The sequence below is a fragment of the Halichoerus grypus genome, chromosome 7, assembly GCF_964656455.1.
Source record: "Halichoerus grypus chromosome 7, mHalGry1.hap1.1, whole genome shotgun sequence".
Lineage (NCBI taxonomy): Eukaryota > Metazoa > Chordata > Mammalia > Carnivora > Phocidae > Halichoerus > Halichoerus grypus.
In genome coordinates, this window is record NC_135718.1 from 131093938 (window position 1) to 131148858 (window position 54921).

The following is a 54921-nucleotide window of genomic DNA, read 5'->3' on the forward strand; positions in this document are numbered from 1 at the left end:
ATGAAGGATAACGGAGTGCCACAGAAGAAGATAAAGCAGGGGGGAAGGGAGTGGGAAGACAGACTGTCCAGAGATGCTCTGGAAGGCCTTCCTAAGGAGGTGCCCTTTGTGCCGGAACCTAGACACTGTGCAGAAGCAGGGACTCCGAGTACCGGGGAACAAGCCTGTGGGGCGGGGGACAGGGCGAGCACAGGGGTGTCGGCCAGCATGGGCATGTCGTCCCTGAGGAGCAGTAGACAGGCCAGCCGGGCTTAAGTGCAGTGGCCAAGGTGGCGACAGAGGCAGGAAATAGGTGGGAGTGGCAGCCAGGGGCCGGATCATACAAGCCGCGGCAGGAGTCCGGATCCTGTGGTTATGTGAGCTCCTTGGGAGTTGCAAGCAGGCAGGGCACATGGTCTCATTTACACTTTTATTTATTTAAAGTTTTTTTTTTTTTAAAGAGCGGCAGGCAGAGGGAGAAGTGGGTTCCCCGCGGGGCTCAATCCCAGGACCCTGAGATCATGACCTGAGCCGAAGGCAGACGCTTAACCGACTGAGCCACCCAGGTGCCCCTCATTTACACTCTTAAGAGTAATGCTCTGGGGCACCTGGGTGGCTCAGTCGGTTAAGCAACTGCCTTCGGCTCAGGTCATGATCCTGGAGTCCCTGGATCGAGTCCCGCATCGGGCTCCCTGCTCGGCCGGGAGTTTGCTTCTCCCTCTGACCCTAACCCCTCTCATGTGCTCTCGCTCATTCTCTCTCTCAAATAAATAAAAGATCTTAAAAAAAAAAAAAAAAGAGTAATGCTCTGGTTGTTGTGTGGAGGAGAAACCGTGGGATAGGAGTGAGACCAGGACACCAGCAAGGGCATGACTGCCTTGACTATGTAAGACAGGATGATGGCTTGGACGATGTTGGCAGCGCCAGAAGTAGTGAATGTGATTGGGTTCAAGTTATATTTCGAAAGTCAGGATTTGCTGATGGATGGGGTGTGGGTGTGAGGAAGACAAGAATCTAGGATGACCCTAGTGCATGTGACTTGAGTTACTGGCCCTATGACAAGGCCATTGACCACTGGAAGATGAAGGGGGCGGCACTCAAGAGTTCTGTTTTGGACATGTTCATTTTTTGATGCTATCTTGGATATCAAGAAGGCTGGTAAATTTCAAAGCTGAGAGCTTCAAAGTCAAGCCCAAAGATATAAATTTCGTGGCCACATACATACAGCGCTTAAAGTCCTGGGACTGAAGAAGACCACCGAGAGAGACAGAGAACGTTGAGAGGCTGGAAGGTTGAGCCCTGGGGTTCTTCAACACCTAGAGGTTTGAAGAAAGAATCTGATCCAGCAGAGCAAGTGAGAGAAGCCAGGAAAAGAGAAGTTCAGGAGGGACTGTGGTTTCCTAGAAGGCATCGTGAAGAGTATCTCAAGGAGGAGGAGGAAATAAATGCCACCAGGGGTTCCGATGAGGACTGAGCATCAACCGCTGGACTGGGCAACGTGGACGGTGGCCTTGATGAGAGCGGGGTTTCTGGCAATGATGATGACGATGTATTCAAAGTGCGTGGGAATCCTAACATCAAAGTGATGCTCCAGCAACTGCCTTGACACCAGGGCTTTCCATCTGGTAGAAATGATCTTTCCGGTTTCAGTTTTCATGACACGCCGTCCTCAGAAGGTTATCCCAAAGGAAGTCACCTTCATGGACTCCAGTTACAGGGCATATCGCAGGAAGTGCTGTGCTTTCTAGTGACAATCAGTATGAAAGCTTCCAACCGTTAATGAGTCTCTCCTACCTTCTAACACAAGCCCTGGGAAATTACCCAATGTTGGCTAGTATTTTGTCATTAGGTGCATCTAAAAAAACTCAGAAAGTGATTGCAAAATGGACCTTATGCTTCTCAGGAGGATGTGTCCACAGAAAGGTTAGAAAATGGTGGATCAAACAAGCTTTTTTACTGAAGGATTTCTTAGAGCTTTTCATATTCTAGTATGTATTTTGCATCTCCAAGAGGTGGTGCCCCCATTTCCCGAACTTACTCGACCTCATGGGACTCCTGTTTTAGGGAATATTTTGACCACAGTGGTTTAGGAGGATCCAGCACTCGTCAGAAGTGGTTCCTACCCAACCGCCTGAACACAGCCTACCCCCACCTTCACTGCTTCCCCCCAAAGAATCCTCTGTGACTCCATCTTGTCATCCACACCTGGAGATAGGAGGCAGACCTCTGTGATGTAATGTGTGCCTCCCGCTTTCCCCCATGGATATGGTATCAACTCAGTTCTGAAAGGGCCTCATTTCATTTACCTCATAAACTCAAGTCTCCAGTTTCTTATGCTAAAAACTACACGAGGAGACAATGTCTAGAGCAGAAATAAGCAAAACATGCTTCTCGCAAGGGCTAGAATGAGTCTGATTAATTTTTTTAAAATTAAAAAGTGAGGGGCGCCTGGGTGGCTCAGTCGTTAAGCATCTACCTTCGGCTCAGGTCATGATCCCAGCATCCTGGGGATCGATCCCCGTATCGGGCTCCCTGCTCCGCGGGAAGCCTGCTTCTCCCTCTCCCACTCCCCCTGCTTGTGTTCCCTCTCGCTGTGTGTCTCTCTCTGGTCAAATAAATAAAATCTTTAAAAAAAAAAAAAATTAAAAAGTGAAATTCATGGGGCGCCAGGGTGGCTGAGTCCCTTGAGCATCTGCCTTTGGCTCAGGTCATGATCCCAGAATCCTGGGACTGAGCTCCACATCGGGCTCCCTGCTCGGCGGGAAGCCTGCTTCTCCCTCTCTCTCTGTCTTCCACTCCCCTGCTTGTGGGCACTCTCTCCTCTCTCTAATAAATCTTTTTTTTTTTTTTTAAAAAAAAAAGGAAATTCACAAGTAAAAAAAAAGAGATTTCACATGGTGAATAATTTTTCTAGCCCGTGCAGTTCTCTTAATTCCTTTTTATATCAGTGATCATTTTACAGTCTCCCCTTTCCACCACCTATATCCCAACTCAGGCTTTAAATATTTTAATGTAGATACGCATCAAATAGTTGAAGGGCGGGTTTTAATGATAACCACTGGGAAACTGAACTTTTAACTTACACTTATCTATTTAGCATGGATGAACACAGAATCCACACAGACCAGCTCAATGGATGTGAGAGGAATAATCAACTCAGAAAGTCATTTTGTTAAAAATATTTATTTAAAAAAATACAATTGTTGTCCATATCTAGTTGCACATAGATCTATTAACATGTCTACATAATTTTGGACTTCAGTAAATTTGCTATAGTGCTTTCTTAAAGCTAGCTTGCCATTATACAAAGCAAATTCCTCTGTCAGTTCCTGCATAAAAATAGTTGTTTTTAACATATCCTCTTTCTAAAAAGACCATTACAGAATTTAACAAAATTTTTGCATACAACTTGAAGTGACAGAAAAAACGGTCACCTGATTGGTTATCAGAGCAACCCCTTGCTATGTCTGGAGATGCACTGAGTATCAGCTACACTTTTCTCTTTTAAAAGCAGCATATCATAAAGCCCCCAAAGTGCTAGCGCATCGTCGTCCTCACCTACCTACGCTCTGTGTGAAGGTTCTTTGCCACATTCGAACAGAGTTTGAAACTCTGGCTGCAGTCAATCCTAATCAACCTTAAAACAACACCCCTTTGCTTCCCAACAGGCTAGGCCAGACTGCTGAGCTAGAAGCCATGGCAGCTTCTCTCCCGCTGCACCAACAATCAGTATGATTTTAATAAATGGTAGTGGTTACCATCATGTCAATTGCAGTGTTAGGAAAAAGAAGAAAAAAGCAATTTTAATACTTTGAAGGTCTCCCTAATGTAAATTACACTGACTTTAAGACAAGTTATAGTGACGCATTACCCGTCATTCATTCCTTCGGGTAAGTGTGCGCCCGCATTATACAGAAACCTTCCGTGTACACAGAAGTGGTGGAAACTAGATATTGTGAGAGATCGATTTCAACAAACAAGGGGGAAAATCGATCTAGGCTGGAGGGAAGCACCCTGACAAGTTCTTATTACCGTATATCCCGAACTAAGACGGGGACGTAAAAGAATACTTCTCTCCAGTGTTAATGCCACAGCAGACAAATGCTTTTCTTCTGCATCAGACACAGGGCGGATGAAAATCAAATGTTTACTATTTAATAACATTCAACTTTCATGTGATAGCCACACCTGAAGATCCAGTAAGGCTCATAAAAAATTACTGTCAAAATGCAAAGTTATACACTTTTTTTTTTTTTAAGCCAACTTAATTATCTAGCCAATAAAGGGTATAATTCTAAGAAACTAATTTTAGTCAAAAATTGAATTCACCTCAAACCAAAGCTACCAGTAGCAGAATGACTGGACTGAGTGTTTCATATTTAATCTTCCCTACCCACAGAGGTCAGTGAAACTACATGAAGGCAAAAGTGCAGAAACCGATATGACTGTGATTAGGGAAATCAAATGGCCAGACCGAATAAATAGGCCGCGAGTGATCAAAAAACTTAATTGCATTAATTTCTATCTTTACATATATGCATATTAGTTAGTTTCACTAATCGTGAACAGGGAAGGTCGTAAGACATTGCTACTTCTCACATAAGCACTGAATGTAATGTACATATAAAGGCCTTGGTAATACTGCCCTCAAAAACAGAAAATATGAAATGTCTTAGAAGGGACCGTGTCCCTTGTCTAATAGACAATAAGCAACAACGAGTAAACAGAAAAGTGGAGAGTTTACAAAGCTGAGTGTATTCATTGCAAATCAGTTAAAAAGTCATACATTTCTACAAAGCACAATACTAAAAGCTTGTAAATGATTTTAAAATATCCTAGCCAAAAGAGCATACCTTACAGAGCCTGAAAGAATGGCTCATTAGGTAATCCATTTGTCTCTTCTCCAAAGAGTCTTAATTCCAGAAAACATAAACGAGAAATAAACATTACTTCTCTGACCCTCAATATCCTTAGGTCGAAATTAAACAAAATAATCATTAAGTGCTTCCAGTTATTAAGAACAAAACAGTGCTAATAATGGTGCCCCAAAAAGTGCCAAGTGATTTAATACCAGTACATGGCATTCCCACCCCTGAACTCTATTCTAGGCATACTTGAATGATTCTACTGGCTAGAACTCTGGCCTGGCCACAGGGCGCGCCCACCCTTGTCCTGAGGGTCCCAGGCTTGTCCTAGCACAGCTCATAATCCTTGGAGGGACAAGAGTCAGAATGGGCCCTTATGAGATGGGAAACAAGGCAAAGCTGAGAAGAACATTCAGCCCAAGATACTCTGAGGTTTCTGCTAATGCTCTTCGGTACAGTTTGGAAGGATAAACTAGGCTACGGTGCCAGAACTCCCCCACCATTTCATCAATTCACGGTCAAATCTGTACTTTAGAAATACTACTTCGTATAAACCCCCTCTCTGAGAAATTCAGACCCCACCAAAATGAGGATTCTACACAAAAGCGGAAGTGTAGAAATGTTATTAGGAAAGGGCAGCGATGCACGCGCAGGAGAGCGGGTCAACGCGGCTTTGTTCAGCACATGTCACAGGCAGCCTTCTAGCTCTAAAATGGTGGCAAGCAATTAAAGGTCGATGAATTCTAGGGATTTAAAAATATATGTGCAAGGCATTTGTTTTTTAAAAGTGGCAACTGCAAAGTGCGGCCAATCTTTTTTTAAATTTTCGTATAAAATAGCCTAGGAGCCATCCTAGAGGATGAAGACTCTGTTCCCTCTGAAAGATTTATTTCCACGCCCGCGCGCGCACGTACACACTCAGCACATCAGCACACCACACGTACAGGTGCTCAGCCAATACACCAGAATGACTTGGAAGGAAATGCTCTAGTCTTCCAATTACATCTTTAAAAGTAAAATTTTAAATCTCACAAAACTTTCTGATGTGTATTACAACTAAAAAAACTAGAGTTCAAGAGCCTTACTGTGTTTGATTGTATCCCTCCTGAGTTTTGTTAGGGGGTTCATTTAAAACGACGTTAACAACAGCTTGAACATCTTGGTTTCTGCGGCAAGCCGGAAAGCCAACGCCTCCCCTCTCGCACAAGCCACTCTGGGCCTCCCGCTCTCACGACGAATGGCAGCATCCCGGCAGCTGCCATTTTCTGGCAGGCTGTCAATCTATCGCAATTTTTTTTTTTTTTTTTTTTTTTTTTTCGGAAAAGCCTGAAGAAACTGGCACCTCAAATGGAACATTTAAACCACATCAACAACTCACCTTTCAGACTGCTCTGTTTACAGGTCAAAACATGACTTTTGTGCTAACAGGTTCCACCAAGTACGAGAAATGAAATCAAACCGCCTTCTTTTCTTGCTTAATACACTACCACCCACAAGAATTCTAGATTCTAAGATTAAAACTTCAAACTCCAGTAAGCAGAATTCTGATGACCTAAGAGGAATAACAGGGCACCTTGTTTCAGGTAATGCCTGCAGCATTAAAAATAACATTTATTTGTTGACCCAAAACCAAGAAGATAATTCATAAAATGTTTTCCATAGAACCCTTCTCCGGTCAGGGTACCTGCTAAAGAAAGAAAATTAATGTTGACCTCCACTTCCCTGTGGGGGGAACAATTAACTTCTCAGCTCCATTTAGAACTAACATGTTCTGTCCTTCCCTCAGATAACACGGTGAGTAGTCTTTTTAACTTCCCCATTGGTTTGGTGATTCACTCGGAGCTCCAGGTTTCTGCACAAAGACACCCGCACTCCTCTCCAGACTGGTCTATACGCCTAAGAGCGGCGCCTGAGCACAATTCTACATTTCTGGCATGGATAACTAAAATATATACAAGTTAGTGAAGTGATAAGTAGCACTGGACCATCAAGGAAAGTATTTCTTCAGATGCTGAAACGTTCCAACAAATAAAAAATCAAAACTTATGAATGCAGCAAGAAAATGGAGGATGTTATATAGTTTTGCATAAAGCAACTTAAAATAATTCAGAATTTGTTGGTAAAACATAACATTAATAAGGCCAAAAGAAGTTTGTAAGCAGACTAGTAAAATAAAAGTCAATTACAGAGTCACACCTAATTTGGAGAGAAAAGAGACAACAGGCTGTCAAAAATACTATGCATGAAGCTCTAGAAAACACTTGGTAATGGGTCATGTATGAAAAAGAATTAATATAACAAACACTTCAGGAAGTTGAAGACAACCTTTCCTGAAGATTTCCAAACTGAACTTCTAGAGGGGCGCCTGGGTGGCTCAGTCATTGGGCGTCTGCCTTCGGCTCAGGTCACGATCCCGGGGTCCTGGGATCTAGCCCCGCATCGGGCTCCCTGCTCCGTGGGAAGCCTGCTTCTCCCTCTCCCACTCCCCCTGCTTGTGTTGCCTCTCACTCTGTCTCTCTCTGTCAAATAAATAAATAAAATCTTTAAAAAAAAACAAAATTGAACTTCTAGAGATTTGATATGAAAATCAGGTCAAACATGTAAAGGATTTCTGCATGGATCACAACAAAAGCATCCACCTCTTGTTTTCAAGATCAGACTGTAAACAATATCCTGAGTCAGTGGTCTTCAAGGCAGAGAGCACGTGCTGCCAGAAGGTGCACAAGGCAATCTCCTGGGGGCAAGAAGAAAATATTGGAACTTCCAGTCAAGATTTCCTTTTTACACCATCCTTAATTCCGATTTTTGTGTTGTCTTATGATGTACATGTGACTTTCACACAGCGGTTGACAACTACACACGTATGATTTTGCAAGAGGAAACTGGTGTTCAAAAACTTTTACTGAGCAAGGTGTGTGCTCGGAAAGGCTGGGGGCCGCTTTCCTGAAGTGCCAGGGGGTGCTTCCAGGGGCTTACGTTCCCTAGAAACCTACAAAACTGCCTTTAGAACTTCACAATCCTAACAAATATTCTGAGATCAGGCTAAGACAAGGTTAGTGGGCCAGACCTCACACAACGCCTGCTAGAACGGGCCTGCCGTGTTACTACCCAGAGCCTGCTCTGGCGGCCGCAGCATCCCAAGCCTCTGACTTCCTTTCCCCTCCAAGCCTGAGTGACGCACAGTATGGAGAAAACTAGCAATTGTGCCAGGTGAAGAGATTCAACCGACCTGCCTTTTTGGATCTCTAATACAGTATGTAAAAGGTCAAGGAATTCTTCCAGTTAAAAAAATCCAGTACCCTTTCACCATATATACATACGTGTGTGTGTATATATATGGGCTCATGGGCTTGCTTTTCCTGTCAAAATCTGAAGAAAAAATTTATACTCCTATTTTAGCCATCAAAATGTGGAAAAATTAAACCTATGTTTTAATTCTAAGAAGCTTACACTGACTTTTTGAGGATTTCTGGATTATTCCCTTAAGTATGTATTTTTAAAAATCAATGGAAGTTTTCACCTTTGTTAGAACACACAAAATACACCATAAGGAATATTACATCACAAAAGCATTGACAAACCATTAAAAAAAAAAATTACTGACGTTAGACATGTGATTTTAATAAACCAGCATAGGAACAAGAAAAAAATGATTTTAGGAATTCTGTGAAAACCCACCCAAGACTGGACTGACGTGGCGATGGCCGGCCAAGAGAGCAGCGCTGTGCTCCTCCATTCTCAACTCGAGGCAGTGGCTTCAAATCAGCCACAGGGGGAGTCATTTACATCATGGGAATCAGCAAATGCTACAATTTAAGGAATTTTTTTTCTTTCCCCTTCAGAGAGCCTGGTTGTTTTAAACATTTCCCAGCATACAAATGAGTAGATATGGGGCCAGGGCAGATGAAAAGCTAAGATAATGACAGATGTCTCAAAAACTCATCCAACCTGCTCCCTTCCCTTAACTTGGGCTACTTTGGCCCACCAGCCATCATCCTGGCAAAATGACTCGTGATGGATACCAGCTACAGATACCAAACAGAAGGCCCCCCAGAGAATACTGAGCTTAAGTGGTAGGTCACCTTTTGATGCTAAGAACTCTGGATGTTCAAAAAACATGAAGCTGAGACTTTTCCAGGAAGGAGGTAGTTTACAAACAGAACGGTCTGCCTCATACACTTGAGCTAAGGTTGTAAACTTTCATTTAAAAAAGGAAATACACACACACACACACACACACACACACACACACACGCACACACACTTCTCCACATCAGTTGATCTCAAAGAGAAAGCAGATCATCAATCTCCTGAGGCCCACACCTCTTGGCAGGCTTCCGGGGTAGGTTTACAGACAGAGGACTCACGAAAACTGGTTCCTAGGAAGGTGCTGTGACTGAGTTTTAATGGTGCCCTTGGTTCCCAGGCACCCCTGTGCTGAGATAGGTAATCTTCAAAGATATTGTCTATGAAAACAACCAATGGCTTTTCTCCCTTACTTCAAAGAGATAAAATACTTTTGTGCTTTCAAAATTTAAAATATCTAGTTAAATCAAGCCATCAATACTTACATTTAAAGTACAAAATATTCATTAACCTAATAACTATTCCAAAGTGCTCCTGAGAGGTCTGATTTCAAACAAGCATGCGAAGTAAATGACTCAGTGTGGGAGACAAGTCCCACCGTCTGTTCCCCATCGCTCCAGAACACCCCAAGAACAGATCTTTCAGCTCGTGACCACAAAGGAATCGCGAACAGGTCTTCAACACTACAAATATAAAGACAGCTCCCTGAATACTGTCCCTCCACTCCTACTAACCTAGCATGGACGTCTCACACTACAGCTTCTCTACACTGTACAGAAACATTTAAAGTGAGTATTCTACATCTGGAAGACGCTGGTTTGTCTCAGTGGCATTTTGAGCCCTCCAATGCTTACTCCCTCCTTCCCTTCAGTTTATGGGACTCAATTATAGAACTGTTTCTAGAGTTAAAAGATGAGGTTAATGGGCAGTGTTGTGGTGGTGGCGTAGATCTAATCCTAGACTTTCAAAGCCAAGTTCTTCAGAAGAGTCCACTGTGATGTTGGTATCAATTCAGCCTGGAGGCTCCACAGCTCAGTCCGCACCTGGCACTGGTTACCATATGGTAACGTCTTATAAATGTGCTAACGTAGAGATGAAGGCCTACATTTCTCACTACTGATGCGAACAATCCAATCCCTGTGTATGAGCATTTCCAAACAAATTCTGTGGCTCTCTAATTAAAAAAAATTTTTTTGTCAAAGAAATAAGCACATCTTTACCTCACCTGAGATTTGGAGGCTTCGCTTTGCTTTTCATCTTCCTAATAACATCTTTAAAACTATCACAACCCCCTAACAACCTTAAATTTAAAAGAAGGTAAATATGCAGTGGAAAATAGGGTAAAATGAACAGGAAAGAAAAAGTCTCTTCTAACTGGGACAGCCCCACATGTTGTTTCAAGTCATTCAGTTGAATGTTTCATTCAGAGATGCCTCAAGATTTCAAAACCCAGCTTCATCCTAAAAGCCATCACTTACCAGGCTGTGTACCACGGGGGTATAATCATACCACCCAGAGAGTTGACAGCACTTCCGTGCTGGAGATGGGGTCCCCTATTCTCACTGGTTGCTGCAAACACTATCTTAAACCCCAAGTTTAAAACATCTTCCTATGTTGAAACAGACTAGGCTCCATGCTCTGTTCACAGGTTCAAACAAGATCACGCTTATGGCTAAGAAACCCACGTGATAAAGGTAAGTAAGATGTCCTTCTGGGGAGTTGCCTATGTTACCCTTTACAGCCAAATAGAATCTCTCTGATAATACTGCTCCAATCTTACTTTGTGTGAACAGGAAGGATTCCTTTTCCTTCACTGTTTGTACACAGCTCACTTTTAGTTATTCCACAGAACACACTTAGTCTTGAAGATACGGCCAACTGCAGTTCACATTTCTCCAAATAATACACTCAAAGCATCACTGTTTTCCTGGCCAAAGGGTCCCAATAAGGCAGAAGGAGTAACTTTGTTCTTAACTGCTCTTGCAAAGCATAGCTAGCTGCTAAACCCCACCAAAAATTTCTTTAACACAAAGCTCAAAATATTTAGAAAGAAAGGAAAGAAGGAAGGAAGGAAGGAGTGAAGGAAGGAAGAGGGAGGTGGAGCTTGGACTCCAATTAAGGCATTTTTATATACCGTCCAACTTGAGTCATATTCAAAGGGAATCTTAAAAAGGCATTTCAATGGGGAATGGCAAAAATCACAACAGTCTATTATTAGCATTGTAGAACTATTAACTGCTCACTTCAAATGTAATCATGTTGAACGACTGTTTCTTTATTCCTTGGTTCTCTCATTCCACAAGTGCATAGGTTATGTTTTCTGTAGATCTGGGGAAAATGGGCCAGGGGTGGGTGGTCCATCCAGGCCGGACACAGTGAACGGTCCATGACTGTTCAGTACAGAAGGAAACTGAGAAAGAAAATAAAACACATTATCATCCTATTACTCAACCCCAACTTTCACTTTCTGTCCCCGCTACAGTCCCTGAGGCAGAATGTGAGAGCTGCCTGCAGTGACTCACGGGACAAAGGTGGGAACCATTTATCGTGGAAGAATATGATGTCACAGGAAAAACTTTAAAGAAAAAAACTGCTTGTCCTACATGTTAAATATTAACACTCTCTGGCCTACCTTCCCTCATAGCCTAAGGTATACAGGTTTATGTTTAACTTCACACGAAGGTTTTAGAAAGTTCACACACTATAGAGTATAATGCAATTACAAAGCAAATCACACAGTCAAAAAGAGGTCCAGAAAGAGATGCCCATCTATGAACTCTATAACTGGTGCAAATAGTTACAGGGTGCTCATCCTAGAACAGAGCTCCCCATCATGTATTCGAAGACCAGTTCTATAGGGAGAGTCCACGCTGAAACTGCACGAGCACTGTGCCTTTAAGGTCTCAAATCTCTCTACAACTCAATTATCTGTGAGAGGCAAAGAAAAATGTAAAAATAAAATATGAAACATTCTCAACACTCTTTCCATTCAGTAATTTAGAACTTTTTGCAAAAAAAAAAAAAAAAATGCAGAAGTAGAAAGATTTTTCAGGGCGCCTGGGTGACTCAGTCGTTAAGCGTCTGCCTTCGGCTCAGGTCATGGTCCCAGGGTCCTGGGATCGAGCCCCGCATCGGGCTCCCTGCTCCACGGGAGGCCTGCTTCTCCCTCTCCCAACTCCCCCTGCTTGTGTTCCCTCTCTCGCTGTGTCTCTGTCAAATAAATAAATAAATCTTAAAAAAAAAAAATTTTTTTTACATTTCTTTTTTCTTTACCATTTCATTTCCAAAAGAACAAATGAAAAACTAAATTGTAAAATGTAAGAAAATCTCCCAGTGAGTTACCCCTAAATAAGTGAATGAATCAACCAAAATAAACTCTATAACTTATAAAGTCTAGATGCCTGGGGAAAAATAATGGTTAAAAGCTGTGAGACCTTTCCTATGATCTCAGTTAAGGGATACTACAATACCCATTTTTTTAAACATATATTTAAAATATTGATAAGTATCAATTCTAAATGAGCGAGAAATGGGAGTATTTGATAGACCATTCTCAAAAGTTTTCTTTTTTAAAAATCCTCAGGTAAAAGAGGAGACCTATGTGCAGATTCTCCCGCAAATTTTCACACGTGTGTATTTTCTTTTCCAAGAAAAAAAAAAAGAGGATTTCTAGCATTTAAAATGACAAAGCAACTGGGTGGGTTCAAAATCTACTACAGTACTGAACACTAACGGGTCTAACTGAAATGTATGTAACAGTAAAGAATGAAAAGGAAGTGTGGCTGTATCTGTCGGAGTCGTTTGCTGGCTGGCCAATTAACCCTCGTAGAGCGTATTTATTAAACAGAAGTTTTACAATGAGGAGACTGAAGAGTGAAGACACGGCCTTTCTCTTTCTTCATGTGCCAGGCCCCAACTGCAAGAGACAGGCTTGGAGGTGACTCACCTGGAAGAGTGTGTTAGCACCTTGCAGTCTGGCTGGACTCAGAGGAGCAACAGGGCTGAGAGTACTCCAGAAGTGGATGCTGGAGAGCAAGGGGCTCGGCGTCAGTAAGATGGGCGTCTGCAACATGCAGAACAAAGACGGTCACTAAGTGACTCACCAGGATTATGTTTCAACCTTATAATAATACACCAATAGCCGTGAACCCAAATATTTTAATTTATTTATCTGAGAGAGACAGAACATGAGCACAAGGGGGGGTTGCGGAGGGGCGCTGAGGGAGAGAGAGAAGCTGGCTTCCCGCCAAGCAGGGAGCCTGACGTGGGGCTCGATCCCAGGACCCCGGGAACATGACCTGAGTGGAAGGCAGACACTTAACCGACTGAGCCACCCAGGTGCCCCAACCCTGAACCCAAATATTGTCCTCTTCTCCACTAAGTATGTCTGAAATTTTACCATGAGGAAAAGCTCAGAAATTATTTTTACAACCTAAGAAAGATAAAGCGCAAATTCTAACCTGTGTTTTGTAGGGTTTTTCCCAAATAGAGAAACCAATCTGGTCAAGTGCAGAGAAATAACGGGTAACTAAAGTCACAAACACAGTTCTCCTTAGTAATGGGAGGTCTGGATTCACCTATTTAAGTGTTACGGGGGAGGCGCCTGGGTAGCTCAGTTAAGCGTTGGACTCTTGATTTCGGCTCAGGTCATGATCCCAGGGTCCTGGGATCGAGCCCCGGATCAGGCTCCCTGCTCTGCGGGAAGCCTGCTTCTCCCTCTCCCACTCTCCCTGCTTGTGTTCCCTCTCTCGCTGTGTCTCTCTCTGTCAAAGAAATAAAATCTTAAAAAAAAAAAGAAAAAAAGATTTTCTCTCTCCCTCTTCACCCCCTCTCTTAAATAAATAAATAAATGTTATAGGAGATGAGCAAGTTAAGAAATAGCTAATGTTAATTGTACAAACTTGTTTCTCAACATCACACCAGTTGGTTTTCTTAAGGTTCTCAGGATTTGTTTTCTAGCTTTTGACGTTATCACTATTTTTGTATAAGATACCAATGAGTTTTATAAGACCTCCCCCAAAAAAAAAGAGAGAGAGAGAGAATAGTTTTAGGAGGAAGTTGACAAATATTTCTTGGCTTGCAGAGACAATGAGTTCTTTTAGAACGCTCCTCCAAACCTCGCCTGCAGCAGTTCCGATTAGGCGCGGAACTGGGTTACTTTCACGGGGTCACAGCCCACCTTTTTAAGACAGAGAACATAGCAGCATGAGAACGGGTGGTGGTCGATTCTGGATTTGTTTTAAAAGGGGGGTCAGTGCAAACATCGGTGGCTCCAGAAAGCAAGAGGCGGTTACCTGTGAGAAAAGTGCTGGCGTAAGAGAAGCTGTGGGGAGAGACGGGCTCAATATTCCCAGGGGGCTCGGGTCACTGCCCGTGATCACAAGGATGGGCGCCAGCTCTAAGCCTTTGGGTTTCTTGGATCTTGAGGAATTACTTGTTTTGTCCTTTCCCAGCAAAGCTGAATCCTGGTCTTTAGGTTCCAGTGACAAGTTCTCGGGAAGTTCCATGGGCTGCGAGGCCACGGACTCGATGTCGGTGTCAATGTCGGGGTTGGGACTCAGCGGCGGTGAAGGGGTCCTGGGGGGCTCCTGCACAGAAGGGGAGGCGGAGATGGGGGGCGCGGCAAAGGCGGGGGTGCCGCCGGCTGCAGAGGCCGGGGCTTCCAGGGAAGGCAGTCTGGGGGAAGCCAAAGTCTCCAACACCTGGAGCGTTTCTTCCGGAGATGGAGAAATGCTTGGGCCGCCTGACAGGGCGGCGGCAACAGGTTCAACTGGCAGCTTTTTGGAAGGTGTTGTTACGAACTTGATGACAGACGGTGTTGGCTCCTGAGGCGGCTTCTTCTCTGCCAGCTTCTCAGCTGCACTCTCAATCTTTATAGGTTTGAAGAGCTTCTTACTGGAGGAGTTCAAAGAGTTGAGAGTAAAGGAAGAATACAAGCCGGAGTGTATGTAGTCATTGCGGCTGGAGGCCCGGGCCCCGGGCTGCGGGGGCTTCTCTCTGCCCCCACTCTCGGGGTCCCTGCAGCTGCCGCCGACTTCACTGCAGCTCACAGCTTCACAGTCTCCCTCAGTCCTGCCCACGGTCAGTGGGTCCATTTTCAAAATCTCTGGGTAAGACACAAACTTGTACACAAACTTCTGACCATTCACTTTTTTAATGATATTCTGTAGATAAATAAAATAAGCAGGCTTATATTTTCTTGCAAATGTACCTCTCACAGCTCAGGAAGAAGCTGACTTCATAAGGGTCTCTATTTGGCAAGTAGTTTACTTGAGAGCCTCAAAATCACCTGCATTTATCTAGCCATACCAAACCCAGGTCCTAGCGCTATGGAACATAAGCTGAGCATATTTAAATGTCTTATGAACAACTGAAATGACATGTTACGTAAAAGAGAGGTTTTCAATTGCCTAACACCCTCAACCAAATTATCTGTATTAAGTCAAAGATCACTGAACTGTGGTCTCAAACAATTCCAAAGGTACCAGCCATTCGCATCCTGAGTAAGCACAAAGGAAGAGAACATTACTTCTGCTGGGCCTTCTACTTCTTTCCGAAGTTCCAGTTCTTTCTTACCTCACATCCCCCTTGGGGGAAACTGGTAAGACCAACCACTTAAAAGTGAAAGAAATTAAGAGCTCAGCTTCTCATTCTAATTCTACCCATTTGAGCCATTCATTTCACCTCAGAGCCCAAGAATGTATCCAAAATAATAGGAAATTAAGCAAAAAATAAATTTTAACTAAGAAATCAAATCTGTGTATTAACAGCTATTCTTTAAAGTATTAATTTGTGTTCTCTGGGTTAAATTAAAAAGTAAAGCTTAAAAAAAAGCATATATGTGACAACTTTTAAATTATGATATATATGTTTTATTTTGTCCTCAAGAATCTCAAATTTTCTTTTCCTTATTCCAACCCTATACTCACTTTTTCTTTACAGACAACTGCAATTAGGAACAACATATGCATGAGCAGTGGGACTGCAGAAATAGAGCTGGGACATTTACATGTTTCATCCTAATTCCAAACTGCTGAAGTTATGAAATAAATTGGATGAAAATAAACCAGGACAGTGATCATTTTGCAATGTACACAAATATCAAATCATTATGTTGTACACCTAAAACTAATATAATGTTTTATGTCAATTATACCTCAAATAAAAAAGGACATTAGTACCTTATAACCTCAACAGAAGAGAGAAACAATTCTTGTTTTGAGGTGGATGTGTATTACCTTTACATAATAGTATCTGAGGGCTCGGCTGAGTTTGTCGTAATTCATATTAGGCTTGTTCTTACGAATCCCCCAGAGACGAGCCACCTCTTCTGCCTGCAAGAGCTTGAACTCCCCATCATTAGAGGTCCAGCTGATCATGTGCTTGTTCTGAGGCTCCTGTAGGAGCTGAAGGAGGAACTGCCACAGGGTGATAGCACTGTCCATAGCAATGAGCTGAAAGAGGCGTACAGATAAGACATACAATAATATTAACAGCCAACACGTACAGGACACCATATGCCAGGCACTGTGCTCCAAATGTATTACTTCATTTCATTCTCACAGCAATCCTACGAAACAGATACTGTTGCAGCCTCATTTTACATTTGAAAAAACTGATTCAGAAAAGAGTTAAGTCACTTGTCTGAGGCCAAGCAACTAAATGGTGGAGCTGACATTTAAATCCAGACAATCTGCTCTTAAGCAAGCCACACTGCTTAAGAAAAGCCTTGCTGGGAGATAAAGTGAGTTCCGTAAGTCACAGGAGCAGTCTGAGGACTGTAGGTCACCAGAGTACCGCTGTTCCTGAGTTCTATCTGAAAACCTCATTGTCCTATCCTCTGAGACCACCATTTAAATCAAGCAACTTGGTTTATTTGCCAGGAGTATGTGTGTGTCTCACGGTGGCCCGAAGATGTAGGGAATAAATCTACTTTTGCTCCATTGGCATTTCTCCTCCAAATCATTTCCGTTCTCATAAATTAATTTACATTTAAATTGGCAGCACTGAAAATTCAGAAAATGCTCCCTGATTTAATTTACAAGCTCTGTCACCACTCTGCCCACAGGGTTACTCCTTTTTTTTTTTTTTTTTAAAGAAGGCTCCATGCCCAATGTGGGGCTTGAACTTACGACACTGAGATCAAGAGTCGCATGCTCTACTGACTGAGCCAGCCAGGCGCCCCTATAGATCCTCCTTTATTTGATGAGTGGCCTTTATTTGATTATCAAGACATGAAATGAAAAATCATTCAATATCTCAGGTTTTAGGATCTCCCTGTTTAGGCCAGAGTTTCTCAATTTTGGCTCTACTGACATTTTGGGCCAGAGAATTCTTTGTTTCTAAAGGAATTTTTAAAAAAGATTTATTTATTTAGGGTGCCTGGGTGGCTCAATTGGTTGGGTGTCTACCTTCGGCTCGGGTCATGATCTCAGGATCCTGGGATCAAGCCCCAAGTTGGGCTCCCTGCTTGGTGGGGAGCCTGCTTCTCCCTCTGACTCTGCTGCTCCCCCCTACTCCCTTGTGCTCTCTCTCAAATAAACAAAATCTTTTTTAAAAAAATAGATTTATTTATTTATTTGAGAGAGAGAGAAGGCACACAAGCCAGGGGAGAGGAAGAAAAATCCTCCAGGTGCCTGGGTGGCTCAGTCGTTAAGCGTCTGCCTTCAGCTCAGGTCATGATCCCAGAGTCCTGGGATCTAGCCCCAAATCCGGCTTCCTGCTCAGCAGGAAGCCTGCTTCTCCCTCTCCCGCTCCCCCTGCTTGTGTTCCCTCTCTCGCAGTGTCTCTCTCTGTCAAATAAATAAATAAAATCTTAAAAAAAAAAAGAAAAAAGAAAAATCCTCAAGCAGACTCCCCACTGAATGTGGAGCCCCATACGGGGCTCAATCCCAGGACCCCGAGAAAATGACCTGAGCTGATATCAAGAGTCGGACACTCAACCGACTGAGCTACCCAGGTGCCCCAAAAATTCTTATAATTAGGGGCGCCTGGCTGGCTCAGTCAGTGGAGCATGCAACTCTTGATCTCAGGGTTGTGAGTTCAAGCCCCACAATGGGTGTAGAGATTACTTAAAAATCTTAAAAAAAAAAAAAAAAAAGAATTCTTATAATTAAAAAAAAAAAAAACAGAAACTAGGCAAAAGATTTGCAAAGACATATCTTCAAAGAAGACAAACTGACAATAAGCTCATGAAAAGGTACTCAACATTAGTTATTAGGGAACTGAAAATCAAAACCACACGAGATACCACTTCACACCTATTAGGATGGCTATAATCAAAAAGACAGTAAGAAGTGTTGGCTAGGATGTAAAGAAAGTGAATCCCTCATGCATTGCTGGTAGGAATGTAAAATGGTATAGCCACTTTGGAAACCAGTGTGATAGTTCCTCAAAATGCTAAACAGAGTTACCATATGACCCAGCAATTCCACTCCTAGGTACATACCCAAAAGAACTGAAAATACGTGTCCACGCAGATACGTGTACAGGAGTGTTTAGAGCAACATTATTGCATAACACTACCCAAAAAGTAGAAACAACAAAATGTCCATCAACTGATGAATGGACAGGCAAAATGTGGTATAACTATACGGTGGAATATTATTCAGCCAGAAAAAGGACTAAAGTACTAGTACATGCTACAACATGGACAAACTTTGAAAACGTTACGTTAAGTGAAAGATGCCAGCCACAAAAGACCACATGTTGTATTTCCATTTATATGAAATGTCCAGAATAGGCAAATGCATTCAACACAGAAAGTAGATCAGTGGTTGCTAGGGGCTGGGTGGACAGACGAATGGGGAGTTACTGCTAATGGGGTGATGTAAATATTCTAAACTTAAGATTGTGGTGGTAGTTACACAACTCTTTGAATATACTAAAAGCACCACATTGTACAACTTAAGTAGATGAATTTTATCTCAATAAAGACGCTAAAAACAAACTAACGCTACAAATATTACAAAACCGTAGGCCTTAGAAGCCTAATTCTAACAACGTGTAACTCATAAAGAATGGGATCCTTAAGGGTCAACTATGTCTGCTCCCAAAAAAGGCAGATGAAAAACTGCAGCGGAAGATAGCTGGGTTTCTAGAACTTTTCCAAGACACTCAAAATGTCCTCCAATAATCCTTAGTTGTTGCTTCGAAGCTGGTTACAGATACTGTCATCCAAAAGTAGAGATGGGAAAATAAAAAAGAACAGGAAGCAGGAGATGTCCCCAGTCACAGTTAATGGAGAAGCTGAGCCCATGAATCCAAGTTTCTCTCATCACAGTCACAAACTCTGTTCATCAGAACCATTCCCTAGGTGGATAACTGCATTCACATCACCAGTAGGTTGTAACAAGTATTTACAATAAGATACTAAGTGATAATGGCCTAACAAATATGAAGTGCGACTTTGATGCTAAGTAACCCTGCCCACTAACCTCTCCCACAGCCTCACCTAAGCTGAGTTAAAAGAGTAGTTTTAGGGGTTACCTGGCTGGCTCAGTCAGTAGAGCATGTGACTTTTGATCTTGGGATTCTGAGTTCAAGCCCCAGGTTGAGCACAGGGCTTACTTAAATAAAAAACAGTGATTTTAGGGGCGCCTGGGTGGCTCAGTTGTTAAGCGTCTGCCTTCGGCTCAGGTCATGATCCCAGGGTCCTGGGATGGAGCCCCGCATCGGGCTCCCTGCTCAGCGGGAAGCCTGCTTCTCCCTCTCCCACTCCCCCGCTTGTGTTGCCTCTCTCGCTGTCTCTTTCTCTGTCAAATAAATAAATAAAATCTTTTAAATAAAAAAAAAAGTGATTTTATATTATGATCCATCAAGTATGGGGTGGAGGGGGGGGGAGGAATACCATTTTTCTCAATTTACCAGAGACCCTTTCTTCTAATGATGTCTGTTCACGGCTACTTTTAATTACATGTTTCCCATCTAAATGATTTTTTTTTTTTTTTAGTCTACACCTGTTAAAACTACTCCCTAGTAAATTTTAGCTTAACTGAAGAACTGTCTCCATATTTCCAGACATCATCTTCATATCAAGAATGCCTGGGGGGGCTCCTGGTGGCTTATCAGTTAAGTGTCTACACTCTTGATCTCAGCTCAGGTCTTGATCTAAGGGTCCTGAGTTCAAGCCCCACACTGGGCTCCATGCTGGGCATGGAGCCTACTTGAAAAAAAAAATGCTTATAGGGGTCGGGGTGTGAGTGTCTGTGTGTGTGTGTGTGTGTGTGTGTGTGTGAGAGAGAGAGAGAGAGAGAGAGAGAGAGAGAGAGAGAGAGGGAGAGGGAGAGGGAGAATACCAGGGGGAGGGGAAAGAGGGGAAACGGGAGGTGGGGAAACGGGAGGTAGGGAACAGAGAGAGGGAGGGGAGAAGATGAAGGACAGAGAACTGAAATCTCAAAATGACTACGAATTTGGTACCTGTAATTCCATTTGTTTTTGGGAAAATTCCCAAACTGAATCCTAGAGTCTTAACTACCTATCATGTAGATAATGCTTGAGCCCCACGGGTTTATAATGGCTAAGGTATGGATGCAAAGAGAGAAATAAGCATCACCATCTCCACAGTGAACACACAAGTGCCATCCTGGGCAAAGGGGAGGGTCCCCAAAGTGTGGGTGTGCACCCATAGGGGTTCAGGTTTCACCTTTCAACTTCTACCTTCCCTCCTGGTTATTAGGGGAGCGCACGGACTGAGTCAAATGCTGGTGAGCTGCTGCTACTTCAGGGCAGAACCCAACTGTTGGGGAAAATGCTGATGCTTTTTTAGTACTTTTCAGTGCCTCTGGGATAGAAGGTTGTTTAGAATCAAAGGGCATCATGGTTTTGGAATGAAGCACTGGAAAAGAATGTTCTTTTGCAAAAAACTAACATGGATATAAAATGGACATCTTCAGTGGGTACTTTAAAGGAGTATTTTATTCATTCAATTCTGGAATCAGGTCAGACTCTGATTGAAAAGCTGGTGAACCTCTGGGTATACAGTCAAGTTGAACCTCTTCATTTCAGTTCCTAAAAGTGTGCTATCAACACGAAATTCAATTATTTCCTCAGCCATAAAAGAGATCTAAAGAAAAAAACTTCCAGAAGACAGTTATTAAAAAGGTGAAATGACAAGTTGAAAAATACAAATACTTTTATTCTAGCTACTTATCAATAAAAACCTTTACTTTCCTTCATGGAAAAACTCAAGTTTTCTAAAATTAGCTTTTCAGAAGCATAATGAGGGAGAGAAATACTTAACTGTTGCAAATGAAAGAACGTGACTGAGGAGTTAAATGTTGAAAACGTAATTGATTCTACCTTAACATCTCAAAAATAGGTCAATCCAAGACGTAAACTGAAAGAAAGCATGTTGAAATAACCTATTAGGGAAAGGAAGTCTCTAGTAAATGAAACTTTTTCCACCCTAAACATGTTTATAATACACAGTCCAGTTGCTGTGGTGACCCACAGCCCAACTATTTTTCAGAAACAGCAGCTAAAACCCAAATACTAACGGTCTCCAAATTCAGCGTGCTGCTTAAATAAAACAAAACCAGGGGCCCCTGGGTGGCTCAGTTGGTTGGGTGGCTGCCTTCGCCTCAGGTCATGATCCTGGAGTGCCAGGATCGAGTCCACCTTGGGCTCCCTGCTCAGCGGGGAGTCTGCTTCTCCCTCTGACCCTCCCCCTCTTATGCTCTCTCTCTGTCTCATTCTTTCTCAAATAAATAAATAAAATCTTTAAAAAAAACAAAAATTATGTATCAAGACTAGTTTTGAACTAAAATCACCATCCTTTACAAAAAGTAACCAGGAATCTCTTAACACAGTACAGTACCCTATATTAAGAACATATTAAAAGTTGGGGCGCTTGGGTGGCTCAGTCGTTAAGTGCCTGCCTTCGGGTCAGGTCATGATCCCAGGGTCCTGAGATCGAGCCCTGCATTGGGCCCCCTGCTCGGCAGAGAGCCTGCTTCTCCCTCTCCCACTCCCCCTGCTTGTGTTCCCTCTTTCCCTGTCTCTCTCGGTCAAATAAATAAATAAAATCTTAAAAAAAAAAAAAAACATATTAAAAGTATAATTACATTGCAGTAAAACTTGAAGGCATTTCCCTAAGAATGTAATGGATTTCACTTTCGCAGTTTTAACGTTTAAGTAAAATCAAAGAGAAGGGAGTTCCTGACGGGGAGGTGGGGGAGGGTGGGCGGAATCATACAACATTTCAATGGAAACACCACTAACAGTCCTAAATATTAAAGCACCAAGTTTTCCGCGCAGTGGGGTGGTGGCTGGGAGCCGGCAAAAGGGAAGGGAGGACCTGATCCACTGTTGTGATGAGGAAGAGACTCCAGAGTCTTCATGTGAATGCCCTCAACTTCAAATGCCCTAAACTTCAACAGCCTGGGAAAAAGCCAACTGTGTATTTTTTGACTACTTCCGTCAGTCAACAATACCCCTTATTTCCTGCCAAGGCCAGTTAATTAATATTCCGCCCCCAAAAGATGTTTCCAATTGATCCTCCCAGGAACCAAGAGGCGACCAGCCTCGCGGCAGCTGTACATTAAGCGCAAAGTCAAGGAGGGGGAAGGGGCTCGCGGGACAGAAGTAGAAAAAGAAATGAAACTTGACACCGGATGAACAGCGAGCTTGGGGAGAGGAAGAAACTTCGGTGACCGTGTGTGCCCCAGAGCAGATCAAAGTCCGGGGAAGAGCCGCAACCTCACGCGGCCTCGGTAAGCTCTGAATTACTGTACTTTCATTTTCCAACTTCCTGTCACCACAAAGAGTCAGAATTCGCCCCCCTTCCAAGCCAAAGAGCCACTGCCACCCTGTGCCCCAGGGACCTGAGGGGCGAAGCGGGGGACCGAGCGCTCCGCCGTCCACCTGCGCGCCGCGGGGCGGGGGCCGCGGCCAGGGCAGGGCGGGCCGGGGGCGGGTCCCAGGGGAGCGCGCGCCCGCCCCCGCCCCCGCCCCCGCCGCCACGCTCACTTCCTGTTGTGCCGCCTCCTCCCCCCTTCCCCGGCCCCTGCTCCCCCCCCCCCCCGCTCCCCGCGGCGGGGGGCGGCGGCCGCGAAAGCCCGAAGAGGCGCGGGGTGGACGGGGCGCGCCGCTCACCGAGGCCGCCCGCGGGGTTCCCTCTGGGTCTCCGCCTGGAGCGTGATGCTTCTCTCTGCCCGCCGCCTCCTCACGCTGGGAGCTCGAGGACGGCGCGGCAGCCGCTGCGACCCCCGCGGCGGAGCCGAAGAAGGCGGCGGCGGCCGAGCCGAGCCCGCCGGGTGCCCGCAGCCTCCCGCATCGCCCGCCGCCGCCGCGCCCGCCGCGGCTTCTCGCGCCCCGCCCTCCCCGCCCCCGCACGCGGCGGCGGCGGCGGCGGCCGCGGCGCGGGTCGTGGGGCCGCTACCCGCCGGGCGCGCGCTCGGGGCGTTCCTCGCCGGGGCCCGGCCTGCCAGTCGCTCCGCGGCCGCCGCCACTCTCAAACCCCCCGGCTACGTCGGGGCCCCTCCCAGACGCCGTTGCCGCCACGCGTCACTTCCGGGGGCGGGAATTGGCGGAGCCGCTGTGGGTGTCGGGCGGTGAGCGGCGGCCGCCCCAAGCCCAGGTTTCGGGGGGTCCCGGGGGCAGGCTTGCGCTCAGGGCGGGTGCCCACTGGAGTTCCGCACTCGCCGCTCTCCGCCGGACCACTGAGTGGCTGCCAACGGCTTTTGCTGAAGCGTCCGACCGAGTCCGCAGAACCAAAGCTGCCGTCTGTGTGCGGGGGTCTCCGGACGGCTGGGGACCTCTCCGCATCTCCCGCGTCCGGGAGAGGGGGTGGCGCTCGCCGGGCGGCGGTCCAGGGGACCACCTCTGTTGTTGCTAAGCTGAAGCGTGAGGGCTTCTCTCTGCTAGGCCACTTGCCCTGCATTGTCCCCGGCTGAGTGGACGGAGGAGTTGGTGCTGCCGCAGCTTGCTCATCGAAGTACCGGCTCCCAGGCCATAACGAACACCCCCGATGAATATTAAATCAGCGCTGTGGCTCACTGGCCCGGGGACTGACAAATGGAGTCGGACCTGGAATCCAGTCGTGGCTTTACCCGTCACTATCTTGGAGACCCTAGTCACTTTCTTTACTTCCCGAAACGTTCATCATCTGTGAAACGGAGAGAACCCAGTCTCTTAGAATTGTGATGGTCAAAGCAGATCGGGTGCGCAAGTCACCGAGCAGAGTTTCTAGCACATAGGTTCTCATTAAAGAGAATTCTTAAGGAACCAATCACACTTGGTACTAAAGATTACTTGAGTAAGTTAGCAGCAGAAGAGATGCACAGTCAGTAAGCTGGAGTGCTGAACAAAACCCCGAAGAAATAGATTGCATATTCTATTTAACAAGAAACCAGAAGGCCAGTGTGTGAGTTACCTTTAGGTGGCCGTTACTACCTCTAAGACCTGCAGAGAGTTGCTTAACCTCTCTGAACCTCTGTTCCTTGTGTAGAATGAAGATGATAATGTGCAGCATTGCTGGAAAGATGGAATGAGATAAAGACTAATGTGCTTAGTGCCTTTCCTGGCACACAGTAGACACCCAGTAAATGGTGATGTCATTTATTTTTGCCTCCACCTCACCCGCACAACGGAATTCAAGGTAAAATTAATTGAACTCACCAAGTAAAGTGTGATCCTATTAACCCTGGTAGGCTTTTGGAAGAGAATTAGCACTTCATTTTATTTCCAACCTCCTCTACCCTAAGACAGTAATTGTAACACAGAGGTATTCCTGTAAAAACAACACTACCAAAAGATGTTACCTTTTTAAAAATAATTTTACAAGAGGATGTAAACATATTTTCATTAAGAGGAAATGTGCAATAACTGAAAAACACTAGCACTCTTGGCCTCTGATATAAAATGTTTCCTCGCAACAGTTTCCATTTTACAAAGGGGAGGAAAAAAGAATTATTAAGGTAGGCTGTTTAAGATACACTCTTGGAAACATTTGTTTATAGAAAGATTTCATTTTAAGCCTTAGACCAAGAACAGTTCAGGGCTGTGGAACTCTTCAACAGATTAACCTGCTCTGCCCAAACTAGCAGGGAACCTCTGATTCAGCCTCAGGGTCTGCAGTGGTATCACAATTCCTTTAGACGGAGTTGACAGTCTTGTCGATTGCAATGTATTTTTGGAAAAGAGCCTACTTTGGGAGTTCTTAAATTAGTCATAGCAAGTCTGTTTTTTTTTTTTAAGATTTTATTTATTTATTTGACAGAGACACAATGAGAGAGGGAACACAAGCAGTGGGAGAGGGAGAAGCAGGCCCCCACGCTGAGCAGGGAGCCCGAGATGCGGGGCTTTGATCCCAGGACCCCAGGACCACGACCCGAGCCGAAGGCAGACGCCCAACAACTAAGCCACTCAGGTGCCCCTTGTCTGTCTGTTTTTAAATGGACTTTTTTTTTTTTTTAAACAGTGCATGTTGACAGCAGAGAAACTAGAAGAAAAGTCAGATTTCAGATTGGTGAACTGGGGGAAAAAGTTTATTAATGTGCCTGGTTTTCCCACTCAAGATTCTATAAGTACAGAATCTCTCTCCACGGTTCCTCACACAACAGATGGTTGGTTTTGCAAACTCCGTGGTGGTTATGCTGCTTTTTTGTTATCTTGTTTGGTCACTTTCCCACTGGATAGATTTCCAGATAGATTTCCAGTCCTAGCCTTGCCTACTCAGGGTTATCTCAAATAAAATTTGCAGATTTTATTTAAGTGGTTTCATGTCTGTTTTTCTGCCTGGACTGCCCTCCATTGTGTTTTTCAGCCATTTTAGTTACCCCAGCCCTGCCACCTCTATTCCCCTAATTTAATGACATTTCCTTTCCCAATAACACCTGGTTATGATGATTTCTCAAAGCAATTTCCCCTTCCCTCTCTTCTATTTCGCTGCCTCTTCATTACCCCAAGTTAATGTCCTTTTTTCCTAAAGAAATATTTCATGGACTCTGACTGAGCAAGCATAGAACCATCTGATTGCCCGTCCTGTCTTCCAGGCAATGTCTTGCAGCACATGAAGTAAAGAAGAGATAGCTTTAAGTCAGAGGAAGCATCGGCCGTCCCAGATAGGGATAGATGTGAAGCAAACTGCAGCATGTGTGACGTGAGGGAATAAAACTTGGAGATTTCTGAGTTCTCGCCTTTCAATCTCCCTCAACTCCAAGCTTGATCCTCCTGAGAAAACCCTTATGACTTATCCCTTTTGGGCCTCACTTTCAGTATCTTTAAAAATAAAAGCTATTCATACCTTTCACTTGTAGTCTGTGGTGGATAGAGGCAAAGAAAAAAACAGTTGATCAAAGTAGACTTTGAATTCTTGTTGAAGGACTCTTATTACGTTTGTGGGGCTTGAAATGTTAAAGGAACAGTTACCTTTGAAAATAAAACACAGGCTAGCTGGGTACTGAATCTGACAGTATTTGCTAACCCCAGTACCTATCAAGGCCCTAAAATTCACCAAAGACAACCAGTGGCGTGATGGTTAGAAATATCTTTACACCAAGACTATTATTCTGGGCAAAGAAGTTTCATCCCCAACAATAAGACCTATAATCAGAGGGTATTCAAGGTCCAGAGAAAACCCATGAAAAAGCCTTTGAACAAGGTATTTGTGGCCTCTAGACTATGAGGAAAGTTCATGGAAACATCTTTCAGCCCTAGCTGTAATCTTCACAAAACACCCTGTTTTCCCAGAGAGGACATGACAAGACATGACTTTATTGCAGTTACCTGCCTGGGGCATACTACGGATCTAACACATTTCATGACCTGTCCCAAACACACCTCAGAAATAGCTTCATATGCTTTTCTTCACTGGAATCTACACTGAGTCTACTTCTTTCCTCCTCCACTGATATATTTTTTAAAGATTTTTTTTAAATTATTTATTTAGAGAGGGAGGGAGAGGGGTAGAGGGAGAGGGAGAGAGAGAATCTTCAAGCAGACTCCACACCTAGCACAGAACCCAACGTGGTTCTCAATCTTGCAACCCTGAGATCATGACCTGAGCCAAAATCAAGAGTCAGATCTTAACTGACTGAACCATCCAGGCGCCCTCCACTAATATTTTTTAACTTAAAACAATTTTATTGGTCTTTGATACACGTACTTTTTCTGGGTTGTGAAAATTGCTGCGGAATATGTATTGGAGAAAGAGGACAGAACTGATCACTTCTTTCCTAAGTGCCCTTTGGAAAAGATGTAACTTGATTGAAAATCTACCTTGTGGATAACATGTAAGATTCTGGGTGGATTCTGGGGGGCTTGACATATCCTACATTATAGGATATGTATTTCTCTGAATTTTAAGCCAGAAGTTTTGTTTCCTCTCTTGTAAATTTTATGATAACTGGCTGGAATTTTTTTTTCACTCAAAATTAACTCAGGAACAACAAAAAAAGTTAATTCAGGAACCACCACCAAAAGGCTTTGTTCTTTTATTTTTTATTTTTATTTTTATTTTTTTTATTTATTTTTTTTTTTTTAAAGATTTTATTTATTTATTTGAGAGAGAGAGAGAGAAACAGCATGAGAGGGGAGAGGGTCAGAGGGAGAAGCAGGCTCCCCGCTGAGCCAGGAGCCCAATGTGGGACTCGATCCCAGGACTCCGGGACCATGACCTGAGCCGAAGGCAGTCGCTTAACCAACTGAGCCACCCAGGCGCCCGTTATTTTTATTTTTTTAGGACTTTTCAGTCGTGGACCAACGACACTGACACCCTCAGAGACCATCACTCCTCTCCACGACTTCCATCAATTTTACAGTTCTCTCGCATTATCTCTTAGGATCCTATTGACATAGACAAAAAATTCAGCTAAGGATCCAGAGATGTTGGGGAAGGAGGAGTCAGGCTGACAAATGTAGGGGTAAGTGCAGCTCTCCGAGCCTTGCAGTGTTGTGGTAAGGAGGGAAAGGAGGGAAATTACCACCTCCCACTGCATTCAGGAACATTTCCTGAAAGAGGCGGAGTTTGGAAGACTTGGTGCTAATTCAAAAATGTGTAAAGCCAGCTTTTTTCTGCCTTTATTTATCCAGGTGCGAAACAAAATTAGTTTGGCCACGCTAAAGCACGCGGAGCTGGTGAGTTTCATACCCAGTTCAGAAGTGTGACACAGCCACCAGCTTCCCTCCTTCAGACTCTCAAGGGAAGGAAATTTAAATTCTGTCTAGGCTCACCCCGTAAAATGGGGAAATTGTTGGGTCGACAGGGCTTTTCCCCCCACCTCTTTCTTGCAGCTTCTCCCCGCTGCTCCAAAAATGCCCCCGTGATGCCTGTAACTGATTGAGTATGTCCCAAAATCAGCTCCCAGTGGGAGCGCCCTGAAGTGGAGGGAGAAGAGGGGGTTCTCCCAGGATGGACGAGAATCCAACGGCAAGGTTTCACGGCAAAGAGAACTCTGGTTAGACTTTGCTTGGAACTGTCTCCCTCCCCACTGTGTGTACACTTGATCTTTGTTTTCTTGTTTTCTCCCTACCCCCCCCCCAGCCCTCCCCTTCAGCCTTATTTTTCTTTCTCTACTTTTCCTTTCCCTTTTTACCTCTATGCCTTAACCCTGTCAGTGGCCCCCTTGAGAATTTACTAACAGTGATAGTGGTCCTCAGGCCTGAGAAAATTTCAGAGCAAAAAATATATTTTGGGGAGCGCCTGGCTGGCTCAGTCGGTAGAGCATGTGACTCTTGATCTCATTGGGGGTAGAGTTTCTTTCTTTCTTTCTTTCTTTTTTTTTTAAGATTTTATTTATTTGACAGAGAGAGACACAGCGAGAGAGGGAACACAAGCAGGGGGAGTGGGAGAGGGAGAAGCAGGCTTCCCGCGGAGCAGGGAGCCCGATGTGGGGCTCGATCCCAGGACCCTGGGATCATGACCTGAGCCGAAGGCAGACGCTTAAGGACTGAGCCACCCAGGCGCCCCGGGGGTAGAGTTTATTTCAAAAAAAAAAAAAAAAGAATTAAGCAATGCTTTATAAAATATATATGTAATGTTTAAGCATTAACCATGTGCTGAGCACTACACTGGATACTTAAGGAGATGCGGAGATGACTAAGACCAGTCTCTTCTCTGTAGAAGTTTTCTAAAAGACCAGGGGCTAAAACCCACTCTGATATGGGGGGAGGGAGGGAGTGTTAGTTAAATAGAGGCGAGGACTGTGCTGGGGGAAAGGGGGAAGGAGGAAGGGGAGAGGGTCCTCCCACTCTCAGCCCAGCACCACAGGAGCGGGCCAGGCCTTGGAAGAAGCAGGAGGGGATTTGTAGGGAAACATTCTGTTTGGGATGCTCCTCCTGTTCCCCTCCCCCATGCCATCTGCCACCGCTGACTTTGGGGCCGACTTGACTTATGTCTCAGCTCAGATATCACCAGCCCAGCACCACCCTACTTGTGGGGCTCACCATGCTCACCTTCTCTGTCTGTTCCACCGTTCAGACTGAGTCCTTGAGAGGACAGCCTAGGTCTCAGTCACCCTCACAGCCCAATGTCCAAGGCCGTTCCTTCACCAGGAGCTGCTCAGTAAGTGCTCGTGGAGCGACTAGATCAGGGAGGCTAAGGGGGGGCACCCAGCGCAGCTCAGAGGCGAGGATGGGAGGTTGGAGGTGCGGGGTGCCCAAAGCTTGGGCCGCCCCTGACCTCCTCCCGCTCCATCCCCTCTTGCCTCCCTCGGGTCCTTAGACTCTCATCTCTCCATCCTGCCAGTCAACATATTTGGTCTCACCCATCCTAAGAAAACTTTCCCCCTCAACCGTCATCAGCCTATCCTTCCCTTCAGTATCAAACTTCAAAAAATAATGGTTTCTATTTGCTGCCTGCGCTTTCTCAGCTTCCACTCACTCTCCAATCTCCTGAATGTGTCTGCTGTCCCCACCAGCGGCCCTTCCAGGCGTTGTCCACCCACCGGCCCGTAGTCCTCCTCAAGCCCAGCTTAGACCTCCCATTTTAGGTAAACATCCCTGGCCTCCAAAGCAGGCTTAGATGTCCCTTCCCTGTACTTTCTCCAAAACGCTGGCCCTTCTTGGCTTCCGTGAGTCTCCCTCTATCTCTCTGACCAGTTTTTGTCTCTTTTGGGGTTCTGTTCCACCAGCTCTGAAGAATGGGTTCTAGCCTTGCCTCAGGCTTCTCTCTCTGGATTATGGTCCCTCAGTGCACTCCCCATGCACTCCCCAAGGCTTTGTTCATGACCCAAATGTTAAAGACCCCAAACCTTTATTTCTGACCCTAAATTCTCCCCTGACCTCTGGATCCCTGTCTCCAATTTCCTACAGGATTTCTCCTCCTGGATGTCCTCATGGGTTCCCCTCCACCTCAGAATATACGACTTGAGCTCATTACCTATACCTGCCACCTGAACCCAATCCTCCTTCCCGCTTCCAGGTGAAAGCATCACATCTGTCATCCCTAACAATTCCTGGGCTCCAGCCTCATAAGCTATGACCCCTCAGACACATCCAGCACTGCCGGGACTCCAGCCTTTTGTTCATGTCACTCTCTCAGCCTGGGACGTCCCCTCCATTCCATGGAATTTCTTGAAAGCAAACACATGTCGGTCATCTTTACGCACCCTGTGTCTCCTAGCCTTGTGCCTTGCACAGAACAGGGACCTCCTGAGTACTGAACGAAGGCCTCCCAGTTCTCAAATGTCACTTCCATGCTCCTTCTCCTGACCACTGCCCACCTTCCATCCTGGTGAGATGTGACCGTCCCTTCCAGGTCCGTTCACTCAACAAATATTTCACGAGTTCCTGCTATGGTCCAGGCACTGTGCTGAGAGGGAGGGATACGAGAAACTTCAGTCTAGGTTAATAGACTGTCAAGGAAGCAGTTATAACACTGAGAGAGGTGCTGTGATGGGGGTCCTCTGTCACACACCTTTCCTATAGAGAAATCAATATGAAAAGCCAAACCATGACCATCATGCTAATTGCGGAGCGTGGTGCTGGACAGAGTGGGGAGGGGCCTTGGATGAATCAAATGTTCCTTGATATCTCAGTCCATTCAGGCTGCTATAACAATGTACCACAGACTGTGTGTAAACCACAGAAATTTATTTCTCACCATTCTGAAGGTTGGGAAGCCCAAGGGCAAGGCACCGGGATGGTTGAATTCTGGTGAGAGCCTCCTTCTTGATTCATAGCTGACAGCCCTCTCTCTGTGTCCTCACATGGTGGAAGGGGTGAGGAAACTCTGTGGGGTCGCTTTTACGAGGGCACTAATCCCATTCTGGAAGGTTCCAGCCTCATGACCTAAGCACCTTCCAAGGGCCCCACTTCCTAATACTGTCATCTTTAGGGATTAAGATTTCAACATATGTATTGGGGAGGGAAGGGTGCCAACATCTGGACCATAGCATGTGATAACTAGATGTGGCTGCTCTATAGCCCTGCACCTGCCACAGGCCACAGTCCCTTTCCCTGAGCAACATCGGGCCAGTCACTCCCAACACCTTCTTCAGCTGGTCCCCTTTTTCTGACCATCTGGGTGGCTCAGTTGTTGAGCGTCTGCCTTCGGCTCGGGTCATGATCCCCAGAGTCCTGGGATCGAGCCCCCAATCGGGCTCCCTGCTCGGCGGGAAGCCTGCTTCTCCCTCTCCCACTCCCCCTGCTTGTGTTCCCTCTCTCGCTGTCCCTCTCTCTCTCTGTCAAAATAAATAAAATCTTAAAAAAAAAAAAAAAAAAGATGCAAGCGCTCCTGCTAGAAAACCGTATTTTCAGAAGTTTTCTGTGAGCTCACTGAAATTAAGGATGGGGCCAGCTCCGTGCGTCCGCGCCCCCACATGTGTGCAGTCTCAGCTCTGTCTTTTCACTCTGTACCCCTGCCCTCCTCCTTCAACAACCGTTCTTCAGAAAACATTTCAAGTCACTTATATTCTCTTACGAATTCATGTCAGTCCCTTATTTTCCCAGGGACATTTGCCTCTTATGTCTTATTTCTTTTTTTTTTTTTTTTAAAGATTTTATTTATTTATTTGAGACAGAGAGAATGAGAGAGAGAGAGAGCACATGAGATGGGGGAGGGTCAGAGGGAGAAGCAGACTCCCTGCCGAGCAGGGAGCCTGATGCGGGACTCGATCCAGGGACTCCAGGATCATGACCTGAGCCGAAGGCAGTCACTCAACCAACTGAGCCACCCAGGCGCCCCTCTTATGTCTTATTTCTAATTATGGTCTCCAGTTAAGGGGATTCCAAGCATCGGCTAAGAAGCAAACGTGGTTGGTAAAATGTGCAGCGGGAAGAACCTTCCTTCTGGGACTTCTGTGCTGTCACCTATAAACCGAGTGGGGGGTGTTTGATTTCCGGCTCTGGAATCTCTGAGATGTTGATTTGTCGGGTGTTAGTAAAAGCTCGTTGTATTAGTCATGTTTCTCCAGAGAAACAACCAATAGAAAGCACCTAGAGGGAAAGGCTTGTTACAAGGAATTGGCTCCCACAACTGTGGAGACTGACAACTCCCAAGATGCGCAGGTGGAGTTGGTGAGTTGGAGACCTGAGGAAGCCAGCAGGTAGTTCCAGTCCAAGTCTGAGGGCCTGAGGAGCAGGAACACCGAGGTGTAGCTCCAGTCTGAAGGCCAGCAGGCTCACGGCCTAGGGAAAGCCGATGTTTTAGTTTGGGTCCAAAGGCAGGAAAACGTTGACGTCCCAATTTGAAGGCAGTCAGGAAGAAGGAATTCTGTCTTGCTCAGAGGAAGGTCAGTTTTTATGTTCTGTTCAGGCCTTCAACTGATTGGACAGGGCCCACCCACATCTGCTGTCCTCGGTCTTCAAATTTAAATGCTAATCTCATCCAAAAACACCCTCACAAACACAACCAGAATAATGTTTGACCAAGCATCTGGGCATCCCAGGACCCCATCAAACTGACACATAAAATTAATTGTGGAAGTAAATGATGGATCAGGTTTGAGGTTTGAGAGGCTGGGGTGGCTGTGAAGGGCATAAAGAGGTAGACAGAGCCCCCACCCCTGTGAAGGAGCTTCCCTGCCATGTGCGGGTGAGTCACCTGAGGCTGCCACCCCTCAAGGGTGGGGCGGTGAGTTCAGCGCGCTGGGGAGGACTCAGGCTGTGAGCAGGCCCGCAGGGCAGCAAGCGGGCGGAGAAAGGGAGATGGGTGTGGTTACTAGATCAGTCCCACAGACAGGCCACCGGACAGTGAAAGTGAGGTTACCAAGGAGGCAATCAGCGTGAGGCACATTTAGGATGCAGAATCAATGAGACTCAGTGGTTTTCTTTATGACTAATGCGTGAAGACCAAGAAAATGTATGTACGATTGATTGAAATGCTCATGTATTTCAAGTGTTCATTAGGTGAAAACCACGTTGAACTTGTTTCGTAGAAGGAAATAATCTTTGTCCTGGTGGTGCTTTCTCCTCCTCTCCTTTACGCTCCTACGTATGGTTGGTACTGGTCAGATTGCCTGCACTGTTAGGAGTAACTTTCACCAAACCTGTCTTGTTTTCCCACGGGGAAATCTGAGCACTCGAGAGCAAGCACCACACTTCATACACCTTCAGAACCCCCCCTTCGCTGTACGCACCGTGGTGCCTTCTGCCTCCCGGTCTGTCTGTAAACAGGAATGGTTGATTAGTTGGTGCATATCAGAAGGTGGGGAAAGACGGATCAAAAATCCTTCACCTTAAAAAAAAATAATAATAACCTTTTTATTTTGGAATACCATTAGATTTACAGCAAAGCTTCGGGGATAACGCAGAGGCTTCTTGTAGACTCTGCACCTGCACCTTTTGTAATCAGTGTTAGAGCAAACACAGCCCTGAATCCGTGTGCCCTTGGACGCGTCACATCCTCCCAGTTGGCCTCAGTCCTGTCACTGGTCAAAGAGGGGTAACAGTGTCTGCCCCCCCCACGCTGTCCCCATGTCACTGGAATAAAGTCACTGGGATGAGGCCAGCCTGTGGGGTGGTCTGTGGGTCCGGCCTGCTGCCCCCGGAGCCCGCCGCCTCCCCCGGGACCTTGGGCTCCTGGCAGCCGGCGGGCAGGGCCCAGTGCGCCTCCTCGCCTCCCCATCTGAGCTGCCACCCTGTCTTTCGTCAGCACAGCCCCAGGGCTAACGTAGGCTCCAGCATATGGGAAGGTGGACAAATACTATTTGATGAAAAGGAGGAGAGAACATTACCTGGGGACCATAAAGTGCTCAAAAGTTTCTGGGGCAGTGGGGGCACTGGGCACAGAATGATGGAGAGGTCAAATGCCGGTAAGGGGCAGACCGGGGTCAGGCGACCCTGTCACCAGGGCATGCCTCCTAATGTGTGCAGACATCCAGCGACAGTGCTGGGTGTCAGAAAGTCCCTGCCTCAAACGGGCCTCCAGCCAGTGCTGACGAGACGGCCAGGTTGCTGTAATCAAATCGGACCCTGGAAACCAAGGGTTTTTTCCCCAAACGCACAAGAAATAAGCCGAGACCCCAGCTGCCCACTGGCTGTTCCCCACTCCACTCCTCCTGCTCCCCCATCCCACTATACCTGGCCCTGCAACCACAGGCACCCCAGGCTGGAAAGAAGACCCGCGAAGGTACAAAGGACGGGGCACCCCTGACCCAACCCCACCCCCGTCCCCCTTTCTCCGATTCCTAGGCTCAAACCACAAGCTAGGACCCGGGCTCCATCTCTCTCTGGGAGATGGGCAGGGTCCAGCCTGATGGGGCCAGAACAGGGTGTGGAGTAGTCCGACCCTTCCTCTCTCGACCACAGAAGAGATCTTATTTTCCCCTCCTCTAGACTCTCTGGTTTCTGCTCTGCATTTTCCACTCATATCCTGCCTCATACATATTGGTACATTTGATTCACAGATGCTTGTTCTTCTCACCGAAATTCAGGGGTCTTCTTTTTTTTCTTTTTTTAAGATTATTTATTTATTTATTTATTTGACAGGGAGAGCACAAGCAGGGGGAGCGGCAGGCAGAGGGAGAGGGGGGAAGCAGGCTCCCCACTGAGTAGGGAGCCCGCCGCGGGGCTCGATCCCTGGATCCTGGGACCGACCGAGCCACCCAGGCGCCCCTCAATGGTCTTTAAGGGCACAAGGTAGAATGCGCTTGTCTGAGACCCCACATGGAGAGGACTCCCTAGCGTGTTCCTTCGTTGTGAGGTCTTTGAGGCTACTGGCAGCCTCCTCCTCCTCTCCAGAGTCCCCTTTCTTCCTGCTTCTCTCCTCCCCTGTCCTTAGCAAATTGGTGTTTCCATGAGGAATGTAGTTGAAAACCTGAGGAACTACCAACACAAGGCCCCAGTGCCCGTGAGCTAGTGTAGCTGGTCCCAGACATCAAAAGTCTGTGCTAGAAAAGCCCGGGTGAGCCCCGGCTTCCTGTTCCCCGAACGTTCCCAGTCTCCTCTGGCGTACTCCGAAACGGTTTGTACCAGCGAGGGGGAGGGCTACCGGCCCAGTGGGCCAGGTTCAATGTTCTGGCGGCAGACAGGCTGACATTGATGGTTGACTGGTGGTTCTTATTTGCTTTTTCCCACATCCCGCACACACAACCAGACACTAAAAGCCTCTGGGCCAGGCCTGTTCCAGTGTGAGAGAAATTAGAGAAGTAAACTGTGTGTGTGTGTGTTTACAGTCTTGAAATTGAATTGGAAGTATCAGTATAAACTCGCAATGTGTTTACGTTTTAAAAAAATTTCCCAGCTTTATCCACTGGAAAGGCCTAAATCCAGTGACATACCCAGTAATGGGCACCCCTGATGCAGATCTTATGATCTCTAAAAACCTTACCCCACAAAAAGCAATCAGAGACCCTTAGAAGAAATAGCTCCTCCCGAGTCTGTAGCAGGAAATACACAAGATGAGCCTGGACATCTAGTCATGCCCGAAAGCAAAGAAGCTCTCAAGGACCAAATAAGATGGTGTCAAAAGGACTCAGAAATCAACTTAGGGGCGCCTGGGTGGCTCAGTTGTTAAGAGTCTGCCTTCGGCTCAGGTCATGGTCCCAGGGTCCTGGGATCGGGGCGGGCTCCCTGCTCAGCGGAGAGCCTGCTTCTCCCTCTCCCTCTGCCTGCTGCTTACCCTGCTTATGCTCTCTCTCTCTCTCTCTCTCTGTGTCAAATAAATAAATAAAAAAAAAATCTTTAAAAAAAAAGAAATCAACTTGAAGAGGCTCCCACTGGCCGACAGTAGGAGTGATACAGGCATGAACAACATCTGCAAAGGACCAAAGCACATCAAATATGTCTAAATCCATTAACACATAATGACACTAAGGGAACAGACCTCTCCGGCATCATCAGGGCAGTTAGGGAATCCATTCGTTATTTTGAAAACTGGTAAATACAAGGAAAGAGTCAAGCACTTTTTGAAGAAATATAATTTTCCACTGCCTATGAGATAATGGGTATAAGTAAAGATATCAGTGACTACTAACATCAAAAAAGAAAGACAAGCAGACATTACGTGCTCCCCTCTAAGGAAGTACACACATCTATTAGGTATTCTTACAAAAACAAACAAATCAAATCTGATCTGGTCTCTGACTTTAATTACCAATTTACAGAAAATACAGGGGCAGTAACATGTGACATGTCACTCTGGGAATGTAATCCACAAAATGTAGATGATCTATAAGAAAACAACCCAGTTTCTTTAACAAATGACAAGGAAAAAAAATGAAAACTGCGGAGGTACCTGCGGATTACGAGAGATCTAGGAGACACATCAACCAACTGGAACATCTGGAACTTATTTAGGTTCCAATTTGAGCAAAAACTATACAAAATTATGGGACAGGGAAATGTGAACACTAGATTTTTGATTACACTAAGAAATTATTATTAAAAAACATTCTGAGGGGGCCTGGGTGGCTCAGTTGGTTAAGCGACTGCCTTTGGCTCAGGTCATGATCCTGGAGTCCCGGGATCGAGTCCCGCATTGGGCTCCCTGCTCAATGGGGAGTCTGCTTCACCCTCTGACCGTCTCCCCTCTTATGCTCTTTTTCACTCTCTCTCTAAAATAAATAAATAAAATCTTAAAAAAAAAAAAGAAAAACATTCTGAAGTACTTAAGAATGAAGTATGAATGAATGGAATGAAATCTGCTTCAAAATTTTGTAGAAGGAGTATAGAGAGCTATTGTTAAATGAGTTAAATATTTAAAGGCCTGTGTCCTTATGATGGGACAATCAAATCTGAATCTAATCAAGCCTCTGGATCTTGTCACCAGCTCAAAGGGAAAAAAGGAGAGAAAGAGGAACATCTTCAATAATACTGAGGATACAGTAACCCGATATAGAATATGGGCAATTCTGGAGGAAAACATGACTCTTTCTTCACAAATGCATGGCAAAAAATAAATAAATAAAAAGAGGGAAATTGTTACAGTTGAAAAGAAACCAGAGACATGGCCGCTAGACGTGATTTATCTTGGTTGGATCTTGATTTGAACAAACCAACTGTGAAACGCCATTTTTTGAGCAATTGGAGAAAATTATATGTGGATTGGGTAATCAGTGATAATAAGGAATTGCTGTTTGTTGGATATGTTCATGGTATTGTGATTAAGTTGCTAAAAAGTCCTACTTCTTAAAACACACACTGAAGTATTTACAGGTGAAATGAAATTGTGTCTGCCATATGCTTTAACAATTTAACAGTGGGGAGGGAGAGTAGATAAAATTAAAATGGCAGAATGTTAGTAATTGTTAAAATTGGGTTCATTGTACCAGGCTCATTATTCATCTATGTTTGAAATTTTCCATAATAAAAAGTTAAATATAGAACATTTTAAAGATTTTATTTATTTATTTGAGAGAGCACGAGCTGGGGGGGGTCGGGGGGGGAGGAAGAGAGGGACAAGCAGACCCCCCGCTGAACTCCAGGACCCTGAGATCATGACCTGAGCCGAAGTCAGACGCCCAACTGACTGAGCCACCCAGGCACCCCCCACCTTTTTAAAGACTGTATTTATTTAGAATAAAATATAGAACATTTTAAAAATAAAGCTAGTCCTTTTTTAAAAAAATTTTTTTAATTTATTTAAGTAATCTCTGCACCCAGTGTGGAGCGGAAACTCCCGACCCCAAGATCCGGAGTCACATGCTCTAACCACTGAGCCAGGCAGGTGCCCCAAATAAAAAGCTAGTCCTGCACATGGTGTTAACTGTACGGACCACAAGAATCCGGAACGGGAAGGCCAGCCAAGTTTGGAAGGGTGAGAGAGGTGGCATGGCAGGGAACACTCTGAATCTGACCTAAGCCTGGCAGGAAGGGTGAAGGAGACAGGAACCAAGGCTCAGTGATGTTGAAATCCTAGCCTACACGTGCCAGGTTCCTTCCTACTTCCTATTGCTGTAGTTGATAGAGGGTGCTTGTTCCAGCTTTTTGGCCACATTGTGAGCCCTTTGAGAAGGAAAATGTCCCCACTCTCCTGCACTCCGTGTTTTTCCTGCCCCCCACCCCCAAATTCCCAAACTCTCTAACCCAAGGGGTAGCACATCCAAGCCCAATCGCCAAACATTGGACGAGTACTGGTCTATGGCTCCATCTGCTGGTGACACTGGGAACTGAAACTGCCCAAACAGGGTCCCTATTGAGAAGGAAGCTGAGGGTAATTTGAGAGAGATCTGAGCCTTCCCCATCAGGAAAGATAAACACAAGCCAATGAAACATATAAGAAGCCTTTAATTTCATCACCATAAACATTATACTCTGATTGCTCACATACAGTATAAAATATTTACTCCACTAAATAAATAAGACATAACATTATTGCAAACGGCACTTAAACCCCCCAGAGATAAGACTTCCTTAGCCCAGGCAGGGGGTACTCCTGAGTTTCTGTGCGGGATTCCCCAAGCACAGGTATGCCCTGGGGGCGGAGACGGATAAAAGCTCAAGGAGCCACATTCCGTGCTTCTTTCTGGTCCTGCAACAGCCCCAGAGAGAGGGCTGTGGAGCCAGGTGGGGAAAGGTGGGGGGTGGGCAGCTCCTTCATCAGCCCAGCCCTTAGAGAGAGCAGAGGGGAGTGGGGGTGGGGGGCAGGCTGGGCGAAGAGAGAAGGGGAGGCTAGGGAGGCTGCTGAGACCTGGAGCCCCACCCTCCACTTACCCCCAGCTCCCCCCCGCCTTGGGTAACAGGATTTGGGATATCAGCTGGGTAAGCAGAGCTTCCAAGCTCCTCGGTTAGGCAGTTTTGAGACCAGACCAATCACCCAAGGGAAGACGATTCTGGCACTGCTCAGCCCAATAAACCAGCCATCTCCCGGGGCCCACCGGGGATCTCACCTCTTAGACACCGAGATGGCAGAGCTGGGAATTGATACCCCTCTACTTAGTTAAATAAATAAGTTAAATATTTAAAGGCCTGTGTCCCTATGATGGCAACACAGTGGCCAACAAGCCATGTCCTGATAAAACGTAGTTGTGGGGGATGGGAGAAAGGCAGTGCTATGCGGCCAGGCGGCTTCCTCTCTCCCCACCGGACTCTTACCCACAAATAACTTTCATATTCTCAAATCCTGCGGAGTTTCACACTAGAAACTTCCATGCAAGAGCAACATGGAGGGAATCTATAGGATAAGGGGGCTTGGAGGTGAGACACCAGATGGTTGAGGTTGCTCAGCTCTCCAAATCCCTTCTCTGGCTAAGTCTTGACCAGGACACTAGCTGTTAACCCTGCCTGGGTAATCTCCCTGCAGAGTCCTGCATTCCAGTGCATGGAGCTAATGAAATGCCCTACCCTTCTGGCCTCCCTGTAGAAGTCCAGACTGAAGCCTGTCTGGACCAACAGTCAGCCAGCCCTGAAGACTGGAGAGAGAGAGAGAAGCCCCAGGCCCCGACCTGCGCAGCTCTGCACCTCACCACCACGGGGTGGCAGCAGAGAGCCACACCACTTTGGCAGCAACAGAAACTGGAAGGCTAGGAGGCCCCTGACCCGGAGAGGGGGTGGGGGAGGGCCTGCGACCCTCCCTCGGTGGGCCAGAAGGACTCTACACCGAGTATTTGGCCAAGTCGCTCTTATCAAATACCACCTGTGTAGCAAAATAAATGGCCACCAAACCAAGGCCCGCGGCCGACACCATGTAGGCAGTGACAGACTGGCTGAGCTGAACAATGGAGCCCATAAACAGGGACGGGGCCACCTGGGACAGCAGGAAGGCACTGTCCAGGATGGCGAGGTCCAGGCAGATGCCCCGGCCCGGAACGACCCTGGCCTCAGGCGGCTCGCCCACCACCACACGCATGGAGCTGTCGCAGGTGGAGGCCCCACACAGCACAGGTGGAGAAGGGAGGAGGCTGCTACCTCCAGCACCCATGTGTCCGTTGGGGAAGGGGGATCCGGTCTTGGGGCCCGGTGGAAAGCTGGGCGTCAGGCTGTCCGCGCCGGCACTACTCCCGGCATCTCCTCGGTATTTGGGCAGGAAAACCTGGGGGGGGGGACAAGGATAGGTAGGAATCCAAGCATAGGACCCCCCAGCTCTGAGAACAGCCCCTGGCATTCATGCCGGGGGCTGGAAGAAACCAGGCAACGGGCCTTCATGACAACTGTGCAGCAGGTCAGAAAACCAAGCAGACCCTCCTTGGTCTGGGTCTAGTTAGGACGCCCCGCAGGGGCAGGGAATGGGGAGGGGACAGATCTGAATTCAGAAGTCTAGGTCTCCTCTAGCCTCTCCTGGAAGCAGTAACTGGCAGACAAACTCCGACTGCAGGTCAGGAAGAGAACAGAACCCCAAGGTAAAGGAAGAAGACAGAATGAAGACAGGTGAGAAGAGAGATGTGTAAGAACAGAGGAACAAAATCCAAAGGTGGGGCCCCTGATGGCCCAAACCCCCACACAGGCTCTCTTAACCCTCCTACTTCCTGCCCCCCACCACCACCACTTCGCCCTGGGAGAGCCGCCTCAACCTCGCAGAGAGAGGCTCTGCTCCCACTGAGGTCCCAGGCCCCTACTGTGAGGTCCATGGCCCCAGAATGAGGGCAGGGAAGGCCCACAGGACTCAGCCTGGAGGAAGAGAGGAACAAGAAAAATCTTCCAGACTCCTTTAACCTAGCTGTGCTAATGTTGAAGCCCTTCTTGCTTCCTACTCACTATATGCCTTAGATCAGGGTAGCCTGCCCCTGCCCAGAAGCCCCTATTTCAGGATAGGGCCAGAATTCATCCCCCCATCCCTGTGCCTGCTAGTGCCCCACGTGGAAGGGCTCTCGAGTTGGCTGCGCTAGAACTGGGACCCGTGGCGGAGGTCAGAAGGGAAGCCTACAGCTCTTGGTGCGGCCAGAAGGAGGCAAGGCAAGTACACACCGTGTACGGGGCCAAGTGTGCCACCAGTGGGCCTCCCAGGCCCTGTCCTCCCTGCCTGCCACCCCCTCAAGAGGCCCCTAGGGCTAGATCCGCCCGGCCATGCTCCCCGGAGCGAGTGGGTACGCCCACGCCTGGCCTCTGGACACCAGCCCCCAAGCCCCCAGCCGGGGCAGCACCAGAATGGAGGCTGATGAAGGTTATCAGTGTGCTGACAGGGGCCTCGGGGACCAGGCTACCCCAACCAAAACCCTGGCCCCTCCCTCCACACCCCCCACCCCTGCAGCTACCTATTCAATTACCCACCTCTTAGCTAGCTATTTCTCTGCTACATCACTCATGCCCTCCAAGGGGCAGCCACATCCTCCCTATTGTCTGCAAGCTCTCTGAGGGCAGGCCTGCGTCTCCTCCCTCAGGACACCCCAACCTCTTACCCTCCGGGCAGAGCTCTGCACCCAGGGCTGTAGCTCACTGAGGCCAGTGAAGGGCACAAAGGTGACTACACAGCTTTGGTCAGGAGGCTGCCCACAGAACGGGGCCCCCGCAGGGGCTGGCTGGCGTGGCGCCAAGCAGGAAGGAGGCCCCCAACTTACAGTGGCCAGGCGAGCGGTGTCAGGCGCGGCAGGCTCAGAGATCGCCGTGGGGGCGGGGGAAGGGGACGGAGGCAAAGGTGTGAGGCAGGAAAAGAAAAGAGAGAATTAGGCAGAAAAAGAAGATAAACCAGAAGAGAAGGGGTAGTGAGGAGCCTTCCCCATCTTGGAGAACAAAGCAGCACAGGGGTCGGTCACAATGCCCCTCCCTGAATAAAGAGAGCCGTGGCCAACAGCAGACCACCCCCACTCACCGGCTGCTGAAGCCAGGTGCCCCAGAGGTCATCGGACCCAGCCCCACCCCCCAGCCCCTCCCCACGCCCCGCCTCTGCCTAGAACCACCCAGCCCAGACTGAGGGCTTCCGCTAGCCTGATTCTTCAGGATTCCCAAAGAAGGATTTAGCATTTCCTGCAATCATCCACTCAAGTGCTTTATAGTCCTGACACCAGGAAGTCATTCCCAGAATCTAATCTACACCCTCCTTCCGCAGCCCACGTCTCTGGCCCTGGGCTACATGGGCTTCCTCTCGCATCAAAGAATGACTTCTCCCGCACGTCTCTGGCCCGACAACCGATCCGTTCGGGGCTCCTCCGTCTCCCCTCCACCCCCGCTCCACCCAGCGGCCAGCGTGAGTACCTGCTTCTCGCGGTGGTAGAGGGAGGCTAGCGTGTAGGGCAGGATCTGCAGGGCCGAGAAGGTGAAGCCGGTGAGGGCGGCCGACGCAGTCACCACGGCCACGCTGCGCGACAGGCACATGGTGCCGGCAGCAACAGGGAAGGCCACCACGCTGGCCAGATAGACGGCCCGGGTGCCGAATCGCAGCACCAGCCGGTCCATGACCAGAGAGAAGAGCAGGGAGATGGCGCACTGCAGGAACAGCCCCAGGCTGCCCATCCGGACCCCTGCGGGGTGGGGTAGAAGAGGAAGTCAGCCCCGGAGCAGGAAGAGGCCCGACACAACCCGGAGAGGGCTCAGAACTGGGGGCACCTGCCGTCCAAGCCTCGCTGTGTGGACCAGAGCTGCTCCCCCGCATCATCCCCACCCGGCTGCAGCAGCCCGAGCCGAGGCTGTTCCACTGCCCTTAGACGATGTGGCCAAAGCCTCTGGCTAAGGGCACAAGAAGACGTTCTATGGGTTGTTTGGGGGGGCCTGGCCTAGTGCTCGGCTCTCTAAGAGGGTGCGAGGGAACACCAAGACAGCTCTGCCGTGGGCCCCGGGACAGAGCTCGGGATGGCCTGAGCTGAAGGTCTGGCCCGGGAATGTGGCGAGTCAACAGGGGGTGCACAGGGCACACTGAAGATGGGGCCAGGCGGACCAGAGACCCGGCCTTGACTGCCCTACTCCCCCTGTTCCTCAACTAAGCTTAGCCTTTTCTTCTGGCCAATGGGGGCAATGACTCTGAGCAAACTCTCCGCGGCCCAAGGCTCTGTGGAGGCGGGGCCCATTGTCCTGACAGGGAAATCAGGAACCCAGACGCACAGCTATAAGCCGGCACAGACGGCGGGCTGTCCCCTGGGGGGACGGTGGGGGGGGATCTCTCACAGCGCCCCCCCCACCGCTGCTGAGGCCTTACCTTCATCATAGTGTCTCCGGGCCTCGGTGCCCGGCTCGGCCCGGGGCACACCCTGGTACAGCCCCTCGCCTACAAAGTCCGTGTAGAACAGCGTGAAGGTCATGAACGCCATCCAGCTGCACAGCTCGGCCACGAAGAGTCTGCGCAGGGTGCGAGGCACGCGGCAGCAGAGCTGGTGCAGCCGGGGAAAGAGGGCGCCCAGGTTCCGGAAAGCCAGGCGGGTGTGGCACGGCCAGCAGTGTGGCCCCGAGGGGACCACCAGCCCTTCCGCCACCTCGGCCGGACCCAGCGCTGCCTCCTCGGCCACGAACAGTGTGGCCGCCACACAGGTGAGGAAGATGAGGGTGAGCAGGCCAAAGAGGCACTCTTCCTGGGTGCCCAGGTAGGGGGCCAGGGCACTGGCGTCCCAGTCGATTGCAGGCAGGAGGTAGCCCAGGCAGCCCCCGAGGCTGATCATGAAGGCATAGACGGAGAAGGCCTGGCGACAGTGGTCTGGGTCCCGGAAGAGGTCAGAGAGCAGGGCCTCCAGCGGGGTGAAGCAAACCTGGCCGCAGAAGTCCAGCAGCCCCACCCCCAGGATCAGCAGGGCCAGCTCCAGGGGCCTGGTGTCCGGGCACAGCAGCCCCGCCAGCCAGCCGGCCCTCGGGATGAGGAAGAGGCTCAGCAGGACACCCAGGGACAGGGCCCAGATGAAGGGCCTCCGGCGACCATAGCGCCCACGCCAGTGGTCACTGGCCGAGCCTAGGAGTGGGACCGAGACGAGGCCCAGCACTGGACCGATGCCTGCAGGAAGGACACGTCGTATGAGCCAGAGGGGCCGTGGGGAAGGGGGACCAAGCTCCTGGACAAGGACGGAAATGACCACGATCCTATCACATGCAGGACCCCCCTCCGTGCTGGAAACAGTGCAGGGTATATCACAGACTCTAGTTTAGTCCTCGCAGCTAGGATCACTAACGCCCAGCTTAAGATGGGCAAACTGATGCACCGAACAACTGGTAAGTGAGCCTTGAGCACAGGCCCCAGGTGGGGGTGGGGGGCAAGAGGCAGAGTTTCAACAGGCAGTCCGACCCCAGAGCCTGTGATCCTGGGAGCCACCCCAGGGTGACCACTTGCCTTCTGTGGCTTTTACAGAACACATCTGCAGTCAGGCGCCCACCCCGGGCCCTAGGGGTAAGAAAGAGCCCTGGCTGGGAGACCCCGATCCTAGTAATCAGTAGCTAGCCCTCCAGCCTGGCTAAGTCACCCAACCGCTTATCGGCCTCCAGGACCTCTTCTGTGAGACGGGGGACCCCAAAGGCTGTTGCAAGGATTAAACGAGTAACAGACAGAAATTAGGACGGGCCGGACAAAGGTGAAGAGCAGTGTCTCCCATGCGCCCGGCATTGTGCAGGGGTCTGGGGTATGGCGGTGACCACGGACTGGCCCTGTGCTCTTTTCCTGTTGGGCGCCCCCCGCCCCGCCCCAGCCCACCGCGCCCCCTCCGCCCAGCAGTGCCCACCCGCCGGCTCCACGGGCTCAGGAAGGGCGGCAGCCACCTCTCCCGCTTTGGGCAGAGGCACTGTGGCCCTGCCTCCTGGGTGTCGTGGCCCTGGAGCAGGAGGGAAGGAGGATGTGGCGACTCACCCAGCACCATGGTCATGAACTTCTCCTCGACGCCCACTTCCAGCAGCAAGGGCGGCACGTAGGTGATGCCGGCGGCCAGGCACACCTCCAGGCCGAAGGTCAGCAGGTTGACGAGCAGCAGCTGGGCTTTCCGATGCCGCAGCAGGCGGCCGGCCCACAGCCTCTGCGCCATGGCGGGCCTCACTCGCTCCACGGCTGCCGACGCTCGGCCCCGCTCCGGACGCCCAGGCCTCTCCTCCTCGCCGCCACCAACTGCCCTGGCCTCGGCCGGGAGCCCATGTCTGCCAGCCTCCCGTGCAGGTCGGGCTCCTCAGCCCGCGCTAAACGCCGGTGGCCGCGGGCTGCCTCGGTGGGGACATAGCTCATCACTGGGATCCTGGAAGGACAGGGACAATCAAACCCAGCCTGTGAAATCCTGGCAACCAGGCCTCCAGGATTCGCGCTGAGTTCTCTGAATCCTGTTCACTCCCAGGCTGACGACCGTGCCACCCCTTACTGCCAATCAGGAAATGCATGTTAATATTAGCCTAAGGCTGACATAACTAATAAGGTAAATATGATTTCTAAACCTCAGCACACTCCAGAGCCAAACAGATGTCCGTTTTTCTCTGTTTTGGAATATCTTTGCCATTGCGCTTGCCTGCTGGTAGGGAAAAAAGAAAAAAAAAAAAAAAATCAAACCACCTGAATTCCCAGTTCCCCAGGCCCTGTTATCAAGGTGCCCCTGGAGACCCTCTGCCAGGCCTGGTGTGTTTGCTTCCTCTCTCCACGTCCCAAAGCTGGGCTGTTCAATTCCCCTTTGTTAGGAGTAGCACTTCCTATGCGGCGCTGCCTGGCCACAAGCCACGTTGCACCAGAACCCAAGCCACCAGAACCCGAGCCCCCAAGGACGAGGACAAGGGGGGGAGGGCGGGGAGGCTGTGGTTTGTTGGGTTGGGTTTTAACCTGTCACTGAAACCACTTAAAGAGGGCTCGCCTGGAGGAACCTCGGCCTGCAAATGTCTCCCTGGAGTTTCTCTCTGCGCTCAACGTTCGTGGGGAAGAAACATTCCCACGTGTACTGCCCAAGTGTCATGGGACGGTGGGGCCTGTTCCCAGGTCCCTGCCTCACAGGGGCACAAAACGGCACCAGCTGGTGGCAACCGTAATGACCCCGGTGACCCGGGGCTGGCAGGAGGCCCCACCACTTTCCCGGCAGCCTTTCTCTGCTCCCCAAACGGCTCCATTCTCAGCAGAGAAGTCCCCGCGGCCCTCCCTGCTAGGCCTGCCTCCTGTGCATAGAGATCCGACTGGGGGAGCCCCCACCCCCAGGCAATCGGCATCCAGGTCTTGCTTCCTGACAACAGGACCCAACACAGTTTGCTCTGTTTAGGGGTGACCACAAAAGAGGGAAAATCAAGTCAGCCACGAAGAGGAGTATAGAAGGTGGGCCTTCGTGAGAAAAGGCAAGAGTCCCCTAACTTGTCATTCATCCCAAAGACGTGAGGCCAGAGCTTCATGCCACTCCTGGCTGGAGTCTGGACTGCCTTCCGCAGCCTCACCGATTCACACCCATAAACGCGTGGAAGGGCACTGCTCAAGGGCATGGTCCACAGCCCAGAGGGCCCCGCCCCGGCCCCTCCCCCACCCGGCACCTGGGGCACCCTCAGCCCTCCTTCACTCCCCTCCAATCTCAGCATCTCATCATCCGCCACTTCAACTTCTTTTCAAGTAACACTCAGCCTCCCGGGGCCTCGTGTGCTACAAAGCATGTGGTAGGTGCTCTCTGAAATATGCCACAGAGAAATCAGATGGCCACCAGTCCAGGGTAAGATGTGTCTGTCCCATAACCACTTTCCAAGCCTTTGCAGCTGGCAGACCAGAAAGGAAGGCTGGGCAACCAGCAGCCTCCTCCCCAAAGTTCTGCTCAGACCCAGACCATCCACTTTGGGAGAGGGCATGGACTCCTATGGGGGTGGCATGGGGAGGAGTGTAAAATACTGACCCACGGGGCCCCTAAAGGGGCTAGGAGGGGGCCACACGTCAGTCTCTGAGCCAAGCCCCTCCCCTGCCACAGCATCCCCCACAAGGAAGGCAGGAGCCTGCACACAGACCAAGATAGGGGTACTCTCCAGCCTGGAGGGAGGGGTTCTGGGTCAAAAGGCTTCCAGCCCATTCTACTCCCCACCCTCAGTCTGGGAAGGCCCTAGACACTCACCTGCTGTGGGTAAAGCAACCAGATCCTCCCTGAGCAAACAGACTGTCAGACCCAGACTCACCCACAACCTGCCCACATTCCCAAACTCCTGTTGCACCCTGTGGTTTCAAGTGAATTGGAGCTCTGCAGCAAAACACTCATCACCCCCCTGCCTCCTTCGCTTCCCTAGCCCAGCCCCCTGCTCCCAGGAAGAGGCAGGACACCCTCCTTAGCCCATGAGAAAGACAAGAAGAGGAAAGGGGGTGAAGAGAGGAATTTCCCTTCATCCTCCTTCAGTCCAGATAGCCCATTAGCTGCCTCTCTCTCCCGCCGTCCCCCTACCGCCTCCCCGGCTGCTGCACCAGGTAACTGGGGGCTGGGCCAGGTGAAGAATTCACTGAAAGGAGTTGGGAAGGAGGTGGGCAGGCTCCAAGCCCAGCTCGGTGCCCCTCTCTTCTTAGGTTGCTAAGCCCGTCCTCCCTCTTTTGACTTCTACTGTGCCCCAAGGTCCAGGGCCCTCTTGCCACCCCTAGAGTGGATTCTTCCCAGCCCAGAACTGCCCAAGGAAGTCCCCCACTCCCGGACCTTCTCCAGAGCCCCAGTCTCACCCACGACATCCCCACTCTGGGGTCTTCAAGGGGGAAGGCACCACAAAGGACGCCCACAGTGCTAACCGGCCACCTGCCGGCACCTCGGGGCGCGATCACAGAAGCCCACGCCCTGCCCAGTGCCCAGGCCCAGAGGGGCGGGGGAGCAAGCGGTTCCCACACCGCTGCGTGGCCACCACTCCCTCCTGCACCCTGGGGGCACGCTGCCCACCAAAGCCTCTAAGTGACAGATGACTGCCGGCACCCATTTGGGGGCACTCCCTTGTCTTCCTCAGGGATGCAGCCAACCGAGCTCAAGTCACCCCAGTACCCTCCGCTGTCAGAGGGGCTTCTGACTCAAATCCTCCTGTCCCGCTGCTCCCAGAGCACTTGGCCTGTCTGGCAAACAGAAGATCAACCCGAAGAGCCGGCCTCCAGGGGCTCACCTGGTAGGGAGGGGGCGGGAAGAGGAGGGAAGTGGAGGTACCGAAAGCGGGGAGTGTGGCCGGACCTCCCGCAAGGACAGCAGCCTTGGGGAGGACAAGTCCCTCTCAAGTTCCAAGTATCTGACCTCCAATGACAGGACAGCAAGAAGGCTGGAAGAAACCCAAGTCCTCCAGGAACCTCCATGGAGCTCTGCCCCAGGCCATCTTTCCTCATCCCTGGGGAGCAGAACCCAAGCACACTGGGCCCAGTCAGGGAGCCCAGCCCCAGACAGCAGGAGCCCTGTGGGCAACCCTCCCAACCCTCCAGCGCCCACCCTCGCGCGAGGGGCCTGGGAAACGTCTACCCATAGAATGCATGGCTGAAAGCAGCGTGGGGGTGGGGGTGGGCGGTGGAAGAGATGGGAAAGACCGAAGGGGCTCCCATCCCCACCCCCACTCGGGAAACCCTGGCCAGACCCCCAGAGGGGGCAACTCCTGAAGTTTCAAAGGTGGTGAGGGGACGACACAGGCCCTCGGGCCGGGATGCCCCACGTTGGGTTAGGCCACAGGCGAGCACGGGGCAATGAAACTGAGCAGCAAGAACAAACTTGGCCTGAACATTCTCCAAAATTCAAAAGACCGAGTGAAGGAGGTGGGAGGAAAGGCGAGAGCCCACTTCTGGTAGCTCCCTACGGGAAGGGAGGGTCAGAGGGACGCATAAAGAGGCCTTTGAGGGCTTTCAAAGGGGCGGCTGCCACCCTCACGCCCGAGGTGGAGCTGGGGGGAGCGGATTCCCTCTGCTGACAGACAGAGGCCGGAGGAGCCGGGCTGGGGGCAGCCCCGCCGCGGGCCAGTGTCAGGCAGCAATTCTATGGGCTCTTTATGCAGGCCGGCGTCCCCCCACCCCGCCCAGGCACATCAAACGCCGCGGCCCCCACCCTGACCCCAGCAGCTCGGCGACCCTGAGTCCTCCCTCCACACTCACAAAGCCGGCCCGGCTTTCTCACACGCTCCTCTACCCTTCACAGCCCCCAGGCGGCCCCTCCCGCAGAGAAGGAAACGGGGTGGGGTGGGTTCCCTCCAGGAATAATGACTCAGCTGCAGAAAGGGGGTGGGGTCACTCTTGGCCAATCTCCCCAACACACACCCCACGGGAGGCTGCCGGGAGGGCGGGTGAGGAGAAACCCCCAGGTGGAGGCTACGAGGCTGCAGAAAGGGGGGGGACCCCCATTCCTCCACACCGGCCTGGATCCTAGGATCTCATGCCACGTTGAGCTCTCCCCAGGCCCTCTAGGTTGGGGGCAGGGAAGAGGGCTGGGGGCTCACCAGCCGTGCATCCCTGTGACCCAACCCCTTGCCTCAGTCCCAGGGGACCAATGTCCTTGGCCTTACGTGGTAAAACCTAGCACACTGCACTCCCGAAATGAGCTCTGCCCTCGTGGGGCCCTGGGGCGCCCCAGAAAGAGGCAGTGCTGGCCAGCCAGGAGACCTGAAAAGGAGCATCCTTGTGAGGCAGTCACTCCCATTACAGCCCCCGGTCGGAGGGGGTCGGGGACCTGGGCACCTGGGGGGGGCGGGGGGACGCGCACAGGAGGAGACTGCGCCTGGTTTGTGCCTTCCTACCCACATTCAGTCTTTGATTCTCGGGCTCAAACTTCCAAAGAAGTGAGGGTCTGCTCTCCCCCCACGCCACGCTATAAAAAAGGCGGTGATCTGCAGAAATACCCCAGGCCCACGCTTTGCAGGGCTCCCCCAGACACCTGAACTCTCTGCTCAGAATGCAGCCTCTCCACCTCGAGGGAACTGTCAGAAAGAAGAAGGGCTGGACAGAGGGGAGGAGGACCCCACCCCCGCCCCCACCCCAGACTCGCTCCCTAGCTGCTGCCACCCCCAGGGCCCAGAGGCCAGGGATTTGGAGTTCGCCCTGCTGCGCTGCCTTTTCTTCACTCGGACTGGAAGCCTTCTGCTTAGCAGCTTGTCAGAGAGAGTGAGGGGGCTGCAGGCCCGGACACAAAGGGGGATTAGGGAGAAACCTCTGGGCCTGCAGAGTAATCCATCAAACTCTCTCCCGGCCGCCAGCACTGGCCTCTTCCCACTCAATTCCCCTTCCAGCTGCCGCAGGCCCCCCACCCCCTCCGGCTCCTGAGCCCTGTCACTTCAGGCAGCACAGAGAATCCCAGGCCCTGGGGGGGCAGAGGGGGCACACCGCAGACACTGGGAAAGGGGCAATGGCTCCCTCCCCCCACTCACCCCCAATGTGTGAAAACCCAACAGGTGGCCGTGGCTTGGAGGAAAGTTGCTTTTGTTGCCCTGTCTGAGAGCTCCAGCCCAGCTTCTGAAAGGAAACAAATGTGAAGAGGTTGGGGGGAGGGGAGGGGAAAGGACGGGGCAGGCAGTCCCCGGGAGCCCACTCTCTTCTCCCCACCCCTCTGCAATCCAGTGACCGGAGTTCTGGGGCTGGTCTGACCCTCACCTTGGCCGGTCGGTCCCGGCCAGCCTAAGTGGAGGTGCAGCACCTTCCCAAGGGGTCACCTGGCAATCCCATAGTGACTCACATCTGACTCCGGGCGGTGACCTCCCAGACTGCCCTTCTGAGAACAGTGGCGACCCAAGGTCACACTGGGTCACCTTGACCAAGTGCCCTCTTCACCCTGGAGCTCTCTTCTACCCCAGGGGCCGCCAGCCTCTTCACCCTGGCGGGTTCAGCAGCGTGCCCCTGGTGGTGGCAGCCTGATCCGGGTCTGCGTGTGCCAACTCCCCCACTCAGGTGACCTGGGTAGGGGCCCTCCCGACCCCGCATGAGGCGGGTACCACGAGTACACCCATTTGCCAGGCGAGGACACGGAAATGAATACGATCCACCCCCTGGAGACAGCTTGCGCAAGCTCCTGGCAGCCCCTCCCCAGCCCAGAAACCTGGCAGAGGGCTCTCTCCATCCCAAACAGCGGCAGCAGAGATCAGAGGGGGGCGGCTAGCGGCCTTTCTCCTCCGGCAGCATTCCCCAGACCCTCGAGCCGCCCACACCAGCCTCTCGCCCCTTTGGCGCCCCGCCCCCGGAGGCCAGAGGAATGCCAGGAATGTACATGCTTCCCCAGGTGCTGGCCCCAACAGGTGAGGAGAGGTCACTGCGGGGACCTGCCCAGGGGCTGAGGCACCCAGTGGAGGGTGGAATCTACCTCCCACGGTTCTGAGACACCGGTGGGTCCCACCCGCAGGGACAGGCATCACAGTGGCTGACACCCGCTAACTGCCCAGGTGTCTGGTGTGAGCTGGATACCTGACATACCTCTCTCTCCATTTCCAACCATTCAAAAATGCTGCCAATGCTCTGAACTGGGAACCAGGACAGTCCCGTCCAGTTCCAGTGGCTTTTGCTGCTGTAGTTTTACACACGCACACGCACACACACACCCCCACCATGGACTCACACATGTAAGATGAGAACTAGCCTACACACCGTCTAAGGTTCTTTACAACCGTACAGCTAAGTGATCTCACACCCACCTGCCCCCCCACCCCACTCCCTCCCCCAGCCTCAGGTACGGTGCTCTCCCTGGACAGGTGCCTACTAAGTGCTCACTGCCAAGGCCACATGGCACTGCGGAGGGGGGTTTCATAGCCTTCTATGATAGAGAGGCCCCGGGGAACCAGGTGGAGAGGGGCTCCCCAGGTGCACTTACCCCATCCTCCACCTGCCAACACACTGCTGAAGTACAACAGAGTGCCAGGGGTTAGTGGCCCCCTGAAACCGAGCCAAGTAACCGAGACATCTAAGGGCAGAGTTGCCCTCTTCCCTACTCCCTCCCAGAGCTGGACTCCAATTTCCGGGCAGAAATTGGTAAATTCTTTCTCTACTTGGGCCACAATAAATGGTTCCCTACAAAGTGGGGTAGTGGTACCAAGAAATCCCTCGGTCCAGGGTGGGCAGGAGAATGGGGAGCTTGGCACAGCATCCAGGCTGCTGGGAAGTTCTCTCCCCCTGCTGCCTTCTCAGTTCCTACCGTCCCTGTGAAGTGAAACCTGAACAGCCTCCCTCCTAGTGAATTTGAACTTTGCCAGTCAGCCAGGCCGGGCAGCTCTCCCCATCTTGCACAGCCAACCCTTGCCCCCTTCCTGCAGACTGGCCTCCCTTAGGAGGTGCAAGCACACAGAAAAGAGGCAGGGGATGGAGGGTCTGGACAGACCTACCGATGAGCAGAACCTCAGGCTGAGAGTAGGAGCAGGATGCTGGTCCTAGCTCTGCGATGTCCCACCTCTAAGGTCTCGAATTCAACGGTCTCTCGGGCCCTTTCAGCCCTGATATCCTACGGTCTGTGACCAGTCCTATTTATCATCAGAGGGCTCTGGGCCAGAGCCAGCCCTATGGAAATGTGTTCTCAAAACCCCAGTCACTCAGTAGTGAGCAGGGTGCAAGGGGGTTCAAAAAAGGACTCTTTTATTAAAGAGTCCTAGTTTGCCCACCCTTGGAGGAAGTATGCCTCAGTGCACGCAACCTAAGCTCCCCAAAGGAATGTCAAAGAGCTCTAAAACTAACTCGCTCACTCACTCACCCACCCACCCATCCAACACTCGCTGAGATCCAATTGCGGGCAAGCCCACCGTGAAGGTGCTGGGGATGTGGAGATAATGCCTGCAGCCCCCTTTGGCAGTGCTAAGACATAAGGCCCTAGAGTTGGGGGCCTAAGGTGTAGGGCATGACCAGCTCTCCCAGGGCTTCCTGGAGGAAGAAGCCATGTTGCGGAACCTTGAGCAGGTCGGAACTATGCAGAAAAGGGCAAATATCCACAAAGCACAGCCACTGGAGCCTGGCACTTCTACACACACCTCCCTCTCCTTCTGGCCCCTCCCCGGTGAGGCATGGTGGAAAGAACACCAGACCCCAAATCATGCCAATGAGTTTTGATCTCAGATCTGGCCCCAAGATGGGGGAATTTATCAGTGCTGGGCCTGATTTTCCTTCCCAAGTATTGCCATGCTCCAGTTACTTCCTCCGGATGCCTCCTCATTCACCTGACCCCTGTCCAGCTCAAGTTCCGTATCTCCTCTAGGGCTCCCTAGAACCCAAGCCGTCAAGGATCCCCCCTTTCAGGGATGCCCGGGTGGCTCAGTCGGTTAAGCGTCTGTCTTCGGCTCAGGTCTCAAGCCTTGCATCCAGCTCCTTGCTCATTGGGGAGCCTACTTCTCCCTCTCCTTCTGCCTGCCGCTCCCCCTCCTTGTGCTCTCTCTCTGTCAAATAAATAGATACAATCTTAAAAAAAAAAAAAAAAGGATCCCCTCTTTCCTCCAAATCTTGCTGCGCTCAACAGGCAGCCCTCAGGGTTGCATACTGCCAGTGGTCCTTCTGGCCTCTTTCCCCACCCCTGCCCCACTAGCCCTTCAGCTCCCGGAAGGCAAGGACCACAGTCCCCGTCCAGGACCTAGAAGGGGGAGTGCTCAACAGAAGACTTTCCAGGTGAGGCTGAATCAGAATTCCAGTCTGATGCAACGTGACCAGCCTGCCAGGGATCCAGGCAGGGCCGCACTCGAGGTAACTGGGTGCTCAGCTCTTTCCAGCGCCAGGAGTGGGAAACTAGATTGTCACATCCCTAGGGATGGGCTGTGTGGTTCCAGCTTGGAAACTATTCGTGCCAGCTCAAAGGATACTGGAGATTAGAGGTTGGGGTGAGACATAACAAAGAGCATTCGGGAAGGAGGGACTTGTCTCTGGCTGGCTGCTCCTGAGGGCAACTATCCAGCTGGGCATTGGGTCTGGCCTGAAATTGGTGACTGAGGGTCCAGGGGACCAGAGGCTGGTCTCCAACCCCTTTCTTGCTGGGTCATCCCAGCTTCCCAGAGAGAGTGGTCTCCAGAATTAACAAAGAAGAAGGGAACAACCATGCATTGAGCACCTGGCCTGTGCAGGCACTTTGTAAAACATGCCTATCTCATGTAATCCTCACTGTAACCTTGCAAGGTGAAAATACCATCCTCTCCATTTTACAGACTCAGACACCACAGCCAACAGGTGAGGCAGGCCTGTCTCCGATATAAGAGGCAAGAAGCCCTACAAGTCATTCAGGGTCAGTGGCAAAACTGGACTTCTTCCCATGGAGGAGGAAACACAGACCTCATAGTAGGAAAAGGGATTAAATAGGAAGTTCTGGCCAGATATCAGGACCATCCCGTGATGGCTCGGTCAGCCCTCGCCCCCCCAGCAGGGACACTTAATACACTAGACAAAGCTCCACACGGCAGCTCTGATGCTGGGGGTCAAGTGGCATCAGCATTCGAGACGCTGGGCCTGGTACCAACTGGTCCAGCCTCTGTCCTTGCTGTCCAGCAAACAGGGCCTCTGACTATTCAAAGAAAGCCAGGCTGGGTTTTTCTTCTGGCTATCAGAAAGCAATGCAGCCCAAGGGCTGGGGCGGAGGGGTGGGGGTGGGGGCAGACAGAGCAGAACCCCGACTTCAGTATGCCCCCTCCTCCTCATATAGTTTCCCTAAAAATCACAGCAAATAACCCTTCTGCATAGAAGCCTCTTAATCTTTCAAGATACATATTCACCTCTATTACCTCCTGGTATTCTCTTCCACCTTGAGGAGACAGGCAGGGCATGGGTTTCTGGACTGATTAAAAAACAAGTCACACACAGTATTGAGGGAGGAGAGACCAGGATGTCCAGTCCTGGTGTGTTCTTTGCACTAGACCACAGGTTCAACAGCAAGTAGGTCATTCACAGTTTACATATAGTTATATATGGTCTAATTCCCCGGCTCAGAAACTCTGGTTTCTAAGCATAAACCACAAAGATTGC

At 49.7% G+C, this 54921-nt stretch overlaps 2 protein-coding genes and 1 long non-coding RNA gene across 7 annotated transcripts in view; 1 reads left to right on the top strand and 2 right to left on the bottom strand.

Moving 5' to 3' along the window:
- Nucleotides 1-3143: 3143 nt before the first annotated feature.
- ELK4 (ETS transcription factor ELK4) lies at nucleotides 3144-23229 on the bottom strand. Its single transcript, XM_036077250.2, has 5 exons — nucleotides 23025-23229; nucleotides 16169-16384; nucleotides 14225-15094; nucleotides 12877-12993; nucleotides 3144-11340 (listed from the first exon to the last, which is right to left on the bottom strand). The coding sequence occupies exons 2-5, from the start codon at nucleotides 16373-16375 to the stop codon at nucleotides 11242-11244; spliced, it is 1293 nt and encodes a 430-aa protein (XP_035933143.1). The 5' UTR covers nucleotides 16376-16384; nucleotides 23025-23229; the 3' UTR covers nucleotides 3144-11241.
- A 63-nt stretch (nucleotides 23230-23292) lies between these two features.
- Nucleotides 23293-28354, top strand: LOC118526202 (uncharacterized). 3 transcript variants are annotated; one of them, XR_013449937.1, is made up of 4 exons: nucleotides 23314-24528; nucleotides 25150-25299; nucleotides 27613-27793; nucleotides 27963-28354. It is a non-coding gene; the product is annotated as an uncharacterized LOC118526202 (long non-coding RNA). The 3 variants fall into 3 exon arrangements; XR_013449936.1 differs by lacking the exons at nucleotides 27613-27793; nucleotides 27963-28354 and adding an exon at nucleotides 25925-26181 and having other exon boundaries at nucleotides 23357-24528; XR_013449935.1 differs by lacking the exons at nucleotides 27613-27793; nucleotides 27963-28354 and having other exon boundaries at nucleotides 23293-24528; nucleotides 25150-25643.
- A 10163-nt stretch (nucleotides 28355-38517) lies between these two features.
- SLC45A3 (solute carrier family 45 member 3) overlaps nucleotides 38518-54921 on the bottom strand; it is a 19239-nt gene continuing 2835 nt past the window's right edge. Inside the window, exons 2-6 of one of the 3 annotated variants that reach the window (XM_036077243.2) lie at nucleotides 50379-50463; nucleotides 44941-45316; nucleotides 43315-44097; nucleotides 42378-42643; nucleotides 38518-40281 (exon numbers count right to left, since the gene is read on the bottom strand). In XM_036077243.2, the coding sequence (XP_035933136.1) occupies nucleotides 39844-40281; nucleotides 42378-42643; nucleotides 43315-44097; nucleotides 44941-45112 (1659 nt within the window). In that variant the 5' untranslated portion in view covers nucleotides 45113-45316; nucleotides 50379-50463 and the 3' untranslated portion in view covers nucleotides 38518-39843. Of the gene's footprint in view, nucleotides 40282-42377; nucleotides 42644-43314; nucleotides 44098-44940; nucleotides 45709-50378; nucleotides 50464-54921 lie in introns of those variants that run through there. The other 2 variants (XM_036077248.2, XM_078078308.1) reach the window with 2 other exon arrangements.

What these genes read in the sequence shown, in the direction of transcription:
- ELK4 (XM_036077250.2), bottom strand. Translation starts at nt 16,375, where the DNA reads ATGGACAGTGCTATCACCCTGTGGCAGTTCCTCCTTCAGCTCCTACAG. An exon ending in CGCCAGCACTTTTCTCACAG is followed by an intron (nt 12,994 to 14,224) that starts GTAACCGCCTCT and finishes TGCATGTTGCAG; the next exon opens with ACGCCCATCTTACTGACGCC. An exon ending in GTGCTAACACACTCTTCCAG is followed by an intron (nt 11,341 to 12,876) that starts GTGAGTCACCTC and finishes TTTCTTTCTCAG; the next exon opens with TTTCCTTCTGTACTGAACAG.